The 72,089-nt window shown below is 45.9% G+C and overlaps 1 protein-coding gene across 1 annotated transcript; it reads left to right on the top strand.

The window, feature by feature from the left end:
• Positions 1-11,883: 11,883 nt before the first annotated feature.
• LOC146347514 (uncharacterized) lies at positions 11,884-71,020 on the top strand. The gene is made up of 5 exons (XM_084850837.1): positions 11,884-11,979; positions 14,534-14,596; positions 55,205-55,301; positions 62,528-62,605; positions 66,787-71,020. Exons 2-5 carry the CDS (start codon positions 14,543-14,545, stop codon positions 66,924-66,926), a joined length of 369 nt encoding a protein of 122 aa, XP_084706963.1. The 5' UTR covers positions 11,884-11,979; positions 14,534-14,542; the 3' UTR covers positions 66,927-71,020.
• Positions 71,021-72,089: the final 1,069 nt, after the last annotated feature.

Raw genomic sequence — 72,089 nt, 5'->3', positions numbered from 1 at the left:
GAAAGAATCAGCGGCTTAACTGAAGATCTTTGTCTCCAAAGGTCAGGCCAGTCCTTTCCTGCTGCGCCCATCATCTGGATCACTGCTGTGCAACTTCCTTTCCCCAACTTCCTTTATTCAGAGGAAAAGGGCTAGACCCACGCAGAGCACTGTGGAAACGGAACCAAGGGACTGGGAATCAAACCTGGAGCAGAAGGTGCAGTGTGTGGCCGCCTACTAGCCAGCCCAAGCGTGAGGAAGCCCTAGAGGAAAGACGTGGCTCCACCTCCCTCCACTCCTTGACTTAGAATGGCTCTGCTGAAGGTTCAAGGATGCAGCATCAAGGGCACTGAATGGCCAAGGCTGGCTGGTTCTGGGGTTCAGTGAGCATTGGTGCAGGGCACATGGCTGCATCCCATGGATTCATCCTCCCATTACGTTTTCAAGAAGTCCTGGGTTCAAATCCTGCTCAGTCATGAATTCTACTGGGGGGTCTTAGACTCTCTCAGCCTACCTTCTCTCAAAGGACTATTGTGAGGATAAGATGGAAAGGAAGACTCTTTATACCAACATGAGTTCCTTGTAGGAAGGGCAAGATACAAGTGCAATAAACACACAAATAGCTTCATGCCTAGAAAAAATTCTGGGGACAAATGCTTTGGCTCATCCTTCCACATGATTTCAATATGTAAAATCTGACCATGTTTTAACACAAATGAGGGAAAGCAGGAAATCCTCTCTCTTTAAGAGATTTGGGACACTGCTAGAATTTCAGCCATCTGTGATTGGCCCTTGGACTGCCACAGCCAATTTATTCTGCAGCCAAAGTTGTTCAGCCATCTGCTCAAGTGGAACAGCTTCCAGCATCTATTCTCTGCAGTGTTTCTCCGAGGGCAGGCGGATGATCCCCCCGCCCCATGAGAGTGCTGCTGTTTCCAAAAGAGCCCAGCCCTGAGAAGGCTGCTGACTCCAGTGCTACCTGACCTTGAATTTTAAGCAGTTGATCAAGAAAGCACGCACCTCCACCGAGCAAGAGTCGAGCGTGGAAACATCTTCACTACAGGGCTGCGGATGATGTTGAGTCTTAAACAGTATCCATTTGTAGTTTTGAATATTAACAAAAAACATTAAATCTATAGCCACATACATGCGTTAGATGATGGGGCCAAACCTTCAGCAGGCAAGAGGGCTGAAGTGGATTCACATTTTATATATTGCTTGTGGATGTATTATTTAACTGTCCTGATTGTCTCATAGTTCATCCCCACAAGCACAGAGCTGTAAGAAGCATAAAAAGCATACAAGCTCCATCCACCATCTGCAGGAGGGGCAATGCCATCCACTCCCCAGCACCTTAGAGATTCCTTTACACATTCCTGATCACAAACAGGGAGAAGTTGCCCTCTAGGAGGTGTTCGCAGAATAAGAGCTCTGTATGAGCAAGAGGAGCTACATCTCATGGGGTATCTCTCCCCCACCCACTGTTAGCAGTTATGACCCTTGCGCTAGGCTACACACAATCTGGAGATAAGGTGGGAAAACGCCAAGAAGGAAGCGGATGGGGAGGAGACTCTGCTCAGTTTGAGCTCCTCAGCATCCTCTGCTGGGAATGCCTGTGGGAGCCAGCTCTGCCACCGCTGCCATGGCCTGAGTCTTCCAAGGATGCCATTTTGGAACCTGCAACAGAGCCAAGATCCCCCCCCCCCCATGCCACTCGAGCCAATGCCTGAAAAGTTGGGCAGGCGCTCTTGAAACCACAGGAGGCTACTCCAGGAGCTCAGGTATCAACCTTCGGTGAGCATCAGACCTTTGCTGGAGCAATATCTGAGCCTGCACTGCTTGGATGCTCATATCCAACCTGGGCCGTGTCTCCATGACAATGGAATGAGAAGCAAATGGAGGAGTACTGGACTTTTTAAAAGGAATCAGCTTTGCTGCACATTGGTCCATGTAGGGCTCCACAAGGGAGTGCTCCACACCCCCTGGGGGAGGGGAGGTGGGAGTGAAGGTCATCTGACTAGCAGGGGCTGCTCAACCAATAAGAGAGGCTTCCCCCCTCCCCCCTTTCCCCTGAAGCTTCAGAGGCACCTGCATTTCAGGAGCAAGCCTCACTGAGCACAAGGGGAGTTACCTCTGAGTAGACACACACATGCTTGTGCTGGGAATGACGGGGGGTGGGCAGGAGAACACAGGCATGGGAAACCAGCCACCTTTCTAACCAAACTGATACTGCGCAGGATCTCTATAACGAAGCTGTGAAGTAGTTACTTCCTAAGACAATAAACCAAACAATGGAGAAGTGTCATTGAGCACAATGGGAGTTACTTCTGAGGAGACACTAATGGGTTTGTGCAGGGAAACACACAGGAAGCACCCCTTGACCAGGTCACAGTGAAAGGCACGCCTCTGGGCAGGGCTAGCATACCAGAGGTCAATGCAGGGGTTGGGGGACACAGCAACTATACCGGGGAGAACCGAACTTGAGGAAAAAAATCAGACTTTAAGCAGTGTTAGGAAATCCGGTTTTGCCCTGATAACCTCCAGGGTGGCTGCTGGATGGCCACAGCGTCACGTATCCCTAATGACCTCCACACGCAGCCGGCTCAGAGTAAATAACTGGTGGAGACATCACACTGGAATTTCTCCAGGCTCCTGATGGAGCTCTTTGTGGTCCTGCTCCTAGCCTGAATTCCTCCTGTGTTCATTCAGCCCTGCTTACAGACTCTGCCTTGGACAGGCTACTATCTGAGATCCCGCTTGAATCTCAGCTCTGATCTCCTGGCCCTGCCTCCAAACTCTGCCTAGAAGGAAAAGAATATTAGTGAATCTGATGAGGGGAGAGGCATTCCTTCCTAATTGCAAATATGGCTGCAAGACAGACCCTGAGCCAAATTAATTTATCACTACAGCACCCAACTACAATATCCTTAGCATTTAACTAGCCCTCTCGAGTGTTCAGAGGGTTTCAGATATATTGTTTCTGCAAACCTTACAACAACCCTGTAAAGTCAGTTAGCGTTATTCTCCGCATATTGTAGATGGGACAGGAGGCGGGCAGAGGGCTGAGGGAGAGAGAGGCCTGCCACAAGTGGGGCACCTGAATAAAAATCATAAACTGTGCTCCATACATCTGATCAATTCTATTTTGGAGCTATTTGGCATGTTATCCACAGTGGTCTTTAGAATGAATGGATGAATAAATAAAAAACAAAATACATAATGAAACAGCTCACCTTCTTCTACTTTGCACTCCTCTGGATGTATTTGTGGACAGAACCATCTTATGGCCAACTGAGATCTCTTGCTTCCATAACTATGAGCCACTGAAAGCCACTATCAAGAGGTACTTTCAGCTATGTTCAAAATCTGGCCAGCACTTCTGTCGTATAGCATTCAGTTGTCCTGAAATGTTCGTCACACAAGTCTTTCTTGAGCATGCACATATCCTTCCATCAGCTTGAAATTTTAAAGCAAATATGAGCAAATGCTGATTTTGCAGAATTGCATCCCTACATGGATACACAGCTACAATTCTTGACCAATGTTTTCCAGTTTGCTTTGAAAAGGTGGTTGCAGTACAGGTGGAGAACTTTGAGATAGGATTGTAAAGCAGCTGGTCTGTAGAATTATGGACAAATTAGCAGATAAAATTAACAAGATATTTAGGTACATATGTGACAATATGGAGCAGCCTTCCCCAATCTGGTGTCCTACAGATGTGTTGCACTACCTCATTGTCAGGGGTGTTTCTGAGCGCAGGGAGTGGGAGAGCAGTTCAGATTCTGAAGGAGAACCATCAGACATGGGGGAGGTGTTTTCCCAGGCTAGTCCAGATATGAGTAGGCCTGCTTCTCAGGTTACAAATGTACAGATGGCTGAGCTTGAGGGTCCCTCCTCACCTCCCACCCCACGTGAGAGGCAGCGAACAGGAGATTGACCTAATAGATGCCAGGTGCAGGCGCAGAGCAAAGAGAGAGAAAGCAGGGCCGGAACCTAGACGGTCTACCTGATTAGCTTTGTGTGAGAAGCTGCGCTTAGAGGCCTCACGAGAAGAGGGGGACCTCCCCACCACCACCTTAAATTAGGCTAGCTAGATTGCTTCCCTCTTCAAATGGCGGGCAAACCTTGTAAATTCCATTTGGATCCCCTGAAGGCATTCCTGGTAGACAGAGAGTTTCTCTGAGAATTTGCATCTGTATGACCCTGTGAAGTAATGGATTAAAAGCTGTAGACTGAAGCCTCTTGTCTGTATATGTTTGGGCATTGAAGTGAAGTGGGGGCTAAGGGAATCGTGACACTCATCATCCCCATGCTGGGTGGGGATGTTGGGTGTTTTGGTACAAAACATCTGGAGGGAAGGCTGAGTTAGAGAATACCTGGAACAAGTTCAGCATCAAAATGTCCAGTGGAGAATTTGGAGGAGAATGGGAACAGATTAATTCCAGCTCTAGCTAAAAGCAGCACCATAAATTGTTCCCAGAAACTAGCTGGCGGGCTGTGCAATTAGTTTCTGGATACAAGATTAATATGTTCATGGCTTCCTGCCCATATGAGGTGGTGTGCAGAAGCAAACTGCATCAACTGCAGCTTCCAAACAGCCATCAAGGGTAGTCCCACACAGAATGCATCACAGTAGTCAATCCTCGTTGTTATGAGGGCATAAATGATAGTGGCAAAGTTCTTGTTTTTTAGGAATGGGAATAACTGGTATAAGACCGCACTGAGTGAAAGATTCCAGGAACAATATTAGTCACTGTATGTGTAGTTAACTTGTGGATTAATTTCCCCAGTTTGTATTACTACCTTGTATGAAAGGTGCAAAGTGTAACCTACAATGGCCAAATCACATCTTCTTTGTCACCTTCATCTCTGTCTCTAGATCATTTATGAAGAAGATTAAAAGCAACCCAAAGACAAATGCTTCTTCTGTGTTTCTAGTTTTATGCTTCTTGCCATTTACCAGTTCCCAGTCTATAAGACAATCTGTTCTCTTATCCTCAGGCCACTGGGTTTCCTCAGGAGTTTTTGATATGAAACATTGTCAGTACAAGTATATGAAGTACAATTGATCACCCCTCTCTGTTCATGATTGCTGAATATACCAAAGAATCCTATAATATTGGTGAATCACAATTTTTCATTTATTTTATTTTTAAATCATACATATACAAGCAAATGTTAAAATTAGCCAATAACTGATTGTGATCCATGTTGTTGTTGTTGTTGTTGTAAAAAATCTAAGATCATAGTTTTGGCCTTCATCAACCACATTTGGAACAGCACTCACTGTAGCAATTGACAAGTTTAGGATGGGGGTGGGGCCTCCCTCCCCACCAACAAATATTCTGGTTTGAGCAATGTACAATAGTGATATCCCTTTACAAGAAGTAGTACTTTGAGGGAGCAGATCAGGATCACCTGCAGCAAACTTTTAAAGTCTTATATTCTATTTTATTGTTTTGTATTTTATAGTTTTAATTGTTGTGAACTGCCCAGAGAGCTTTGGCTATTGGGCAGTCTAATAGAACTGTAATGAATAAGTAAATAAATAAATGAGTAGAAATGGTGTGTTTATTGCAGGAGGAGGAAGAGAAGAAGAAGAAGAAGAAGAAGAAGAAGAAGAAGAAGAAGAAGAAGAAGAAGAAGAAGAAGACATCATCATTTAGAAAGCCTTTTTGCTTCCTCCTTGGAATACAGAAAAGTGTGGTGTTGCTGTTAGCCCAGCCCAGCTGCACCCACACTCCATGTTCATCAATGACGTGAGAGCCTGAATAGAAAATCAGCCCTGCTGTTAGCAAAGCAAATTCATTTGCTCTGTGAGAGGGCAATTTTTCTTCAGTAAAATGGCTACATTACATTTTGAAGTGGTATCCCAGCACCTGTCTTGCACAGCATGCAGTCCAAAGAATAGCAATAAAAATGGCCACAATGTTGTTGCAAAAGAAAAGAAAAAAGGACAAAATGGCTTGTGGGGAACACAAGCCTTTTCATGTGAGCTCATGTGGTCCAAGTCTGGCACTACAGCACCTGACCCAGAGGGGAGCATCCCAGGAAAAACCAGGCACCATTTGGCTTGAAGTGCTCATTTTCCTCTCAGCCATCACTTTGTGCAGGATGTGAGCAAAAAGGAAGGTGCGGGACTGCCTGGTAAAGAGGAGTCCATGTCACAGGGAACAAAAAACCCTTGCAAAAATGGGGGGAACAGTCCACTTACACACAGAGACCCTTGCATCCAATCATGACATACGTACAATACCAGATTTAATATATTTTTAAAAGAAGAAAAAAAAGTCTATATTTTGAAAAGTTGCAGATGTATTAAAATATCAGATGAGGGTTACAAGGATACAAACATACGGCGGACATGGCACTGATTATAATATCAGTGTAAATAGTTTCCACTCTTTCAAATTCTGCACATCCTGTATCCCAGAAATTAATGAAAACTAACAATATTTTTAAAATAATCATATTTTTGTCTTCCTTGCCTTGTGAACACTGATTTGTCAGTTGTCAGTTGCATATGCTGTTGTTCTATACTTTCTTTTAACTGCTGCTCTACACCAAAATGATTGGAGCAAGTCCCCCATAATGGCGCAATCCTATGCATGTTTAGACAGGAAAAAGACCTACAACTCCTAGCATGCCCCAGTCAGCTATGCCACGCTGGCTGGGGCACGCTGGAAGTTGTAGGCCTTTTTTCTGTCTAAACATGCATAGGATTGCACCCTAAAGAACATTTATAGCATTGGGGGCTTTTTAGTTTAGGAAAAAAAGGTGAGTCCCTGGGGACATGACAGAAGTTTTTAAAATTTTTAGGCATGGTGTGGAGAAAGCGGATAGAGAGATGTTTTTCTCATTCTCTCCAGGGCCATCCAATGAAACTGAATGGTGGGATGTGGTATTTTGGTACCCTAGGTGAGATACAATTTTCACAAGCACACGTACAGCACAAAATGGGTTCATAGGGCAAAAACACAACTTTCCTGGATGTTGAGTTCTTCTGTTTTTAATTTATTTAACATTGCAACATTTATCAGTGTCAATGCACTGTAAGGTTGTTTGGAACACAGTATATGTGTCCTTTAAGCCAGTGATCTTCAACCTGTCCAGCCCCAGGGCCCTGACTGATTCCTAGTCTGCCACGTGGAGCCCATGTTCACATTTTCACCTTTTGCTTATGTGGGGGGAGGGGCAATCCACACAGCCACACAAAATCACCTCTTTGGACACACATTCTCCTATCCCGACTACAACTCCTATTGTAGAGAAAATCAAGTGACCATTAGATCATGATTGTAAAACAGTATGTGTGTGTGTGGTTGGGGGGGGGGATCCACAGAGCCATGCAATGTGCTGCTGATGATAATAGTATGCTCAGAGCAACAACATAGAAAGGCAGTTTTTGGAACCTGACAGTAACTCATTGCAAAAGGAGGCACTGAGAGATTATGATAATGAGATCAGTGATAATATCCACAGAGCCACACAAAAAAGCATCCAAAATCCATCTCTTTCACTGAGCATCTTCACAGCCACCCCTCTTCATAACGCCTTAGAAGTAACAGCAAGTAGCAGCACAGTACAAAAATCCATCTTCTGCAGCTCTATTCACAAGTAAGGAAGGTTGAATTACTCAGGAGCAATTGCCCACACAAAAAAACAGGTTTAAATAGCTCTCTCTCACCCCCCCCCAAAAAAAAACCCAAAGGAGATGATTTTTAAATATATATGGGGGGGGGGAGAGAGAGAGAGAGAGAGAGTGATGCAACATTCCTATCTTCTGGCTGCAGCTTTAGCTTTGGTGCCACCTTTGCAGAGTCCCTGGAAAGATGCCCTTCCCCCTATATCCTGGCTGCTTTGCTTCCCTGCTATTTCACACTCATGCACACACACACACACACACCCAGCTCCTGGTCAGTCAGTCATTTACTTGCTCACTTCTCCCCATCATGTGACAGCAGGAAGGTAACAAATGGGCCCCTTTCTTTAAAAAAAACATTTTACAGCGGTTGTTAGAGCAAAGCTCCAGCGCACTCAACAACCTCTGTACAAAGTGGGAGAGGGGCAGCTGGGAAAAGAGTTAGGGATAAGGAACCATTTGTTCCCTCTCCCCACCCACCAGTCTCTGCCAATGCGCACGTGCGCACGCACAGACATACCCCAGTCTTCTGCTGCCTTACCAGGAGCGGTAACAGGTGTTGGTGGCTGTGACCCCAAACAAACCCAGCAACCCCCAGGCAGGCAGCATGAGTGGTTGGGCAAGTTCTGGTGCACATTCAAAGAAAGTGCTGCACTGGCCAATCTAGGCTGCAGCCACATGCCATTTTAAATCTCAGTGTTTTCCCTGGCCTAACAGTGGTGGAGGACCAGACCGATCAGACACTTCTTTAGGGGGACACAGCCAATAAGGGCACTGGAGCGGCGAGGCAACAGGCCTCCCAATGCATCAGTGCCCTCATGGGCTGCACGCATGCACACACGTTCTCACAGTGGGGAAAACACTGTGGCTCCAAAGAGTATGCAGCTGAAGCCTGGACTGGCTGATGCAGCACTTTCCTTTTCTGCATGCCAAGCTTTATGTGGCCACTAGTGCTGCTGCCTTCCTGGGGACTGTTTGGCGCCCCGGCTCTCCTGGTGCCCTAGGCCACCCCACCACCCACCACCTGCCATGCCCATAACATGCCCAGAATGTCAAAGAGTGCATAGCTAAACTAAGGAACTCATTGCCACAAGAACTGATGATGGCCACTGACCTGGGTGGTGTCAGGATTCTTTTTGCCCCCACTTAGGGATGGCGGAGAAATCCGCCACGGACTCCAATGAGGCTGGATTCTTTGGAATCCAGCCCCCCAGAGTCCATGGCAGAACGGACTACCCCCCCACACCACCCCAAATCCCCTCAGGACAGAACCTACCTGGCGGTGGCTGGTCCAGGTTGCCATCTTCGTTCCGCTGCCAGGCTGCAGAACAAAATGGTGTCCGGTGTAGGGGCCGCCATTCGCATCCCTGCCGTTGGCCGTGATTGGCTACGTAAATATTTACGTAGCCAATCACGGCCAACGGCAGGGACGCAAATGGCGTCCCCTACGCTGGACGCCATTTGCATCCGCAGACCAGCCGTGGCCGGAAGTCTGGCAGTGGCCGGAGCCGGCTGGCGGCTCTGCGGACTCCCTGCGGAGCGGAGCTGGCTGGGGAGGATTCCGGGGGGAGGACCGGATCGCCTCTCCCCGCCTGCAGATGCCCTGGACCAGAACGGGGTAAGTACACCCCTACCCCCACTGTAAGAGCCTCATGTGGTGCAGAGTGGTAGGCGGCAGTATTGCAACTGAAACTCTCCCCACGACCTGAGTTCGATCCCAGCGGAAGCCAGGTCTTGGGTAGCCGGCTCAGGTCAGCTCAGCCTTCCATCCTTCCAAGGTCGGTAAAATGAGTACTCAGCTTGCTGGGGGAAAGGTAATCATGACTGGGGAAGGCAATGGCAAACCACCCCGCTATAGTCTGCCATGAAAACACCAGCAAAAGTGGCATCCCTCTAGGAGTCAGCAATGACTTGGTGCTTGCACAGGAGGAACCTTTCCTACCCCCACTGTACTTCAAACGCCAAATCAAACACAGACAAGAGGCTTTAATCTCCAGCTTTTAATCCATTACTTCAATGGTCATACAGATGCAAATTCTCGGTGACTTCAGTGTACAAAAGAAATGCCTTCAGGGGGTTCAAGAGATAGCTCTGAAAGTTGCCCGCACTTTAAAGAAAAGGCAGGCTCACTATCCCTATCTTGCGCTCAGAGGCAACCCTGACAGGTGGCTTCAAAAGGGAAGCAGGCAAATGCATAGAGGGCCAGGCCATCAATGGCTACCAGTCCTGAGAGCTATATTCCATTGTCATGATCAGAGAGGCCACATGCCTCGACACCCGTTGCTGAAGAGCACAAGTTGGAGGGTGCTGCTGCATGCTTGTATTGCTTGCAGGCTTCCCATAGGTATGTGGTTGGACGTGGTGGAAAACAAGATGCTGGGTTAGATACACTTTTGGGCTCTTCTTATGTTCTCCCTCAGTCTTTGTGGGAACATTCAACAGGAAGCAGAAGCAATCTTGATTTTAGAAATTGGCAATGATGTGGCAGGCACTGCCATAACTTGAGATTTAATGTTGTGTTTTAAATATCTGGAAGAGAGTGATGAGCTGGGCAGCAGCTAACCTCTGATTTTACAGACAGGCAACAGAAACTTTTCTCACAAGGATGAGATTATCTTTTTACAGGATCACCATATCTGGACATTTTGGGGGGTATCCTCTTTGAATGCAACCAATGCAATTTGTTTGGAGGGCAATTCCACTGATATAACATCACAAAGTGATTCTCTTTCAAAGTCATGCTTATAAAATACATTGGTCCTTCTTTCAAACATAAAAATGTGTGCTCTCTCTTCCTCACAAGTTTTGATCCTGTGTCTCCCCCTAGGAACTGTTCATGCCCCCACAAGGAGGCCTGGCACAGCCTTCTTGAAGCACCCAGTCCTACAGAAGCAACAGCAAACATGAAGCAGAATACCTGACAGAGAGGCTGTGATAAAGCCTCTCTTCCCAGGTGTAAGGGTAGTTGCTGGATACCATGAAGTCCAAGGTCCCATGCTAAGCAGCGGTGGCGGCAGCCAAAGTGCCTCCCTGGAATGTTTTCCTCTCAGGGTTGCAGGAAAAACAACTGCAGTCACACTGTACAAATGACCAGCAAAGGCAGCCATTCAGCACAGACTGACACACCGTCTCATTAGAGGACACCGCTTTCTGCAGTGCTAGGCTCTGCCGCCTCAGCTCCCCAGATCTCTCCCGAGGTGAGGGCATGGCGGGGCGGAAGCAGTGAAGTGGGGCTTCAAATAAGAGCATGATTCTTCGTGAAAGTAGCTGCAACAAAGGACAAAACTAGGAGTGCCTGAAAATTAATGTGTCCAGAAGTTTAAAAGGCATGTTTAACAAGGCACTTTTAGGGGCAATTCATTACTAGGAAATGAATGTTGCATTCTTACCCAATAATCCTGCCACAATGCCTAAAATGAGAAGGAAGCTTACATTTTATTACAAGGTAATATCTTCTATAGTTGTACAAAAATATAACAGAGCTCAGTTCATCCTGTTGAACTCCAAATGATCTGTCTGTCATGTACCTTCCTGGGACAGACTTTCACATAAAGACTTCCTGTATTCCCCACATTCCCAGATGTGATACAGGGCCACATCACTTGAGAAGATTCACAGTCATCACAAATACTTCAGTTTTTTCTCAAATATCTGGACACTACATTATTGTGGTTTTTGATGCTGGTATGTCACATCTTAACACTGTTACTGAGTATTTGAGTGTAGAACATACTCTACAGTATTACATAGAAAGAGCCACTTAAAAAAAAAAAATCTTTACGTGACCGAGTCTCTGGGGAAGAGTGACAGTTTGCAGCAGTGATTTGGAACTACCGGTCCGAGGCCGCTGCTTCCTGGCCTAAATTTGGGGGCTGTAAATATTTAACCTTCTGAAACGCAACCTAACCCTAGAGAAAAGTAGAACAGCGTGTCATCAACATACCTATGACACCACACTAAAAAGCTGCAGACTATCACACCCAGCACTACATATAGATGTTTATAAGCATTAGAGCCTGATTTTCTTCCTTCCCTGTACTATACCATGTGTCAACTTTATCAATAACAAGGTATGAAGGTTTGACTGCTACAGAGGCAAAGGGGGAAAAGGTCAGGCCTAGAGGCCTGGAGTTTTTTGTTGGGAGGGGGTATCCCTGGGAGTAGTTTCATTTCCCCGGTTAAGTTTCAGTTTCATTTCCTGAGTTAAGTTTACTTTCTTCATGTTTGAAACAGTACTTTCAGTTTTGAGGGAGGAGGGTAAGAGAGCAAGAAAGCTAGGAAACGCAGAGTCAGGAAGAGCACAGCCTGAAGAGAGGGAGCAGGAAGACGCAGCCTGGAGAAGTCTAAGTACAGCTAGGGTAAAGGAACTTTTATTTTCTCGTAAAGGCCTTTTGTATCACTCAGCTCCACTGTGTAAATACCTTTAGTTGTGATTTGCTTGCTTTAATTTACCAGTAAATTGTTGTGGTTAAACCCTGTGTCTAGAGCATCAGTCACCCAATGCTCCCACATTATTGGAAAGGGGAAGGTAAAAGAAGGAAGGTGAGGCTCTTAAGGAGGCAGGAGATCCTTAAGGAGTTGCTCAGAGGATCTAGGTCATAAGAGGAACCCTGACAGAAGGTGTCCCAGATTATCTTAAATCCAAGTTTCAATTGACGTGTTATTTGATTTCAGCTTGGATGCTAACTTCACTCTGGTTGTGACAAACAGACTGATCATCAGTTTGTGATCCTGTTTGGCAACAGTGTCCCCTACATAACCCAAAAGAATACTCAAAGGGTCTAATGGTAGTTCATAATCAAAGATGTTCTTAATTACATCCACCAATCCTTTCCAAAATTCCATAAGTACATTGCATTCCCACTGCAGATGAGAATAATCTCATGTACGTTACTCCTATTTCCAAAAACCATAATGTTGCACCCAATACATTGTATTGAATTTTACTGGGGTCCCGTACCCTCTATAAGAACTTTTTAAATGACTTTTAAAATCTCAGCCACAATGGGCTCTCAGATAGCAATGATGTGCTCAGACAAACTTCATTAACTAATTACCACAAAAACAAATGAAAAATTTGGAAAGAAAATGCAAAGAAAAATGCAAAGAAAAGCTGAGAAGGAGCTCCCCAAAAGCTTTATGCTGAGGAACATTTCCCAAACCGCACTGCTCAGGCAGCGTGAAAGACAGCTTGGCAGAAAGGTGTTTGCCCACCCCTTGAGGTGTGTGCCTAGTAGAGGCTCCGCCCACTTGGAGAAAGGGGCCAAAAGCCAGCTCCCACCCCATGATGTTGCCCTACAGAGGTACAGAACTTCTAGGAAGGGCTGCACAGAGACCACGAAGAAGAAAATTGAGGGATTTGGGAGGGCGGGGGTCACGTATCTCATATCCATTTGCCAATTTAGCTAGAAATTGTTCAAAAACCTACTGTCATGAAAAGTTTCTCAGAATAATAAGTCAGAAGAACACTTCCTTTGTTGACACAAGAATCTTTTCAAAAAGCATCATCCTACTGAATTGATGGCTCCTAATATTCTCTAGCATGAATGAAGTTCCTTAATTTAAAAGAACACCATAATGGCCATTTCACTACTCCCATTTTAAGGCACACATATTACAGTATGTTCAGGAAGGGCTCTATTCAAAGAATTCTGCAAACCTTCCATTATTTGGCCACATTGTGCTGTCCCCAAAAGGTCTCTCTCTCTCTCTCCCCCATACACACACACACACACGCACAATCACTATATCACCTACAACAACATGTTAGTTGTGAAGTATGAGAGGAAATGATCTTTTCAACCTGTCCAAAGAAGGAGAAACTTTAGAAGTGGTTTGCTGACCACTGGTAGGTGAATTTTTCCTTTTAATTCATTATATTTGGGGGTTCAAACATAAATGAATAAAATATATATCATCCCCAACTGGGCAGCTTCATTATTGAAGCTGGTACTGAAGTTGCAAGTACATTTATATCACCTCTATTTGTACTTGTAACTTTTTTCTGGATACTCTGGGTGACTTACTCTTACAGAGTTCATCAATCCGACTTTATTTGGAATGCTCCAGAAATGCATATAGAAAGTGTAGGAACCCCCCCCCCCCAATCAAATACTTGACCCAACCAGGTTTGTATCCTGCTCCACGTGTCCTGTATCTCTTGATTTCATCCGTTACAGGCAGATAGTTCAAAGGAGAAAGCTCAGGCAAATTAGCAGTCCATTTGCTTTCCAGTTATTTACCAGTTCTTTTCTTCCATGATATATTACAAAGTTGATCAGTTAATATTTTAAGCATGCTCTCTATTATTTATATCCAGCAGTTCAGATTTTGATTCATTCTGTTCATAGCAAGAGACCATACTATGGCTTTGTATTTCCTTCTCTAAGGGGGTTACATCACAAAGCTGATGCAGAATAGTGACTAGGAGTGTGGCTTGAACTTCACCTCTGCCATAAACTCAGTAGGTGGTCTTAAGCAAGTCCCCCCTCTCCATCAGTAATATGAAAAAATAATAATGCTGGCCTATCTTGCAGGGTTGTTGTAAGGCTTGTAACAAGATACAGTATAAGAAGCATATTGCCCCTCCCCCCTGAAGATTCCTCTAGGTGGTGAGCCCTACGTGTGAGAAACTGTGGAGAATTTCTCTTGTCCCTGGAGAAATTTGGTGAAATTGTGCAATTTCTGCCCACAAATAAGATGGAGAATTTCAAGAAGCCATCTGAACACAGCTCTAATGAATTTGTATTATTTTAAAAATGGGTTTTGCGGTGTAAATGTTTCCCCTGAATGTTGCTGCCAAACATTCAATGCAAAGAGGACCGGGCAACTTTGCCGGGGTGTGTGTGTGTGTGTGTGTGTGTGTGAAATTTGATCCCCAACTAAATCAAATTACTTTTAATCCATCTACAGGGCAATTTTATGCATGCGTACTCAGAAGAAAGCCCCATTAACTTCAAAGGGACTTACTCCCAGGTAAGTGTATAGGTTTACAGCCTTAATATATTTTCTGTTAAAACCTTTTCATTTGTGTGTGTGAGGGGGGTTGTTGTTGTTGACCTGGTTATATAACATCAGCGTGATTCCCCCCCCCCCTTCAATTTCTTTAGGCTGTAATCCTATGTACACCTATCTGGGAGCCACCCTGAGCACAGTGGGACTTTTGACTAAACATGCATCGAAGTGCAATCGAAGTGCATTTCTGGAGTATTCAACTCCTACACCTGAAGAAGAGTTCCATGTAACTCTTCCTGCAACCACATTTTGTGGTTATATTTCCAGCAACCACATTTTGAACGTGGGTTGGCCCCAGTAACTTCGCTTCATTTGCTGTTATTTAGAGGTAGCCTTTGTAACCTCATCCCTACTTCAAGTTAGTTCTGTCTCTTGGCCAACTTGACCCTGCATGACCCTGCCCTGGAAATGATCCATACGGAGAATTTCTGTACCACCAATGGCAAAGAAGCCTCCCAAAGGTTTGGTGAGGAAGCTCTTCACACGTGACTGGCTGCATCCATGGAGCAAGCTAGACATGAGGCACAGAGGGAGTTTTCCCATGCAAGACCAGTGTGCTGGTGCAGAGACAGGCCTTAAAACACTTGATAGTGTATCTTTCTTTCCCCAGTATTGTCGGACTCCCAAGGCTGACAAATTGCTCAGTCAAAGAGTGTAATAGGACCTTAAAAGAGGAACAAGACACAGGTATGACGATGCAGAATACAGACAGTAACAGTCAGCATGGAAGTAAGAAGAACCTTATTCCCAAGGGACAGAACAGGTGCTTGAGGCCATCAATTGATCATCTGTGAAGAGGGTTGGGAGAGAATTCATCACCATCTGCCTGCTGTGTGCTGCAAGACAGCCTTGTGACCAAGGCAGCGGAGTTTCCCCCTTCCATCAGCATTGCAGAAAAGCTCAAACAATGGTGGAGAAACAACAAGGTTGCATTGTCATTAAGGCGTAGGGAGAATGACTCACTGCAACCACTAATATACTGTCCAGGCTGCTGGTAAACAAAAAAACCCCAAACCCTCCTAGCTTTTGAAAATGCAAATGCAACATTATGAAAGCATGACTGCTGAGCCACCAGTCCTGAGTCATAGTCAGGACAATATCGGAGTGTTTTGAAGAGGGCCACATTTATCCAGACTGCATGCTCAGAGCCATAATCTGCCTCTCTTTTGCGGGAGATGGCCCACAGATGACCGAAGGCGCAGCAGAAGCCTTGGCCTAGCAACACACCTCCAAGAGAAGCCCGAGTGGCCCTTGAGCAGAAGGGCAGCCCTTCCTGGGGACCCCTCTCTCCCCTTCAGTGCTGATCCCATTTGCCACTTCCTCCCCATTCCACTGTCATGCTGCTGTTTTCAGTCATCTTCCCCCTCTGAGAAGGTTCGTGCCACCTTCTTCCTCGGTGAGCCGTCCCTGCTGGTGTTCTCATTTCCCTTCCTCAACTGCCATCACGCTCCTCTCCAGCTGCTTACTGCTGGAACTGTATGTCAGTGGAAAATGTGGCCAGAGTGGAGTGCAGGAGAAGGCAGGCTTCTGAGGGACTTCTCCTCTTGAAATCCAGAGATTCGGCACAAAGATCATTTCAAAAGTCATTGGGACCCTGCGCCTTCACACACCTATAGTTGTAGCTGGCCACAACTGTGACCTGACCTGCCATGCCATGCCATGCCATGGGTGAGGTGTGCAGCAGATGTTGAAATAACTCATGCAGAAACATTGAACACTGTGGGGCGGGGGCGGACAGAATACCCCAAATACAGCATCAGCTGCAAAACCAGTGATACGGGGTCAAGCCAGGGGCGAAGGGGCGTGGTGTCAAAATACGGACCTTGGCTGTGCTGCTGACATTCCTGCCGTGCTAAGGCCGCTCTCTTCAGTCATGGGTGTGGTGCATGCAGGGCGGCTCTCTCCCTCTGCACGCGTGCCTCCCTTTCCTCCTCATTTGCTGAGGATGTAACACCTCCGAGTACTTAGCATCTGCCAGAGAACCACTTGGCAGGAGCAGCGAAGCTGAACTCCAGGCCCTTTGGGAACTCTCACCCCCACAGGAATAGAAGCAGCCCAGCTGCAGAGTGGTAGGCTGCCCTGGCAGGGGTGACCCCAAAGGGAGGAACGCCAGAGGGGAGGTGCCCATTTCAGTCACCCCTTCGGAATGCCACAAGAGCGGGGCCACTGCCCCTGTTTAGCTTAATACCTGGTGTAGCATGTACGGGAGGCGCTCCCAGGTGAGAGCAGGGAGGAACTAATGATAGAGCTTGCACGTGTGTCCGTGTGAAGGAAGGGGCTTGCGTTCCCTGAGCTTTATGAGCTATTGTTGGTTTGTTCTAGGGGAGAGACGGGTCTTAATGGCTGAGCGTGTTAGAGTTGCTTTTGCTGATCAGGGTGGGAGCCTTGTGGAGCTTAGAAGCGGGATTCCCTCTGGTTGAGGGTCAGGGGGGAGATGGGATTGTAGCATCCCTATTTTCCCTAATTATTCAGTACATTTATATCCCACTTTTCTGCCAAGAATGGTGCTCAAGGTGGCTAACAATAATAAAATACAGAGCAAGACAAAACCTTGGTTAAAACATAACATGAAAACAAGTCAGTTAAAAGCACAACCGCCCGAGACAAAGCCAGCACCCAGCCCATTCAGCCCCCTTCTGCAGCGGACCAGTTTACATGCCAAAGGCCTGCCTGAATGAAGAAAGCATGTACCTGCTGGCACAAAGATGACAAAGAGGGAGCCAACCTGGCCTCCTTCGGCAGGGAGTCCCGGAGCATCCCCACCCAACGTGCTTCGGACGGCAATGGGACTGAACGACGGGCCTCTCTCGAAGACCTTCAAAGCCAGGCAGACTTGTACAGGAGATTGCAGTCCTCCAGTGAGCCTGGTCCCGAATCACATAGGGCTTCAAAGGTCATAAGCAGCACTTTAAAGTGTGCCTGGAAACAGACTGCTAGTCAGTGGAGCTGTTGTATACATGCTCCCTGTAACCAGTCCCAGTCAGCAATCTAGCCACAGCATTCTGGACCAGCCAAAGTTTCCAAACAGTTTCCAAAGGCAGCCCCACATAGAACGTGATACAGTAGCCAAAATGGGATATAATTAAAGCATGTTGTCACTGTGGCCAGATCCAACATCTCTAGGGATGGGTACAGGTGGCACATTAGCCTCAGCTGTGCAAATGCTCTCGTCACCACCAACAAGACCTGGGCAGTGGGCATCCAGGTTCAGGACCAAGTCCAGGAGTACACTCAAACTCTGAGCCTGAGCCTGAGTCAGGGCAGGGGATGGGGTGGGGTGACCCAATCCAGCATAGGTTGAGTTCCCAGAGAAGCACCTACGTTGTGCTTTTTTAGGAGCCGGGTGAAGACCTTCTTATTTTCCCAGGCATTTTAGTCTTCCCGTTTCTGTTATTTTAAGACTGTTACTGCATTTTAAAACTTTGCGCTGCTGCTAGGTTTTATTTTGGTTTTTATTTTTATTTTATACTGTCGTTTTAAACTTTAAAACTGTTATATTGCATTTTATCATGTATATTTTATGGTTTTAATTTTTGTGAACTGCCCAGAGAGCTTCAGCTATTGGGTGGTATATAAATGTAATAAATAAATAAATAAATATTCCCTGATCTGCCTTTTGACTAAGCAGGAGCACCTCTGTCTTGTCTGGATTATAAACTTCAATCTGTTTGCCCTCATAAAGTCCATTGCCAACATCAGACACCAGTGCAGAACCAGAACAGCTCCTTTGGATTTGGATGGAAAGGAGAGAGAGAGAGAGTTGGATGTTCTCAGCATGCTGATGGCTCCCAAAACTCCAGACAATCTCTCCCAGCGGTTTCATGCATGTGTGAAACAGCATGGGGGATAAGACGGAACTAACAAGACTAACATACATAACTAAGGGCGCAACCCTATGCATGTTTAGGCAGAAAAAAGTCCCGCAGCTCCCAGCATGCCCCAGCCAGCCCTTTTTCTGCCTAAACATGCATAGGGTTGCGCCCTTAGTTTAGCTAAGAACCACAGGCAAGCAGACACAGTGTCGAATGAGGTTCCCCTGCACCACCGTCTAGAATTGATGCTCCAAGAAGGGCCAAGAGCCACTTGCTAGGGCTGAATCCATACAGCAGAAGCAACCAAACAATTATTTATTCACATTGTTAGAAACTCCAGGCCAGCACGTGCTGGGTGGGATTTTGACTCCCGAACCCCACTGCTGGCTGATTCAGTGAGGTTAAAACACAACCAAAGGGCTCCGTTGTGGGTTCCATCATATACAGAGGCTTGCGGCCTGTGATACTGGAGGCAGCACAGACTAGTGGCCATTGATCGCCCTGTCCTCCATGAGTTTTTAAAATCCCCTTTTAAAGCCTTCCAAGCTGGTAGCTACTTTGTGGTAGTGAACTCCATAGTTTAACTATGCATGCACCGTGTGAAGAAGTCCTTCCCTTTATCTGCCCTGAATAATCAGATGTTCTGTCTGTTTCACTGGTTTAGCATCCTATCGATGTATACCTGGCACAAAGGAGGGCTGGTCCCACTTTTCCTCTTAAAATACAAAATACCAGTAGCACAATGGCAGGCCAAAAGGCATACAATGAAAGATGACAAAATAGTCTCTGCAGATAGATCTTATTTTTTAAACCCATCATAGACTGGTTTCTTTCTTGCTCCACGCTCTGCAGGGCACGTGGGGGCCACCTCCTTCCAGAGATCATGAAACCAAATGATTCAGGAACATTTATTTTAAGCAAGCTATTCTTAAATGGTAGGATCAGGTTTTACTCCCAGATGGTTGGGAAGTTTTTTAAATGAGCTTGGGGGCACTGCAGGAGTCAGGGATGCACCACTGGAGGACATAAACAAACTGGCCATCTTCTTCCCCCAAGTCATTTCTTGATGGGCAACATCCACCAAATTTAGTACCTGCATCTCAGAGAATTGAGAGTAGTGCTTTTGACCTACTACTGAAGCTCTTTATTCTGGACACCTCCTGTGAATGAAATTGGCTAAAACCAGGTGGTCCCAGTAATTTCACTCACAGTAGGAGCTGCGGGTGAAATTCCTCTATGTACAACAGAAAGGTGCTTTTCTGAACTTTCCAACTGAACTTTGGGAATGCAGAGAAAGGTAACATACAGTCAAGAAGGGTAAAGGAACTTCTACAAGAAAAAAGAGAGGGAGAGAAATTTCATGCGTAGGGCAAGGCTGTGCAGCAAATATTGTTTGCACAAAAATTGTGTTTTGGTAGCAAAATGTCCCCCAATTCCTCGTTGTTCACCTATTCTGGAGCATTCACATGGTGTTTGCTGCCTGCTTGGCTGCTGTTTCAGTGTCATGTTTTTTAATGTTTTTTTTCCTTCAAGCTGACCCCTTGCCAAGTGGGGATGACGGCATGATGGCATCATGACACTACATTAGGATGGCATCATGAAACCAATTCAGGAGGACATATGGTTTGCCCCTGTTCACACATCCTCCCCTGGAATCAGGTCAGCCCTGATAATCATGAGAGACGCAACTTAATACAGCATCCCCCAACCTGGTGCCCTCCAGATGTTTTGGACTACAACTCCCAGCATTCCTGACCATTGGCCATGCTGGCTGGGGCTGATGGACATTGAAGTCCAAAACCACGGGAGGGCACCAGCTTGGAGAAGACTGGCAAATTATTAGTATGATGTAGGGCTTCATGCAGGCAATTCCCCCATAAGCCTTTTTCCCCCCGTGCACTCATCCTGGACATTGAGGCAGCTGATGAATCTTTGGAGGGAACTCAAAAGACATTATCAGGATGAACAAGCAGCATCTGGTCTCTTGGCAGCTGCTATATTGTCCAACTCAGCCTTCCGTTCTTCCCTACTCTCCCCTCCCCCAAAGCATGGTGATGATGAGATGGTGGCATTTCTACATGAGGCTTTTAACCCACCACTTTACCGAGGCGTCTGCTTCCGGATTCTTTGTGGGATCAAGATTGGCTCCATTAGATGTGTTTTTTCAGGGGGGGGGGTCCTTCTCTGCCTTTCTATATGCTCCATTACACAGCCATCAGGTGGCTCTGGGGTGTAGTGGAATTGCGCAAAGATATCAAGGTTTCATGCCACCATTCAGGGAAGTACCAGACTTTCCTTGTTAGGGAAAAAAAGTCACTATAATGGTTGCAAAGCATGCGAGAGGCTCTGGAGGATGACGACATCATGTAAAGCACCCACAAACTACTGTGAGTGAGGAATCACAAGTGCACAATAAATGCCTCATATAGAAAGGCTTAGTGAGAGTGATGAAATGATGAGGTGTTTTCTGTTAGCTTCCAAATCCCGGGAAGTACTAGTTCCCCTCTACTCAGCACTAGTTAGGCCTCATCTGGAGTACTGTGTCCAGTTCTGGGCACCACACTTCAAGAAGGATGGAGACAAGCTGGAGAGGGTCCAGAGGAGGGCAACAAAGATGATCAGGGGACTGGAAACAAAGCCCTATGAAGAGAGGCTGAAAGAACTGGGCATGTTTAGCCTTGAGAAGAGAAGACTGAGGGGAGATATGATAGCGCTCTTCAAGTACTTGAAAGGTTTTCACAGAGAGGAAGGCCAGGATCTCTTCTCGACCATGCCAGAGTGCAGGACACGGAATCATGGGCTCAAGTTACAGGAAGCCAGATTCTGGCTGAACATCAGGAAAAACCTCCTGACTGTTAGAGCACTATGACAATGGAACCAATTCCCTCGGGAGGTGGTGGGCTCTCCCACACTGGAGGCATTCAAGACGAGGCTGGACAGCCATCTGTCAGTTGCTCTGACTTGGATTCCTGCACTGAGCAGGGGGTTGGACTCGATGGCCTTCTAGGCCCCTTCCAACCTTACTATTCTATGATTCTATGATCATTGCTCCCACTTGGATGTGGAGAGCAAGGGATCCAGGAGGCCGCGGCTGCTCCTTCTCACCACCACCCTTGTCTGGGCCAGAGCAAGAGGCAGGTGAATGAGCAGGTGGCAGTGGCAACGAAGAACCGCAACTCTAGGGTGGTCTTGCCCATGGGCCCCTCCTGGGGCATTGGGCTTCAGCAGATGCCCGGCCATGCCTACCCTTGCTGCCAGCCCTGGGTCCAACGCCTTCCAAATTATGATCTTCAGGAGGAGGACACTCCTGAACATAACCAATTTTAACCTCTGTTCTCCAGTGTTGCAAAGTAGTTCTGCTTTCCAAGATTGGGGTATAATAACACTTCACAAAACTCCTGTGATTTAGACCTAATCAAAAATATTTTTTAAAGAATTTGCCTTAAAGGACTGTACAAAAGCTTATTCTCTCCAGACAGCCTCTCAGTGTTAGCGAGTTATGTGGAGAAACTAGTATGCTGGTAGAAAAATTCTAGCATAGCCTTGTTCATGTGATGCTAACTTTCCACGTGCAGGGAGGTTTTGAACTGGGAAAACTTCTGGTCATGTGGTCAACTACTTGTGTTCTGAAGTGGTATTACTACCCCAATAAGTCAATACCATGTAATTCTTTGGGTTCCTTCACACGGAGCTTTTATCCTACTATTGAGATTGCTCCTTCACGGAAGTTTGCGGGTTCTTTACATGACACCCTGATCATTCAAGGCGTCTCCTGCACTAAATGCCCTTTGCTCCGTTTTTAAATAGGTCACAGATAATGAGCTATCAAATTACCCCGTTGTGTTCCGCTTGAGTTCCCTTCGTGAAAAGAGGAAAAGCGGCAAGAAGAGGAGCGAGATCAATGAAAGATAATGGAAGACTCAGATACAGGGGGGAGGCGGGGAGGGAGTTGTTGCGATCCTGCATTTAAAACAGAAGCAGAAAGCCCCGTTTTAAATGTGGGATTTTAGGCTGGTGTAGAGATGCCTCATTGAATGAGTAGACTGGCTGTTGGTATTGTCTCCCAATGTCAGAGAAAAAGCCAAAAGAAAGGAGAGATTCATCAGAATGTGTTTGTTTATTTGCCTGTTTTAAAAAGTGGCATTGCAAAGACTTCCCATTTGTGACAAAATCTGTGGGAAAGCAATCACCACATTTTTTGAAAAGCATGCAGGATAAGTATCTCCATTTACTATAGTGATTAAAAATGTCACTGAGAAAGACAGTGCAAAGAATGACCACAAGGAGGCAGTAAACGCTGCAAACATTGTGGCAGGAGCTTTTGGAATTGTTTTTTTTGTAGCATTCCAACTGCCCCCGTGCAGAGGGACCATTTTCTGTTTTTAAATGGACGGTAACATGCCCATGGCCAAGGTAAGGACCACACTGAAAACCATACAGGGCCAAGACCCAAACAAAGCTCAGACATACGGGGCCAGGTTCTAGGTCTGGACCTGCAGTGGGAGAAGTGGGGCACGGTGTGGCAGCCTTCCCCAACTTGGTGCCCTCCAGATGTGTTGGATTACAGTGCCAATCATCCCCAGCCACCACAGCAATGACCCTTCTGGCTGGGAATGATGGGAGTTGTGGCCCCCCACATGTCGGCTGGGGGAGGCTGCTCTATGCAAGAGCACCCATGTGCAGAAGCTACGGATGCAGTGAGAAAAGGCTGTCACCGTGACAGGAACAGGAATGCTCAGTCTTCCTCAATAAATCCCTGGAGTTGGGGGTTTCTTAGGGTTATATGTCAACGTAACGTATTTTGACCTATCAGGAAAGCTGACAAAAACGTGCTATCAATGTATATTGTCTGACGTACACAATCTGTTCTTAAATAAAACTCACCCCCAAATTAAAAGATTTTCAAAGCTTCTGTGAAGTCAAGAAACTGCTCTGAAATGGGTGAGCCTTCCAGGCTGCCTCGTGCAGCTTTCAGAAACACATTCGGCTTTGGGCACATTTATTGCATACAGCCCAGGCATCCTCCCTTGAGGCTGAGCTGCTAAAAATAAATCACGTTATCCCAGCACTGGGTGCACTATATCTCACACCTGAGAAATAGTGACTCTGTTCTGCTGTGAACAGCCAGCGCTGCAGCACATTTCTATAAGGGACTGATGTCATCTGGCCGTGCTTCCGGCCATTCAACGGCCACGTGCCTCCATGCTGCAGCCCCACAGCCCTCCTGCCCCCGCTGCTGCCAAGCGATGCACCTCAGCAAGGGCGTGGGAGACCGCCTTCCCCTGTGCTCAGCGGCAGCTGCCGATGACTGACAATTGCACCACATGAGCAGTGCTTGTGGGCTAAGTTATGGCGGAGATCAGTGGCGCAAGGGTAAGCGGCAGTCTTGGGCCTTCGTAGACAAGGGACCTAGACCCATGGAATGTGGAGCTACCCATCCAAGGACAGGCAGCTAGCCGTAATTAATGGGAAGAAAAATTGTGATGAGAAATGAAGTCTGCAAGATTAGCAACTTCATACCTTCAAATACATACACTGGAACAGGGCCTTGGAACCATTATGAGATTTTTTTTTTCCTCCAGATGTCATGAGTGCTAGAAACATACTTGAGAAATGAAGCTCAGGAATCCCTTGAAGTGATCATTTTAACAAACTGCTTGATATAACTTTACATTCTGACACATGCAGGATTTGTTTGGGCTGTGGGTGTGTGAATAATCACAGATCACAGAAGGATGAGACGCCTGTGCTGGAAAAAAATAGCACAAAGCGTTGTTGCTGCCTGTATGAATGAAGGGTGGCTGGACCTGCCCACCACATACTTCTCCCCCCACCACCCGCCCCCACCCGCGTGAGCCATGCCTCCTGGTGATTCTCCCGTGCTTGGCCAGAACAGGGACTTGTGCTTTGCTTTGCTGTGGCAGGGGAGGCTTTGCCCCTCTTGTACATGAAAGACGTGGAACCTAAACAATTTATCTCCATGCTGTCCTACCAACAACACATAAAGGATATTCTGTGCACAGACAGAAAGCTCTTTCAGTCTGGCAGTTCTGTTGTGGTAGACGTCTTCAGATGAGGCTGGCAAGAGCAGCCCTTTAAGTTCGGCTGAAGAACAAAAATGCAGGCCCGTCTCACAATTAAGCACAGCATCAAACTGAGAAAGGATCAATTGAGCCTAGAGGAGAAAGCTCCCCATGTGACAGATTCCAGAAAGTACGTGATACACCATGCCCAGAGCTAGTACATGCCTGCTGTGTTTCCCAGTACATGATTAATTTGACTCAGGGCAGCAGGCTGCAGGCAAGGAATCTGCAGCACAGGCTGGAAAGTTTTAACTCTTGGAAGGCTGGATGTGCAGCTGAACAGGAAACAGAAACAAAGAGAGGGAAGCAGGAGGAGAGGGAGAGGGAGGTGCGGAGATTTGTGAACGGCCAAGCCTTGGGCGAAAAAACAAAGCCCCAAAGTAGATGAAAAAGAATCTATTCTCACGACAGCAGCTTTGCTCTCCTCTTCCCCAAAGTGGCCTCTTCTTCTCAGAGCCCCTTTGCATTGAACACAGGGACTGAGCGGTGTCCCCGGTTTGGACAACCGTCTCATTTCATTCCAGTTGCCATCGTATGTCCTCCAGCACTTCCTTGTTTTCTCACTGTTGGACCGTAAGTGGGAGAAAAAGAGATGTTCCTCCATCTACTGCCTGGGTTTTTAGCTGTGGACAGAGTAGATAGATTCCATATTTTAGCCTCTTTAACTGAAGAGGAAGAGCAATTTTGCAGTATTACTCAGAAGCAGATTGATGGAGCCACGACACCAACAGAACAGAGCTAAGAAAGAGCTGCAGAAGTAGGCTTGTGATACCGTTTCTTAAACTGTGGGCTGATCCAAATGTCACATTATAAGTGGGTGCAATGGTAGCCTCATGGCGACTTCTCCCTTGCAGCATACTCTTGGGAAGGGGCAATTTGCAGCTGACACATTGCCGTGTGGTGTGGGCGCGCGCACATGCTAAATCCTTCCCCTGCCAGTTATTTGTCTCCTGAAACTGCAGCTAAACCAATTCTCCACACACACCCCTCAAACATTCCAGATGTTTGTTGTGAGGTAGACATGGGTCTGGAATCTGGAAAGGGTGGAGAGAGACACAAGGCTGATCTAAAATGCTGGAAGGACTTCGGGTGCTTCCACATCAGGCCTTTATCCTGCAATCACCCTGCTTCAGAGATGGAATTTTACACGGGGATCCAGATGTTGCTATCTTACATTTGTAACCTTCTCACGTTTTCCCACCGCTTCTTCCCTCTCTTTTCTTACCAGAAAAAAACATTAAGGAAGAATAGAGGAAATAGCTGCACCATGCCTTCTGACTGTTAGCACTAGGAGCCTCCCATATGGAAGCAGCCTTTCTCTGTTTATATTATATGCCTACTCAAGCTGCTTGCCCCTAAGAATATCCACCATTGGTTGGTCTTTTGTTACACATGTTTGCATGTATTGTGTAGTTAGGGCCCGAGTATTGTGAATACATGAGTACCTTACACCAATACATTAGTGTGAACATATTGAGTTATTGGTGAAGAACCCAGCTGACCAGCACAGACATAATATGGGATGGGAAGAAGCCAGGTCCCACAAGCAAAATCTCTCTAGATTGCGCGATACAAATAAACTGACAGCACTTTTAAAGGAGCAACACATTGGCTCCAAAAGGTCAGCCTTTGGCCTTTTGGAGAGCCAGCAGCCTGGAAGCAGAGGTGGCCCATTTGCCAGTAGGCCAGCTGCAGGGTAATAGTAGCAAGAGAACTATGGGAACACCATGGGGAGGGGATTCTCCCACAATTCCGATTTCTATGCCAAGGTGGCATTTAAGGGCCATGAGGAAGATGTCTCAAATGCCTGACAGATGACTGGCCAGGTCCAAGAGCAACACCATAAGAATCCAGATGAATCTGTAGCAGGCCCAATGACAGTCCCAGACCCTTCCCCGTAAGAGGTGAGAGCTCTTGTTCCTTCGGAATGGACAAAGAGGGAGCCTTGCCAAGGGTGCATCTATTTTGAGGCTCACCACCACTGAGGCCTGAGAAGACTTGGGAAAGGTACGACATGGGGGTGCTTCAACTTCATGTGTTGTTGCTTATTCGGTCAGCCACTTCTGACTCTTCGTGACTTCATGGACCAGCCCATGCCAGAGCTTCCTGTCGGCTGTCGCCACCCCCAGCTCCCCCAAGGTCGAGACCGTCACCTCCAGAATATCATCCATCCATCTTGCCCTTGGTCGGCCCCTCTTCCTTTTGCCTTCCACTTTCCCTAGCATCAGCATCTTCTCCAGGGTGTCCTGTCTTCTCATGATGTGGCCAAAGTACTTCAGGTTTGCCTTTAATACCATTCCCTCAAGTGAGCAGTCTGGCTTGATTTCCTGGAGTATGGACTGGTTTGATCTTCTTGCAGTCCAAGGCACTCATGATAAATAATTGGTTGGATTCCCAAGAGGAGAGGTCCCTCCGCAAGAGGACTACTTGGTCCATCCACGTGATTTCTGGGGATCCCCCTCTCCTCCCCACCCTCACCATATCACAGCTCCCCCCTTTCAGCAGGGTATCTTGGCTCACTGCGCAGCATTTTCAGGGGACTGGAGGGGCTGCCATGGGAAGGAGGGGATGAGGAAGTCCACTTTCCCCAGTGCAATTAATCCAGCATAAATCTGGATCCAACCCATTGACATGTGGACCCCACCCCAAGAAATGTTGCTTATTTTATTGAAATTCTTTTGATTTCTTTAAAAATCCCTCAGATAGGTTGCCTAAGAAGGCGTCCCCAGATTTGCTTTACATGTTGCTTTAAGTGTAATTTTAGCTGAAAATGCTAATAAATAACAGGAAGCGTGAAATCCCTCACGCCAACTGCCAAGGTGCTGACCTGACATCTCCTAAGGCAGTCCTTTGGCTAAACTTCATACGAATGAGCAAAAACAGTTTTATAATTTGTTGTAAACCACTTTGGGATTTTAAAAATGGGAAGTGGTATAGGAATACTTTAAAATAAATAAATAATATATATTGCTATCCAGCCTTTCTGCCTCCAAGGTTGCTGACAGTAAGGAAACATTAAACAAAAATATATGTTTTGTGTGGGTTTTCTGAGTTTTTTAAAGGCAGTAGTGATTGATGAAAGCTCTGGGGGGAATGATGACATGGAATGCTCCCCCTGCCCCCCGCCGCAGGCCCTCGGTGTCTCCGCTGCTGCAGCAACAGCAGCGGCTGTTCCCCTCCCCACCCAGAGCACCTACTAGCTAGCAGCCAGAGCCAGGTAGCACCTTACATTTTGGCCCCTTGGGATCCGGAGGGTCCGCAGCTCTTCCCTTTTCCCAGTGGAAGAGATGACGGAGGAAGGGTCTGGAGGACGATTACATAAAATGTCCGCTCCCCAAGGCCCCCGGTATTGCTGTAGTGGTGGTAGCTCTTCCAGCTCCTGGTCTTTGCAGGTTCCGAGGAGACCATACGGGGAAATGGCCCTTCTCGACACCTCCCCAGAACTGTGTTCCTAGCATTCAGGGACAGTAGCATCAGATGTTTTGGTCCCTAGGGCTTGCGAGGCCTGCTTCTTCTTGCCAACCAGATGCTCATCTGAATGCCATAACAAAATGCTGAGTTCCACTATGCCGGAAGCCGGGGCTTTCCCCTCCCACGCCATCTCCCTAGAAAAGGGTTCAGCAGGTTCCCCAGCACCATCTCTGCCCTTACAGGGTCGAGGCGAGGCAGAGCAGCACGGGGGCCAAGTGTGCAGGGAATGGTCTTCTCACTGCGACCTTGAGAGGTCTTCCCAAGGTGCTTCCCAGCCATTCAGAATGTATTTTTGGCCAGCATGTAAAATCAGGAAGCATTTCGTCTCAACGTGCATCATTTTATGTTGTCGTAATTACACTGAACCTCAGCTGCCATTCAGTTGTCCATTCACCCAGTTTGGAGAAATCATTTTGGACCTCTTCGTCATCTGCGTTGGCAAGGCAGCTCCCTCGCAAAATGTGCCCAGTCTGAGGAGACACCGGTCGCTACGGGGCCCAAGGCCTGCCTGGCTGCTGTGCTCAGAACAGTCAGCTCCTGGTTAAAGGGCACAACCTCTGGCTGGCTGGAATGCTGAAATGTCTAGAGAAGGGAAACAGTGTTTATCCCCTGTGGGGTGATTATCCATGTAGACTAGAGAATATACTTGACACTGTGACTCATTTTTATCCCCTTTTCAAGGAGGGGCCACAGCTGAGCGGTAGTACACACTCTTTGCATGCAGAAAGTGCTGAGAAAGGCCTCTGCCAGGGATCCCCTGCCAGTCAGAACAGGCAATACTGGGCTAGATGGGGAAACAGTCTGGCCTGGCAGAAGGTGACCTCCTAGTTGCGAACTGATGTGGACATGAGCTCGGCTTCTTTGGATGCCAGGGCCTTGTGGGAAACTGGGACAATTTAGTTTGAAATAAACGTCCACACCTAAAGACTTTGATCTTGAACTTTGCTTTTTAGAGGCCAAAGAGTAAAGGTCGCGATCCCCATTTAAACAAGTAGACTGCATCCAGTAGGTCAGCCAATGGCCCAGCTGGAGACTCCCTTCTCGGAAAGGTTATTTGGGGCAAGGTCTAAAATGGGCTTCTTTCCAGATTTGCAATACATTGCCACAGAAGTGTCTAGTTACCATTTCTGACTTTTGTTAAAATGAAGTTTCTGATGTGATTTATTTCACTTGCACATACTTGGGATAAGTATGAAAAAGCTCACCAGTGAATGCTTGCAAAATGCCCATCAAAAACACTGGAAGATAAATGAGTACATGTTGCTAATGAGGGAGAGAAATTTTCAGTCCTTAATGATGTTCTTGATTTCTTTGTTCTATCTTACCTTATGTAATTCAAAGTTGGGAGTTAGTTTTGACTGCCTTCCTGCTGACCCATTCTCATGAAATTCACTTTATTGGAAAGCTGTTGACACGCAGATTCCACAAATAACAATGGTTTTCACTATAATTTGGAGTTGGGAGTTTATGTCCATAAAGCTTCACTTTTTTTTGCTTTTTTTTTTTTTTTTAAGAATTAGGCTATTGACTATCTAGACAGGCTGCTGAAGGAGCTCATGTTTGATTCACATCTTTTTTATTTTAGAGCCCAGTGGTGAGAAGGGTAGTGTTTCTCCCTCTTTTTAGTTATTCCCTCTCTGTGCAGCGTAAAGTAGCAATGGGACAAAGTCTCCAGTTTTAGCACAATATTGTGAAACCTGCATCAACTTGGATTTATTTTCATGGGAGCAATGACACTAAAATATTGCACAGATGTTCACATGATGGATGCCAAGAGAAGGTATCCTTTTCCATCCACCCAGTGCTTGTAGAGTAGAAGGTATAGGTTGGGTTTATATATGGCCATTGATTTGGTTGATGCCTAAAGAATTCAGTGGCGCTTGGAGACTGTGGGATACTTCAGATGTTGCAAGAAGGGCTAAGGGAGTGGAGGTGCCTTTGTCTTGGGATTCTGCATTGCCCCTTAACAAGTGAGAGGCCTTGTACATCTCATCTGCACTGTGATTCATCAATTCCAAAGGCCATCTGAGGATTAATGACTCTCACTGTGGGCGAGATCCATGAGCAGGGATGTTTCAAAGCTAGTGTCTGGGTCTAAGGGCTTTCACATTATGACAGTCCTTGGCTCTCTTCACACCTCAATTTTTTAGCAGGAACATTCTTTTTTAATCACTGGTTTTCATGGGAGCGTTAAACACTGCTGCTGCTCTCCTTCTACTATCTCACAACTTTCCTTCCCTCTTCCCATTTATCTGAGAATGGGGGAAACCCGGCATTTTCTGTGCTTACGATTGAAATCACCATTTCTCCCCTGTGTATTTCCCCTTTAGCGCTTTGTCCCACTTTGCGTTGGCGTGTGCCAGGAGTGTTGCTGGATGGTGTTGAGTAACACTGTCATGACAACAGATTGGGGCAGGTCACTGACCAGGCTTCCAGTGACTGTTTCAGCCTCTCTCCCATTCCACTACAGGCTCCAAGATCCCCTTGAACACAGCAATGATTACTTCTGAGTTAACCCATTGTCTGTAAGGCTTTCATTTCCTGGGAGTATGTGCCATTGAAATCTGTGTGGCTTGCCTCTGAGTAGGCACGCATAGGAGTGCATTGTAAGTCTACTTAGAGTAGCAGTCCTAAGGTCTTCCATCCCCTTCAATGCATGTACTTGGAACCTCCCCCTCCCCTTGACTTCACTACAGCTTCTTCTCCCTTTTGCTCACCAGAGTGATGGGCTTTTTTCCTCCCAGGGTGGATGGGGGAGTCTCCCTTCTCAGCCACGCAGGAGAATGGCTTGACAGTTAGGATTTCAGTGGGTATTGAAAGTGCCGTTTCTCCTCCCCTGAATAAATTCATCAGGCAGAGCTTGGAATGGACTGTTGTAATGGTTTCCTTTTTGAGTGTGGAGTTGTTTTAGATAAGGCAGTAATGCTGAGGTGGTTTTCCATAGTACTGTCTCCCACCAAGCCAGCCACTATCTCTTCTTCTAGCCCACCTTGCAGGGTCATTGGCAGGGTGATTGCTTGGCTCCTAAAAGATCTGGGGCATAGGTCTATAACACAAATTTGCAAATGCAATCATCTGTCTGTCTGTCTCCGAGTCTAAGCAGACCTCTAATATGTGTGTGTGTGTGCATGTGTGTGTGTGTGGTGTGTGCTTATGTGTGTTCATAGATTATGTAATACATACATACATAAGAAGTGTGCACTAACCCCCCACCCCACCCCACTTCAACTCAGACCCCAATTCAGCGTTTTGGAAAACATCCAGCTTCTGCTCCGGGCAGTTTGTAGTCAGTCCACTTCAGTTTAGCACCAAACCTGAGTCAAGGTTTAGAAAAATGAGTCTTTATGCTTCCTGATGACTACAACAGGAAATTAGAAACAAAAACTGTATCTTTTTTCTCTTGGTCAGAACTGGATGGTAATTTCAGGCATAGTAGACCCCTAGAAGGGGATTACACCTGCCCAATATCAGAAAAAATAGGTGCAGGGTTCATATTTTGATTTTCTTTTAAAGGGCACTGCCAATAACATTGTTATTCCTTGGAAGAACTGGATAAAAATTTTAGGTTTCATTGCCCCATCAAAGGAGATGATGCCTGCCATATTTCAGAATGATAGCCACAAGGGGTTTTGTGCAAGGGTAGCCTTGACATTTTGAGGTCTCCAAAAGAAGACATACTTATCTCCCTATGTTCCTTGTGGACCATTGCTCTGAAAATTACAGACAGCCTACAGTTGTACCTAAGTAAGAAACCAGCAAAGTTTCAGAAGGATAGGTGCAGCAGTTCATGTGGAAGGGGAGTTCTCCAATTTGGAGGAGGGAGTGATTTGCTTTCCCTTCTCTTCACCCTTCCCTAATAGTTTTTGGGTAGATTTGTATGAAAATGCATGCGTCATTAGAGGTGTCCCCCAAGCAAGAAACCTGCAAAGTTTCTGAAGGATATACATGCCTGCAAATTTAGAATTACTTGAATTTATTTACATTTCACCAATGTTAGCAGCAGGGGAAAATGGGTGGGAAGGTGCTATTGCACTCATGTCCTGCTTGTAGGTTTCCCCTGGGCATCTGGTTGGCCACTGTGTGAACAGAATGCTGGACTAGATGGACTGCCAGGGTGGAAACTGAGCCAATAGAACCCCAGAGCAGTTCTGATTCTGAGGAGGATCAGCAATCTGTGGGAGAGGAGCCAGCTCATCCCTCACTGGCACAGCAGCTGGCAGAGATTCCTCCTGCCAGCATTCCTGAGATAGATAGTGACCCAGGCAGTGAGAGAGTGTGGGAGGGGGGCTTGTTAGATGCTCGACAAAGACGCAGGGAGTGACGCACGATGGAGGGTGCGGAAAAGAGGCGTAGCGCCCGTTTGGCACGCAAGCAATGGCTGCGTCCCGTGGTCCCGTGTCTGTTTCCCCCCTCCCAGCTGAGAGTCTGTTTCCCGCCTCCCAGCTGAGCAGAGCAGAGCAGAGCAAGCTGCTCCAGCTGGTCCAGGGACTACAGAAGCAGGCAAGCTCCCAGAGAGCGAGCGAACAGAGCGAGCGAACAGGGGGAGCAAACAAGAGTTGGCCAGGGGAGTTGCAGTGGTTGAAGAGACAAAGGAGACAAAGGAGACAGAGGCTAAGAGGTAAGTGGGTTGCAGGAAGCCCAGGGGGCTGCCCTTTATCCTTCTGATTGGCTGTGAGCTCACCAGGTGCTTCTGAGCGCTCCAACTGAATTGGAGGGGTGTGGCCTGAGTACTCCCAGCAGCTGACTGGGCGGGAAGCTTCAGTCTGTTTCCCGCCTCCCAGCTGAGCAGAGCAGAGCAGAGCAAGCTGCTCCAGCTGGTCCAGGGACTACAGAAGCAGGCAAGCTCCCAGAGAGCGAGCGAACAGAGCGAGCAAACGGGGGGAGCAAACAGGAGTTGGCCAGGGGAGTTCGGCAGGGGAGGTCAAGGGGGAGGCCCCTAACATTTTTTTTATTATTTTTATTTTTTATTTTAACTAACTTTTTTCCATTTATTTGTCTTGTAACACACACTTTCACACCAGTGGGGCTCTGCTTTTAACCTCTACTGAGTAGAGGAGCAGGCACAGGCTAGTCTAGAACAATCACAAAGCTAGACACAAAAAGGGAAAAGAGGCTATGGAAGGACAAGACTCTCCAGTGGTGGTGACCTGCAAGGTGTGTGCCATGTTTGTTTTCTTGCCTGAGAACAACATGGCCTACACCTGCAACAAGTGCAAGTTGATCACGCTGCTGGAGGAAAAAGTAAGTGGACTGGAGCGGCGACTGTCGACCCTCCGGGGAATAAGAGAACACGAAGAGTTCTTGGACAGAATGGGGGAACAACAGCAGCAAAGGGCAGACCAGAAGCTTGAAGAGCAACAGCAAGATGAGGCAGTGGGAAATCCTGAGGTGAGGAAAAATGGAATAGAGGATACTCCTTGGAAAAGGGTGACAGTTAGGAGAAGAAGAACTAGACGCCACTCTGCACCAGTGGAAGCAGTGGAGCTGTGGAACCGATTCCAGGTACTTGCGGATGAGACTGGAGGACAGCCTGCAGAGGAAGAATCACAGGGGAACCTGCATGAGAGTGAGCAAGAGGCTAAAGGTCAGTCAAACAGAGGCGATGAAACCCAGGCCTACAAGAAGAAGAAGAGAAGAGTGGTAGTAGTGGGAGACTCCTTGCTGCGTGGGATCGAGACCCAAGTATGTCGCGAAGACCCGTGGACTCGCCAGGTATGTTGCCTCCCAGGAGGACAGATTAGAGACGTGACTGAAAGGTTGCCTGCACTCATAAAGCCCACTGACAGGTATCCCTTCTCATCCATGTGGGAACAAATGATACCGCCAAGCGGAGCTACGAAGAAATCACGTCAGACTTTGAAGCTTTGGGAAGGAAACTCAAGAACTTTGGGGCCCAGATAGTTTTCTCATCCATCCTTCCAGTAGTTAGAAGAGGGATAGAAAGGGAACGAAAAATACTCCGGGTGAATGACTGGCTACGAAGGTGGTGCCGACGAGAGAGATTTGGATTCTGGGACCACGGGCTATACTTCCTGGAAGATGGGCTGTTGGCTAGGGATGGGTTGCACCTCACAAAGGATGGGAAGAATGTGTTTGGCCACAGCATGAAGAACTTCATCAGGAGGGCTTTAAACTGAATCCCACGGGGAAGGGAGATGTAATGTTGGGGGTAACAATGGACGTAGGCGCATGCACTTCAATGGAGAGAACAGCTCTGATAGCGCCCAATAATAGTCTTCAGACACCTGTAGGAAGAAAGCCGGACTATGAAGCACATGGTCTTCGATGTCTATATACTAATGCCCAGAGTATGGGAAACAAACAGAACGAACTTGAACTCTTAATACAAGAGGGAAATTATGACCTGATAGGTATAACTGAGACTTGGTGGGATGACTCTTATGACTGGAATACAGCAATTGAAGGATATAACTTGTTCAAAAAGAACAGGAGGAACAGAAAGGGAGGTGGGGTTGCACTGTATGTGAAAAATACATATCTCTGCACAGAAATACAGGAGGAGGGGCTTGGTAGCCCCATCGAGAGCATCTGGGTTGAAATAAATGGAGCAAAGAATAAAAGGAACCTGGTGGTCGGAGTCTACTACCGGCCACCCAATCAAGAAGAAGACAAGGATGAAACTTTTGAAAAGCAAATAGCCAATGTTTTAAGGAAGCGTGATGTAGTAGTAATGGGGGACTTCAATTTTCCCGATATTTGTTGGGAGACAAATTCTGCAAAACATGGCCCCTCCAGGAAATTCCTGACTTGTGTGGCGGATAACTTCCTCCTACAGAAAGTAGAGGAAGGAACTAGAGGATCGGCTATCCTTGACTTGATCCTAACCAACAGAGATGACTTAGTGGATAAAGTAGCAGTTACAGGAACTCTGGGGGAAAGCGACCATGTTGTACTTGAGTTCTTGGTTCTAAGGGAAGCAAAAGCCGAGTGTAGTCAAACACGTACCCTGGATTTTAGGAAAGCTGATTTTCATAAACTCAAAACAATGGTCAGTAAGGTCCCATGGCAAGCGATGCTAGCGAGAAAAGGAGTCCAAGATGGGTGGGAACTTTTAAAAAAGGAAATTCTCAAGGCACAATCACAAGCAATTCCAACAAGAAGAAAAGGTGGAAGACAACAGAAGAAGCCAATGTGGCTTCACAAAAAGCTTAGAGATGACCTGAAAACAAAAAAGGACACATATAGGAAGTGGAAAGAAGGCCAAGTAACAAAGGAAGAGTACAGGCAGATAGCACAGAATTGCAGGGATGGCGTCAGGAAGGCTAAAGCTGAGAATGAGCTGAGGTTAGCAAGGGATGTTAAAGACAACAAAAAGGCTTTCTTCAGCTACGTGCATAGTAAAAGGCAGAGGAAAGAAATGGTGGTTCAGTTATTAAATAAGGATGGCAAAACGATAACAGATGACAAAGAAAAGGCAGAGGTGCTCAATTCCTACTTTGGCTCAGTCTTCTCCCAAAAGAAGGTCTATGACCCCCCTGGCAAAGGCGAAGTACAGGCTGAAGGGGCAGGATTGCAGCTTGAGATTGACAGGCATATGGTCAAGGAACACCTCATTACTTTGAATGAGTTCAAATCTCCAGGGCCAGATGAACTGCATCCTAGAGTCATAAAGGAACTGGCAGAAGAACTCTCAGAACCGCTGTCTATTCTCTTTGAGAAATCATGGAGGACGGGGGAAGTGCCAGATGACTGGAGGAGGGCTAACGTTGTCCCTATCTTCAAAAAGGGTAAAAAGGAGGAACCTGGGAACTACAGACCAGTCAGTCTGACATCAGTCCCTGGGAAAATTCTGGAGCAGATGATAAAGCAATCCATCTGGAAGCACCTTGACAACAATGCCGTGATTACTCGAAGCCAACATGGATTTGTCAAAAACAAGTCCTGCCAGACTAATCTGATCTCATTTTTTGATCAAGTAACCCCCCTTGTAGACCGTGGGAATGCTGTAGACATCATATACCTCGACTTCAGCAAAGCTTTCGACAAAGTGCCCCATGATATCCTGATGAGCAAACTAGCTCAAAGTGGGCTAGATGAAACAACGATCCGGTGGATCCACAGTTGGCTACAGAATCGGACTCAAAGAGTGCTTATCAATGGGACCTTCTCAAACTGGGGAGAGGTAACGAGTGGGGTACCGCAGGGCTCAGTCCTGGGCCCAGTGCTCTTCAACATTTTTATTAATGACTTGGAGGAGGAGGTGCAGGGAATGCTGATCAGATTTGCAGATGACACAAAATTGGGTGGGATAGCTAATACTTTGGAAGACAGAAACAAAATTCAAAGTGATCTGGATAGACTGGAGCGCTGGGCAGAAAACAACAGAATGACATTTAATAGGGACAAATGCCAAGTTCTGCACCTAGGAAAAAGAAACCAAATGCACAGTTACAAGATGGGGGATACGTGGCTCAACCACACTACAAGCGAGAAGGATCTTGGAATTGTTGTCAATCACAAGCTGAATATGAGCCAACAATGTGATGTGGCTGCAAAAAAGGCAAATGCTATTTTGGGCTGCATTCATAGAAGCATCGCTTCCAAATCCCGGGAAGTACTAGTTCCACTCTACTCAGCACTGGTTAGGCCTCATCTGGAGTACTGTGTCCAGTTCTGGGCACCACACTTTAAGAAGGATGCAGACAAACTGGAGAGGGTTCAAAGGAGGGCAACAAAGATGATCAGGGGACTGGAAACAAAGCCCTATGAAGAGAGACTGAAAGAACTGGGCATGTTTAGCTTTGAGAAGAGAAGACTGAGGGGAGATATGATAGCACTCTTCAAGTACTTGAAAGGTTGTCACAGAGAAGAAGGCCAGGATCTCTTCTTGATCATCCCAGAGTGCAGGACACGGAATAATGGGCTCAAGTTACAGGAAGCCAGATTCCGGCTGAACATCAGGAAAAACTTCCTGACCGTAAGAGCAATACGACAATGGAACCAATTACCTGGGGAGGTGGTGGGCTCTCCCACACTGGAGGCCTTTAAGACGAGGCTGGACAGTCATTTGTCAGGGATGCTCTGACTTGGATTCCTGCATTGAGCAGGGGGTTGGACTCGATGGCCTTGTGGGCCCCTTCCAGCCCTACTATTCTATGATACTATTCTATGATTCTATGACCCAAGGGAAAGAGGGAGGATCTCTCCCTAGTCCATAAGTTCAGGGTCTTCAAGTGATTCTCCTTCAAACGGGGACCAACTGCCTACCCGGAGCATAGGCTACTCTGCTGTTCATTGCTTAGTCACTGGTGATTAGCATCTGAAAGAGTCATTAAGTTGTAAAAGGATTAAAGCCTTGAAAAGAATCATTTCGTCTATGTCTTGAGTTGACTATTGGAGTGTACTGAAAGAGGCCACTAAGGCGCTCTTGACATGGACCTTGGTCTGATGCAGCTCTTCTTATGTTCTGAAATAGAGAGTGCCTCTGATCATATGCAGAATGCTTTTCTTTCACCACTGAGCACTTACATCCTCCCCCTACCAACTCTGTTCCCCTCCATGCAACCACCCCTCCTCATCCTGCCATCCTCCAGCGACTCTTCATAAAAACAGTTTTGTGCAACTGTCCTCTACCTCCTCCTTGTTATGCACAAGCTCTCATTGTATGTTCCTCCCCATAACTTCATTTGTGCCAAGACTTCACCAGGATTCAGCCAATGAGTCTGTTTTCAAAACTAGGGCTAAGTTATGGAGAAACTCTGAGCATGTATCAAGTGCCTTTCCCTCACCACTGAAGCTAGAGTTCATGCAAACACACACACACACACAACAAAACATGCATAGGACTGAGCTGAAAGGGTAGCCAATTCATTAGCCGGAACTGGATAGGCACTGTATCAAGCCTGCAGTACCATGCTCACAACTCAGGACTTATTTCTGAGTAAACATGCAGGACATCAAGGTGCAAACCTCCCTGCAAAAGTACCTTGTGCTGGAATCCTATGCATACTTTCCTGAGGGTAAGCCTCATTAAACATAATGGGACTTCTCAGTAGGCATACATAGGATTGCATAAATGAGCAGTATTTATCTCCCCTCCACTTAAAAAATAAACCAAAAACTATTTTTATTAAAGCTTTCTGTTCATAGGAACATAGGAAGCTGCCTTATGCTGAGTCAGAACCTGGGTCCATCTAGCCCCACGTTGTTGACACTGACTGGCAGCAGCGGCTCTCTGGGGTTTCAGGCAGGACTCTTTCCTAGCCCTGCCTGGAGATGCTGGGGATTGAACCTGGGACCTTCTGCCTGCCAAGCATGTGCTCTGCCACTGAGCTACAGCCCTTCCTATTGCCAGATAATGGCAACTAACAGACAAAACAGCCCCAGATTTGTTTCTCTGCAGCCATGTGAACCCACTTTTCTCAAAGGCTTGAGTGAGCAGAAGGAGAAAAACCAACCCTCTTGTCTGTTTGTATAAAGTGAGTCAAATACAGTTCAGAACTTATCTTGCCCACCGAAGAGAATTCTCTTTAAGAATTCCCCAAGATATGCTTTGGGTGGAATAAAGAAGAGAAAGAAAGAACAGGATAGGGGAGGGAAGAAGAAAAGAAGAATGGTGATTGGAAATATGCGTGCAGGTGGGCGGGGGGGGGGGCAGAGAGAATTCCCTAACCCAAGTGGCTCCTTTCAGAGAGGTAGTACTTCAGAGGAATTTAGGAGGCTGTGGAGGGTTTGTAAGGATTGCATGTACTTACATTAATTTTATGAGGTGAGGTGGCTGAGAGCTTTTTCTAGCATTTTTTTAAACTCTAGACTAGAACCTATTTAAAAGCCTCAGCAGTTCCTTGATCATGACGCCACATAGTCCTAACCCTCCTTTTGGAATAATTCGAGTCCTACAGCTATTTAGGAGAAATTAAAGTGGAGGGAGAAAGAAATTTGTGGAGGCTGATTGGATCCTTTGTTGTACTGAAGCTACTAAACTTCTGCAGAAACCAAAGATTCCAGTTTGGGGCAGTGAAATCAGATGCTGTGTGAAATAACAGTATTTCACATGGAACTCTTTCTTCCCTTCCATCTCCCTCTTCAAAATTTAATTGCAAGCAAACTCCCAACAGTGGGCATGTAAGAGCAGAAAAGTAGAGGGAGAGGGGGTTTTAGCACCACAACAAAATCTACGCCAGAGATTAGAGATAGTGACCTCCTAATGGTCACCTTAAACACCTTCTGATTAAAATCTCTAATTGGCTGTGTGGCTTGACAGTTTTTAATTTTTGTTTTAGTCTTTGAGAAAAGGAAACTTTAGGCACGGCTAGCTCAAAAGCCACTGGACCTAAATGTCTGAAATTTGGCAGGTTCAGTCAGCTTCAGAGAGGCTGCCAGGTCCCCAAATTCCATGCACTCATGTGGAAGAACACAAAAATTGTAGCTCTTTGCTTGGACAGATTTCCTTGAAAAAAGCAAATTTTACCTGTGACTAGCACAAAAAAGGACACTCAGCTGTGGATGTGTCTGGTGGTGAAAAGAAAATCCGATGCTGTAAAGAACAATATTGTTTAGGAACCTGGAATGTAAGATCAATGAATCAAGGTAAGCTGGAGGTGGTCAAACATGAGATGGCAAGATTGAACATCGACATCTTGGGAATCAGCGAACTAAAATGGACAGGCATGGGTGAATTTAATTCAGGTGACCATCTTATCTACTACTGTGGGCAAGAATCCCTTAGAAGAAATGGAGTAGCACTCATAGTCAACAAAAGGGTGGGAAAAGCAGTACTGGGGTACAATCTTAAAAATGATAGAAGGATCTCAGTACGAATCCAAGGCAAACCATTCAACATCACAGTAATTCAAGTCTATGCCCCAACCACTGAGGCCGAAGAAGCTGAGGTTGATCGGTTCTACGAAGACCCACAACGCCTTCTAAAACTAACACCAAAAAAAGATGTCCTCTTCATCATAGGGGATTGGAATGCTAAAGTAGGAAGTCCAGAAATCACCAGGATAATAGGCAAGCATGGCCTTGGTGTACAAAATGAAGCAGGACAAAGGCGAATAGAGTTTTGCCAAGAGAACACACTGATCATAGCAAACACTCTTTTCCAACAGCACAAGAGGCGACTCTACATGTGGACATCACCAGATGGTCAATATCGAAATCAGATTGATTATGTCCTTTGCAGCCAAAGATGGAGAAGCTCTATACAGTCAGTAAAAACAAGACCTGGAGCTGACTGTGGCTCAGATCATGAGCTGCTTCTTGCAAAATTTCGGCTTAAATTGAAGAATGTAGGGAAAACCACTAAACTGTTCAGGTATGACCTAAATCATATCCCTTATGAATATACAGTGGAGGTGAGGAATAGATTTAAGGGATTAGACCTGATAGACAGAGTGCCTGAGGAACTATGGACGGAGGTCCATAACATTGTTCAGGAGGCAGCAACGGAATCCATCCCAAAGAAAAAGAAATGCAAGAAAGCCAAGTGGCTGTCTGATGAGGCTTTACAAGTAGCTGAGGAAAGAAGGGAAGCAAAAAGCAAGGGAGAAAGGGGAAGATATATCCAACTGAATGCAGAGTTCCAGAGTATAGCAAGGAGAGACAAGAAGGCCTTCTTAAATGAACAATGCAAAGAAATCAAGGAAAACAACAGAATGGGAAAGACTAGAGATCTCTTCAAGAAAATTGGAGATCTCAAGGGAACGTTTTGTGCAAAGACGGGCATGATAAAGGACAAAGGAGGCAGGGACCTAACAGAAGCAGATAAGATTAAGAAGAGGTGGAAAGAATACACAGAAGAACTATACAGGAAAGATCTTAATGTCCCTGATAGCCATGATAGTGCGGTCACTGAACTTGAGCCGGATATCCTAGAAAGTGAAGTCAAGTGGGCCTTAGTAAGCATTACTAACAACAAAGCTAGCGGAGATGACAGTATAACAGCTGAGCTATTTAAGATCCTAAGAGATGATGCTGTTAAAGTGCTGCACTCAATATGCCAGCAAATTTGGAACACTCAACAGTGGCCACAAGACTGGAAAAGGTCAGTTTACATTCCAATTCCAAAGAAGGGCAACGCCAAAGAGTGTTCAAACTACCTCACAATTGCGCTCATTTCACATGCCAGCAAGGTGATGCTCAAAATCCTACAAGCTAGGCTTCAGCAGTATGTGAACCGAGAACTACCAGAAGTCCAAGCTGGGTTTCGAAGAGGCAGAGGAACTAGAGATCAAATCGCCAACTTTCGCTGGATCATGGAGAAAGCAAGAGAATTCCAGAAAAACATCTATTTCTGCTTCATTGACTACACTAAAGCCTTTGATTGTGTGGATCTCAACAAACTGTGGCAAATTCTTAAAGAGATGGGGGTACCATACCACCTTACCTGTCTCCTGAGAAACCTGTACGAGGGTCAAGAAGCAACAGTAAGAACCAGACATGGAACAACCGAGTGGTTCAGAATTGGGAAAGGAGTACGACAAGGCTGCATATTGTCGCCCTGCTTATTTAACTTATATGCAGAGTACATCATGAGAAATGCTGGGTTGGATGAATCACAGGTCGGAATTAAGATTGCCGGGAGAATTAACAACCTCAGATACGCAGATGATGCCATCCTAATGGCAGAAAGCAAAGTTGCTCTAAAGAGCCTCTTGTTGAGGGTGGGAGGAAAGCTATGGCAAACCTAGACAGCATAGTAAGAAGCAGAGACATCACCTTGCCGACAAAGGTCCGTCATCACCTCTCACAGCCATACATTACTACTGGGAAAACCATAGCTTTGATTAGACGGACCTTTGTCGGCAAGGTGATGTCTCTGCTTCTTACTATGCTGTCTAGGTTGGCCATAGCTTTCGTCCAAAGGAGTAAGCGTCTTTTAATTTCATGGCTACAGTCACCATCTGCGGTGATCTTGGAGCCCAAGAAAGTAAAATCTGTCACTGCTTCCATTTCTTCCCCTTCCACATGCCAGGAAGTGATGGGGCCAGATGCCATGATCTTCATTTTTTTAATGTTGAGTTTCAAACCAGCTTTTGCACTCTCCTCTTTCACCCTCAACAAGAGGCTCTTTAGAGCCTCTTCGCTTTCTGCCATTAGGGTGGTATCGTCTGCATATCGGAAGTTGTTGATAATTCTCCCAGCAATCTTAATTCCGACCTGTGATTCATCCAACCCGGCGTTTCTCATGATGTACTATCATGAGAAATGATATGATGGTAGTCTATGTAAAGATTTATGTAGACTACGTAGTCTACGTAAATCTTTACGTAGACTACCGGGACCAAATAAGGAACGCAAATGGCGGCGCCCATAGGCCGCCGCCATTTGTGTACGCGCTTTTTTTTCCCCCCCAAAGTCACCCGTGATAGGCTACGTAACGATTAATGTAGCCTATCACGGCTGACGTTGGAAATCTAGCCGTGATAGGCTACGTTAATCGTTACGTAGCCTATCACTTTTTTTTTGTTTTTTTTTTACACTTTGTTTCGCAGCCGGGGTGACGGGGCGCTTCTCCCCCACCTGAATTTCGGCCGGGCGAGGCAGGAAGCCTCCCCCCCTGGCCTGAATTTCGGCCGGGCGAGGTGGGACGGCTCCCCCACTCGCCTGAACTAGAGGGGGAGAAGCGAAGCACCTCCCCCCCACCGCGAAGCACCCCTGCGAAAAGGTAAGTGACTTTCGTACATCCCTACTCAGATCCCATCAGGTTATACTGGAAGTTGGGATTTTTTGCCTGCATTTGCCATTTGGATGCCCAGTCTCTCAGTTGGGAGAGATCCTTTCACCACCATAAATAATTTGGTGTCATCTGCAAACTTGACCACTTCACTGCTCACTTCTAATTCCAGATCATTTATGAACAAGTTGAAAAGCATTGGTCCCTGTGGGGTCCCACTCTTTACATCCTTCCACTGGGAAAATTTACCATTTATTCCTACTCTCTGCTTTCTGTTCTTTAACCAGTTACTGATCCATAAGAGGACCTGTCCTATTATTCCATGACTGCTAAGTTTGCTCAGGAGTCTTTGGTGAGGGACTTTGTCAAAAGCCTTTTGGAAGTCCAATGCCTACCAGATCACCCCTGTCTAGATGTCTACTGACAGTCCCAAAGAACTCTAAAAGGTTAGTGAGACAGGATTTACCTTTGCAGAAGGTTGATTCTATTTCAGCAGGGTTTGTCCTTCTATATGCCTACTAATTTTATCTTGCCCCTACAGAGCACAACAAAAGACCCATTTCACAGAAGACAGAGGCCAGATCTACACCTTTAGCATCTCTACACAAGCCTAAAATCCCGCATTTAAAATGGGGCTTTCTGCTTCCATTTTAAATGCAGGATCACAACTCCCTTCACACGCACTTCCTTTCCCCATTCCCCTTTCCCCCTCCTTCTCCCCCTTATCTGAGTCTTCCATATGTTTCATTATACAGCCATTAAATGGCGCAATAGTCTAGCATACAACTCCCCTGCTAAAACAGTTCCCCTGGCTCCCAGTGTGTTTCTGGGCACAATTCAAAGTGCTGGTCATGTCCTATAAAGCCCTATATGGCTCTAGTCCAGGTTACCTGAAAGACTGTATTCTCCCCTATGAGCCTGCTCGTGCCCTGAGATCTTCAGGAGAGGCCCTTCTCACGGTCCCACCACCATCACAGGCTCGCCTGGTGGGAACGCGGGGGAGGGCCTTCTTGGTGGCTGCCCCAAGGCTCTGGAACTCCCTTCCTAGGGAGGCAAGAGTGGCACCCTCCTTGGTACGTTTCTGCAGGGAGGCAAAAACTTTTTTGTTCCTGCAGGCCTTTGGGGATAGATAGTCTGGAGCTGTGAGAATATGATGGATTGGTACTATTGTTTATATTGTCATTGTCTTTTTAAATTCTGATATTTATACAATTTTAATATTATTGATGATTTAATTATATTTTTAACTTTTGTATATTTCTATTTATATGTTTTAACTGTACAAGTTTTTAATGTTGTAAAGCTGCCTTGAGTACCAGTATTGGGGAAAAGGCGGGATATAAATAAATATTATTATTATTGTTATTATTATTACTACTATTATTATTATTTATTCCTCATGGCAATTTGCAAACATGTGTACTTCTGGCAAAATAGATACACAATTTTCCAATTGTACACAGTGTATACATCTTTTTATTTCTTCAAAGAGACTCTTTCAGGAAAAATCCTGAAAAATCCAGAAAAATCTTGTGTGCACAATAGCCCTGAGGTGCCAAGTAGCTTAGCTTTCTGCTTGTCTTCACGAAGGATGACTTCAGAACGCTAGTGCATTTTAGGCTGGTGTTCCCAGTGCAGCACATGTAGGCACAATGGCACCGGTGGAGATCTCCCCTGGCACCTTCAAATCTTCTTCTGAAGCCCCCCCTCCTTCCACCACTGTCCCCTTTGTCACAAGGTGTTTACCTGTTTTCCCCTTCAGAAGGGAGCAATTTCAGCCTTGGGAAGTACAAAGAACTAAGGGAAGAGCATTGCTGAGATCAGCACCCAAGCAGCTAACTAGAAAAGGGTAATGAGAGGGTGGGAGGGATAGCAAGAGGAAGGGGTGGGGGAGAGGAAGAACCGGGACAGAGAACAGAAGGAGCAATGTGGTGGGGGGATAATCTGGAAGCATCTGGGGGACTGGTGAGGGGAGGAGGATGGAGTGTTTAGGGGGCGGGGGAGAAAGTAGGGGCAGGAGAGTGCCCCGCTCCCAGGAACCAGGAGGGGGGGGCACAGAATGAGGAAGAGGGGCTCCTTATGGATCCTCATGATTTACACAAGGATAAATCAGATCAAAGGCTGTTGTATCTACAGAATTATTCAGTGGTTTTACAGTAGTTTTGTGGGAATCCTATATAACAATAACAAAGATCCATCTGGATCTATGCTTTGGAGCCATGTTGTTGTGGCAAGCACTGGATCTGTGATTTTAACTGTGCAGTCTACACAACAATATTAAACTATAATTTGATGTGGTTTGGCGAGGGGGGCAGGATGCTATGTAAATATCATACAACGTCAAGAAAATCTGTGTTTGATTTACTAGATCTGACTTCTACCTACTTGCCATTTTGTGATTGGAAATAACAATAGAAATTCCATCCCCAGTTTCAATCAAAATATGTAGTGCAGGAGAGAGCTGGCTTCAGTCTTGAGTGGTCTAGATTTAAAAAAAAATACAATCCCATTGGTCCACTTTGGCATTTTATTTATATATTTGATTGATTGGTTGGTTGGTTGATACCCTGAGTACCACAAAATGGCACTCAAGGCAGCTTACAAAACAGTCTAAAATAAATTAAAACAATAAAACACATTAAAATACAATTTTAATACATTTAGGGTGCAATCCTATTGAGATAGATGGTCGCCTCTGACTTCCTCTGAAGCTGGAGGCAATTGCCTATCCAGTCCAGGGCAGCTGAAGCACGGAGGAGAGGATTCCTCCCGCGCTCCGGCTGCCCTACAGTTTGCCTTAGGCGCCCGATTGGGAGCGTCTAAGCGCAGTTTTGGGGAGGGGTCGGGGATGGAGCTGGAGACCGCAGAGGAAGCTGTTCAAAACAGCTTCCGCAGTCTCCTCCCTGCTCCGCCCCCGGGAACGCCCCCTTTTCACCCTGTCCATGCTCCATGTTGCAGCACGGAGGGGCAGCCGCCACAGTTCTCTCTGCCCTGACTACTGGGGGGCGGGGGGAGCGCGTTTTCCCAGCTTTGAGCTCATAGCGCTGTCTACAAGCTCAGAGCTGGGAAACCGGGAAATCCTATCTCCCCCGGGTGCTGTCTAGGGGACACAGGATTGCTGTCTCCAAATACAATTTTAATACTTTTGCAAAACAAGAGTGCATACTTGGGATATCTTAGCAATTAAGGCATAACTAATCTGTGCTAATCCTAAATGTGCCCTCTCCTTGCCCAGCACCTTGCTCAATCAGACCAAGATCCAGCATATTTTGCAAGTATCTAAGAAAGGTAGGTAGTCTCCAAAATTTGGCCAGCAATCCCCCAGTGGGCTACAATATACTTTCTGTCCACACCTGATGCAGAACACTTGGTTCCTGGATGAACCTTCCGTGTTTCCTGGTCTACTGTTGTTGTTCCTTCAAAATACACGCACGCACACGCGCACGCACTCACACACCTTTCATCTCTTAGGTGAGTATGTTTCTTATCCAGAAGCAATATATGTCTTAGCTCCAGAAACGGGGACACCCAGCAGGGGAGGGTGTTTTTCCTCTTCCTCATGTCCTGCTTGTAAGCTTCAGGGGCATCTGGCTGTTACTGTCGAAAAGAGGTTCACTAGGAAGGGCAGAGGACTGAGAGAGGAATTGCACTTCTGATTACATCAGGGGGAATAAATTATTCCTCACTGTAGGACCAAAATAAGCCGAACTATTCCCCAAGTGTTCATTTTTTTTCTAAGACCAATTCTGATGGAGTTCTCTCTATCACTAGTCAAATGTCTTTCACGTGAGAGTGCTTAGACATGAATTTGCTGACCTGTTAATAAATATATCTAACATCACTAAGGGCGCAATCCTGGTACTTGTCAGCCTCCAAAGTCAGCAGCTGCCAAGTATCCAAGGCAGAGTGGGAGGCGCGTCATGCCTCCTGCTCTGAGTTTGGCTAGATGGGCATTTTCACCCATCTAGCAGAGGCTTCAGATCCCTGCGTCCCCAGTCACCTCCCCTCCCCAGTTTCTGGCTCTGGACTCGGAGCGCTGTCTCTGGCCCTGGATCCAGGAATCCGAAATGTCCTATGTCCCACACATGCTGTCTAGGGGCCATAGGATTGCTCTCTAAAATTAGTTTCTGGCCAGAGGATTGGAAAGCACATATTGTACCACCATTGCTTTTAAATGGAACCAGGACAGATCCATCCTTCAGCCTTACGGCCTTCCCAGGTAAATCGATGGAAAACTTTCCTAAAGCTGTTTTTTAAATTCATTTTTTATTGTGAAATTTCAACAACAAAATTATTTTTAAAAAATGAGAGAAAAGACAGAGAATTTGTATATATTCATGGTTTCTGCAAAGGGAACTCCTGCCTCACCAACCTTTCTGAATTCTTTGAGAGTATCAATAAACATACAGACAGGGCTCCTGTTAGGGACTGGGAGGAGGGATGCTTTTCCCTACTGATGGACCCTTTACACCCTTTACAAGGGTTTCCCCCAAAAGAATTCCTGATAGGCTGCCACCAGTCAAGATGAACATCCTGATACATCCTAGACTGTACAGCTGCTTGGGGAGTTTCTGAGCCCTGTTGTCAAGGTCCCCTTCCTTTAGCCCAGCCTTAGGAAAAAAATAAAAAGAAAGGTGCTTTGGACTTTCTTTCCCACATGGGAAAGAGTTTAGTGAGAATTCCCTTTTAAAACAAAATAGCCAACTGTCCAAATATTTTTAAAGGAATTTATTTGGGAAGGGGGATGAAAAGGGGGAAAAAGAAGGGGAGGCAACTATCATACACACAGAATTCCAGATCAAATTAATAATATCTAACTAATCTTTACATGTTACCTACTTGAGGAGAGTCTTGGGTTCCAGAACATATGCAGAATTCAGTGGAGACAGGCTGGTTGGAGAGAAGACCCCTGAGAATTGAGCAACCTCTTACCTTTATTGAGACTCTGAGTTCAGTAAAAGCTAGTCAGTGGACATTCACTCTTGTCTTGTACGATAGTGTGATACCCTCCATTCCTGATGTCAGTGTTCTAGCCAGAAAATCAGAAAATTACTTAGTGGCTGGGCTCACCTTCATAACAACCCTAAGCTTACATATCAAAAGAGTCAACCAGCTAGCATATTGCAAAAAATAGCTTACGTTCTTGGATGCTTATTGGAGAATAAGAAGGTGAGATAAGCCTATTCCATTGTTCCAGCATTGTGCCAACTTACCAGATGCTCTAGGAGGCACTGTTGAGCTACATCAGAAAATCGGGGTTTTTCACAGATCCTCAGTTAACTTAGTACTCATGAGATAAGAGGAGAACTCTTCTTATGGGTTGGTAACTGGTTAAAGAAGAAGCCAAGAATAGGAATAAATGGAAAATGTCCTCAGTGGAGGCAAGTAAGTAGTGGGATCCCCCTAAGGATCTGTATTGGGGACCATGGTCATGCTATTTAAATTAATCATAAATGATCTGGAGTCAGGAGTGAACAAAGAAAGACTCAAGTTTGCAGGTAACACCAAATTATTCAGGATGATGAAAACCCAAGCAAATGGTGAAGAAGCCCAAAACGATCTCTGCACACTGGACAACACACTGGCAAATGAGGTACAGTGTAAGTAAGTGTGAAGTGATGCACATCAGGGCTAAAAGTCCTAACTACAAACGCACTGATAGGGTCTGAACTGGCATTGGCTGACCAGAAATCTTAGAGCCATGAGGTGCTTCCGCTCTTGGGTCAATATCCAAGCACTACTGGGATTCACACCTAGTACAAGGGGGAGAGAGCAGTGGAAATGCCCATTTCTGGAATGGGGCATCATGCCAGCGGAGCTTGCAAAAGGAAGCTGGTTTCTGAGCTGCTAGCTTTCTGTTGCACAAGCAGTAGGTCCTGCTTGTGCGACAGATTGAATGGGGACACAGCAGCAGTATTGGTTACTCCCATGAGTGTTTACTCTGGAATTGTCACTGTTCATTCATCCACTTTCCACAGGGCGTCTCCACGACATAGTCCTCGCAGTGTTATTATCCTGTGCTGCTTCTGTTTCTTTTGAGAGCCCACAAAATATTTGTTATTGTTGTGTTTTTAACTATTAATTATAATTTTGCATATTTTCTGGTATTTTAGTGTGGGATGTTCTCCCCTGAGCAATGTAATGCCATTCTTTTTCTTTTTCTCAGGTCCAGTTGCCACCTGCACCCATAGGAGTCTTGGTTACTAATATGGATATATGTTGCATTCTGCTTATTTTATTCTTTTTAAAGAAATCTAAGGAGATAGATATAGATATAGATATAGATATAGATATATAGATATACACACACACATACATACATACATATATATACATACACATACACACACACACACACACACACACCCTTTCTCTTATACTCCTTATTTCACCTGGAGTGAAATTCATTTCTCGGCTGTCTGGATTTCAGTAGGACTGACATTGTGCCTGGGCTTTGACTGGGCTTTCTCAGCAGGAGAGAATTTCACCCTCGCTAGGAACAAAGGAATTGTCACAGTGGAACAAAGTAATGTCCTACATAGGCTGACATCCTGCTTCTGGCAATGGCCTCTATGAAATGTGTTCAAAGAACATAATATAGCAGGCTAGTTCCTTGGGAAAAAACACAGGATTGCACCATGGATGGAAATGCACCTCCCTTAGCTTTGCCTGACTAAGCATCTTCACCCTGGCACGTGAATACAGGAGATCCTGGCCCTTGTTGGTTTTATCCCAACCAACATAGTCACTTCCTCTGCCTTTAATCAGAACTCCCCCTCCTTAAAACATTCTCACTCTTGCACATGCTTACATGTATCCAGCTGTCATTCTGATCATAAAGAGATTTAACCAGTTTGAAGACTGCACTTTATTTCTAGAGGAGTTCCACCGACTCCCAGAGTGAAATGCTTGCTTCACAAATCAAGCCAGCCAGACAATCCAATAGGTTCAGGACCTGAGCTTAGAGTGTTGAAAAATGATGGTCAAATCTTCAGCAATTTTCCTGAGATATTTTAAAACATGGTTGATATTTTTGTTGAATGCTATTGAAATAGGGAAGTTTTTAAAAAGGATCAAAATGTTTAATTTTTAATTATTATGCAGAAAGTCGAGTATGCAATGTCCCAACTAAAGTTTGAGAAATCTATTCTTATGCTTTATATAATGATCCATCAAATTCTATGGTGGTTAACACACCAGAGGTTTGTGACAAATTACTCGCTTGGTGTCCAGTTTCTGTTAAGGAAGTAGAGGAACTGATTATCTTGTTAAGAAACGGGAAACCATCTGGTCTTGACTGAATCCCCTGAGTTAATAAAATCTAATAATAAATCTAATGTTTACTTCTCAATGTGAATTCTGAAATTTGAAAGCTCGTTTGAAATCTCAATTAATGTTGATCTTGGGGAAAAAAATCCATTCACCCGATGTGAACTTTTAAAAATGTTTGCAGTAGCTTAGGGCGCTTTCCCCCCTATCTGCCACACCTACCCCGTAATTTTTGAAATGTTTACTTGGTCTTTTAAAAAAAAATTATATTCCTTATGCATTCAGCTGCTGTCAAAAGCCAGCACAGGAGAGCTCATTAAGCTCCATGAAAAAAAATAGCCACCCACAAACAGCAGCAGCAGCATATCCAGACTTGCACACCACAAAGCTACCCTCTTCCCCACCCATTACATGGAAACAGCAGCAAATTGGGTTGCTAACGGAGTGGTGCTGTGGCACCAGAACACCAGCCCAGAGGTGTCCATTCGAATCCTGTCGGATTCTGATGCTGCTTTAAAAAAACAGGGAGCAGAGGGTAGAAAGAAATGTGCAGTCTTCACCCATGGAAGGAAGTAAACATTGCTGTCTTCCCCCTTCCCAGCTGTCTTGAAGTCCTTTATTGGGACCAGGGCTGTTTAACTTTACTTAAATGATCTGGAGTCAGTGGTGAAGAGTGGGGCTGATTAGAAGATGTCACTGTATTTTCCAGGATAGTGACATCCCAAATGAAACTGCAAAAGGATCTCTTCAAACTAGGTGAACAGCCAACATAATGGCAGATGGGATTAGCTGTAGGGAAGGGCAAAGGGGGGGAGGGGGGAATTGAGGGGCTCATTTAATGGAACTGGCAATTGTTCAAAATAAACAGGAAGTACTTCTGCGTGCAAAGCGTAACTAATTTTTGGAATTAATGCACATTGTATTCAAGGTAACTACTATAAAGACGGCTTATGAAACAACTACATGGAGGATAGGCCTATCTATGGCTATTAAATATTATGGAGGAGTTAACTGGAATTCTAAAGTTTATCCAGTCCTTTTCTCTGTCTAAACATGCATGGGATTGCACCCTAAATTGATTAAACTCCATATTTGAGGCCTAAAGCCTGTTTGCTTGAAGCAGCCTGTTTGCTTGAATGTAACCTCCTTTGTGCCCTTACAGCCACTCCCCAAACCCACAGTTAGCTGCTTTCTAGCCGGTGAGTGTATGTGTGTGTTTGCTCAGTTCCCTGTGAATGAATCTTGTCTCACGCAGGGAGTCAGGTGCAGATTCACTGGTCACATCCACAGGTGAGAGTACATATTAGCATAAAGAATGGTAACTCCTGCATTTGAATGCCCTTTTACAATTGGAAATTTAATCTTCTCTTGGGCCAGTTGTCAATCCTCACCTGTATTCGTTAAATCGTTTCTGCCCACCCAATGATGAAAGAAATTTGCTTTCCTGTGGAGAGGTTGAAACAGGAAAGCTTCTCACTGAAAGAGGGTTTCTTTTTGTGCCAGAAAACAAAGGTAGTCGTCTTGACCATAAGAAAAATTCCAAAACCTGCATTAGTGTAATAACTTTATTAGGCCAACCAAAAGATCACAAAAAAATGTCCAAGTTCTCAGTATCTCCAGACCTCTTCATCAGGCAAGATGTTACAAAAAGGAGGTCTGGTGGGAGAGGGGGCGTAGGGGAGAAAGGTAGGGGAGAGCCCAGGGAGAGGTATGTGCATGCATGCACCAACACGACCTGATGGCCTGCACCTTCATGCCTCTTTGTTCAAAGAGAGCCATGCATCACGCCATCATTAAATGAAAGTAGACAATTTTTTTTACTGTAACCAACAGAAACCAGACAACCATTAATAGTGAGGTGTGAATGCCTCCTTTGTCATTTATGTTTCCTATTTATCTTTTTGAACCTTTTCTTCATTTCTTTTTGAACCTTTTCTTCATTTTTAATCTTAATTTTTTTTTTAATGCTATGTGAACTCTGTTTTTTTTCCCTTAAATCTTTTTTTATTATTATTATTTATTACAATTCTGTGCCTGGGGTTCAAGAACACTCCCCCTTCTGCACCTGCTTGGTTGAATGTGCTACAGAGTGTTTTGGATACCCCAGAATTTTGAGGGAGTCCTTTTATAAGAGGGTTGAACTACAGTCAGGGCCAGAAATATTGGAACAAGAATAACTGTTTTGGCAGTTGGCCTCTGTACACCACCACATTGAAGTTGAAAGGAAACACACCCAGATGGGAGCGAAGTCAGGACTTTCAGCTGTAATTCAAGGGGTTTGGCAAAAGTAGGGATGTCAGAGAATTTCGCTACGAATCTCGGGGAGGCTGAATGCCAGCGCATTCAGCCCCCCGAAATTGGTGGCGAAACGGTCTGCCCACCCCCACCCCCACCACGGGACGGGACTTACCTTGGGCGAATCTCCCTGGCGGCAGCGGCTCCAGCGGCGGTTCAGTGGAGGCGGCCACCATTTCCAAGTTTAAAACAACAACAACAACAACGTGATAGGCTATGTAAATGTTTACGTAGCCTATCAAGGCTAGATTTTTAAAAAATACCGTTATAGGCTACGTAAATGTTTACATAGCCTATCACGGCTGAGTTAAAAAAAAAAAACCACGCGTACACAAATGGCAGCGCCCATGGGCGCCGCCATTTGCATTCCTTATTTTGGCACGTCTAGTCTACGTAAACATTTACGTAGACTACGGCAAAAATAAGGAGAACGCATATAGCGTAGCGTCTACGCTATTTGCGTTCCCCTTATTTTCGCCGTACTCTACATAAATGTTTACATAGACTAGACGTGCCAAAATAAGGAACGCAAATGGCGGTGCCCATGGGCGCCACCATTTGCATATGCGCGGTTATGTTTTTTTTTTTTAACTCAGCCGTGATAGGCTACGTAAACATTTATGTAGCCTATCACGGCTGACTGCAGGGACGCAAACGGCGGCGGCTACGGCCGCCACCATTTGCAGACCCGGCCGGCCAGGATTTGCAGCAGGAGGGACGGGGCACCTCCCCCCTGGCCAGAATTTCGGGGGGAGGGACGGAGCACCTCCCCCCCACCGTGAATCAAATTTCGTAAAAGGTAAGTGACTTTCGTACACCCCTAGGCAAAAGTGGGGCACTAACCATTCAGGAAGGACAGCCAGTGGCATACACACACACCCATCATTGGTGGCTCATATGTAATGGAACAAACCAACATCATTTCAAACTTAAGGATCACCTTTAATACCTGGATGAAAATCCTTTGCAGTCAATGACTGCCTGAAGTCTGGAACCCATGGACATGACTCAATGCTGAGTTTCCTCCCTCGAGATGCTTTGCCAGGCCTTTACTGCAGCTGCCTTCAGCTGCTGCTTGTTTGTGGGTCTTTCTGCCTTCAGTCTTGTCTTCAGTAAGGGAAAAGCATGCTCTATTGGGTTGAGATCAGGTGACTGACTTGGCCATTGACGAACATCCCACTTCTTTGCCTTCAGAAACTCTTGGGTAGCTTTTGCTGTATGTTTTGGGTCATTATCCATCTGCAATATGAAACAGCATCCTATCAGTTTGGCAGCATTCAGCTGAAACTGAGCAGAAAGTATAGCCCTACACACTTCAGAATTCATCCTGCTGCTTTGATCAGCAGTCAGGTCATCAATAAACACCAGTGACCCGGTTCCATTGGCAGCCATACATGTCCATGCCATAACACTCCCTCCACCATGTTTGACAGATGATGTGGTATGCTTTGGATCATGAGCTGTTCCTTTCCTTCTCCATACTTTTCTCTTCCCATCATTCTGGTACAAGTTAATCTTGGTTTCATCAGTCCAAAGAATCCTATTCCAGAACTGGGCAGGCTTTTTTATGTGTTTGCTGGCAAAGGCTAATCTGGCCTGCCTGTTCTTGAGCATTACCAGTGGTTTGCACCTTGTTGTGAAGCCTCTGTATTCACATTCATAAAGCTGTCTCTTGACTGTAGATGTTGACAATGACATGCCTACCTCCTCAAGAGCATTCTTGACCTGGCTAGATGTTGTGAAAGGGTTCCTCTTCACCATGAGCAGAATTCTGTGGTCATCCACTTTAGTTGTCTTCCATGGTCTTCCAGGCCTTTTGCTATTGCTGAGCTTGCCAGTTAAGTCCTTCTTTTTCAGGATGTTCCAAACTGTTGTGCTGGCCACTCCCACTCTTTTTGCTATCTCTCTCATGGGTTTATTTTGTTTCCTCAGCCTAATGACGGCCTCCTTCACTCGCATGGACACCTCTTTGGGCCTCATGTTGGGAGTTCCAGTGAACAGCTACCAAATGCAAATGTAACACTCAGAACCACCTCCAGGCCTTTCATCTGCTTGATTGGTCATGGGGTACCCAGGAAACAGGCCACACCTGGCCATGCAGCTGCTTGTCAGCCATTCGTTCCATTACTTATGAGCCACCAATGATGGGTGTATGTGCATGCCACTGGCTGTCCTTCCTGAATGGTTAGTGCCCCACTTTTGCCAAACCCCTTGAATTACAGCTGAAAGTCCTGACTTCTCTCCCATCTGGGTGCGTTTCCTTTCAACTTCAATGTGGTGGTGTACAGAGGCCAACTGCCAAAACAGTTGTCCTTGTTCCAATCTTTCTGGCCCTGACTGTACATCTAAACCAGCAGGTATTCTTATAAGAGGTGTTCCAGCCTCCTGAATAATGCTAGAACGTGGAAGTTGTTGAAGTTTATTTTATAAACTGTAGGCCACCCTGGATTCAGTCCTTTAGATTAGCCTTCCCCAACCTGGTGCCGTAGCTGTAGCATACTCCAAGTGGCCAGATGCTTGGAATGACCATATCCATCATGCCCTGCCTGTGAAATTTGCAGGATCTGGTGGGCACCACTGGGAGACAGGGCTGGCCCTACCTTCAGGTAGAGTGAGGCTGCTGGCCCAAGTGGCAGCGAGGTGCTGGGGATGGAGTGGAGAGTGGTGGGAGCCATGTGATGTGGTGAGCAAGCATGGTGAATTGTTGGACAGAGTTATGTACGCCATATCATTTGTCCTGTGCCCCTTCAGCTAGCCGGTTGACCTTAGTTGTGGTAGAACAGTAGATCTCCAGGTTTTTTAGACTTCAACTCCCATCATTCCTGATTGTTTTCCAGGCTGACAGGGGCTTCTGGGAATTAAAGTCAAAAACATCTGGAGATCTACCTTCTGCTCACCCCTATGGTAGAAGACACTGTCCAATCGCCAGTGTTGAAGGAAGATTCAACTGCCGACCAGATGGCTTTTAAATGTTGGGCTGCTTGCTTTTCCTTCACCACAGGCAGCAGAAGGTCTTAGGCCGGCCCCAGCGGGAGGTGGTGAGCTGACTGGATGGATCTTTGGTCTGAACAGAAAAGAGCAGTTCTTGGGTTCTTATGGTAAGTATGCAAGAGAAGGGGATCCTTGACTGCATACGCAAGGCCTGGTCATGTTTTCCTTCAAAGCAGTGCAATTGTCTCAATGCTCAATGTTGGCAAAGGAAGAGATGGCATCCTTGAGGAGATATTTTGTAAATACAGCATTTGACATTCATATTTAAGTTTCCCATAAACAGTGAAAGGGAGAAACAGAAAGATGCTTGTACGGTGGTGGTGGTGGTGGTGGTGTATGGGGGCGTGAGGATAGGGAAGAGGCAAAATGTACTACTTGGAGGCTGCTGTTGACTGATAACTGGGAGAAGGGAGATTGAGTGACAGCTTAGAGGTAGTAAGTCTGAGGAAAGATTTTCAATCCACTGTGCAAAACAACTGACAGGATCCTTGTGCAGACGTTGCATTTTGTGCGGGTTCGTGCTGTGTGTAGGCAGGTACATCAGACCATGAGAAACAGATGTTGCTTCCACTTGATTGGTCTCACCTCAACATCTCTAGAATAAAGAACTAAACAATGTCATACACACGCACACACGCACACGCACATAAGCTCGTGTGTCTTCTCTGTCCCCATCTCCGGTGTGGGTGCTGTCCTGACAGTGCAGTGTTTCTAAAATGCCCTGCCCTCTCCACCCATGATCTGAATTAACACCCTTCAGCTTCCTTTGAATCAGTTCAGTTCCGTTTTTTTGCTGAAGGGAAAACTATTCTTTAAGGATTTTGGATGAAAAAGCGTTTCCCAATTTAGCAATTAGGGGGTTAAGTTTCTTCCCGGTCTCGCTGCATTAACTGGAAAGGAATGAAGTGTCAGGCATGTTCTCGCCCCAGCAGGCTGTTGGAAAGCAAGTCCCCTCTCTCCACACACGCACACCTCCCACTGCTGCAACCAAATTATTTTCAATCCTCCAGAGACCCAGGATGCCAGACAAAATCTGCAGTGTGAATCTGATTCATTGCAAAAGGATGCAGATGTAATACTCCCCCCCCTTTTTTTGGCTGGACTTCCTCCACTGGAAGTCATGCCACACCTTCAGCATTCTGAGAAGGTCTGTGGTCTGCAGCCTCCCCCCCCCGCCCACTCGCCATGCTGTCTTCCAAAACACAGAGCTTAACCTCACATCTCAGACACGCAGCCACCCTCAACATGCTAATTAGTGCACAGTACAGAAGTAAATAGGTATGACTGGTGGTAATTTCCTGGCTGAAGAGGTAATTATTTGTCTTCAAAACAACCCCTGAAAGGTGAAATAGGAAACTAAATTCAAAGAGGTTTCCTTGTTGTCACTAAGCAGGACTGAAAAGTGGTTTGAAATTCCCTTTTTTTATTTATAGTGCATGGTATCCATGGAAACCTACTGAGGAGGTCATGGTAGCTAGGCGTCCGTCTCACCCTGCTTGGGGAATTATGGTTTCACAGTGGCAGGCAGCCATGGAAGAAAGTGGATTCTCAGTTCCTTACAAACAGTTCCCCACCACCACGAACCTAATTTTTGCTCATAAATCTCCTTTGAGATCTTAAAATGAAGAGAATTCTTTCCAGAGGCCCCAGAGAGTACAGCACTGGGTAAATACATGGATGTCCAAGTTTCATTGTTAGGTCTGCTACCCATGCACTCTTTAACTGTTTTTTTATCAGTATGGTTGTTTAGTAGTTGCCTTTCTATTCAGTCAGAAGTTCTCAAACTGCAGTCTTTGGACGACTGGTGGACCATGAGCTCCATTCAGGTGTTCTGCAGAATGGCTGAGAATATCTCTACATGGTGCTGAATTTGATTTATTTTTCCTGATCAAAGATATTGACTTCACAGAATGTTCTTTCAAAACAGACACATCTATTGCATTAGGAAGGCAAGACTACGGTTATTAAAATATGAGTTATGCATGTGCTTTGATTTGTAGAATGAAAACAAGTTTATTAAGCAGTTCACCAAGTCTCCCAGCAATTTTCAAGTTGATGTAGTAGTTGTTTAATTATTGTTGTTATGTTGTTGTTGTTGTTATTATTTTGAGAACCACTGCATTAGGCTAGAAACTGGCATCAGCTGATTCACAGTGCAACAATAATGTTGCAGCTTATGTGATTTTTCTAAGATGGGCCCAGAGCTACACTCAAACATTTGTGAACCATCGAACTACATTCCAAAATGCAGTACCCAACATGTTTCACTGGTACAGTGAACTGTCTTACTGATTCCGGAAGACAACCAGTTTAGCCACACCATTTATCAAATAAAGATGGTGGATAATGGGGAAACAGACACCTTCATGGGGAGCTGAAATAGTGAAGGCTCATATCATTTTGGACAATGCCTGGATGCTTCTTTTGGTTGCACTAACTCTGAACCTACTGCCAATAGCCATGTTGAAGTGTGTAGAGTAGCCACTGTATTTTGCCTAAAGTGCAATTTGAAGCCAGCTTTCATATTTCATTCAACATCTACAGGATGTTTGAGGGAAGCCAAAATGAATTCAGTAAGATTTCACAGGTCTTGCTTTGCACAACTTGACTCTGTCTTTCAAAAGATGTGGGAAACCCCGACCAAAGGGAAAGTGAGTCTTGCAGCAAAACCAAAATTCCAAGTCACACTGTAGGGAAAAGATGTCCACAGAGACCCTGCAGCAGCCTTCTCCAACTGCGTCCCCTCCGGATGTCTTGGCTGCAACTTGTTGGGGAATGTTGCCCTGCAGAAAGACAAGAGCAAGCTGAAGGGCTTTTCAGACAGGCACTGTTCTTTTACATCCTGGGTAAAGTTACGGAATTACTTTGGCAGTATTTGATTATTTGAGTAACAACTTTTAAAAGACACTTTAATGGGATATATTGATGATGCTAGTGGCATCCCACGTGTTTAAACCTACAAACACTTTAGCAAGTGTTTTTGTTTCTCATATCCATAGCTACAATATGAGGTCTCCTACTCCCCAGCAGTTTTTGTCATCTGGGTTGTGATTTGTTTCACAGGCTAGGCTGAGATGGTTCTTCTTTAAATTATTGTCCGTATAAGGATTTACTCCTGCTTGAAGGATTTGCATATCCCATGCAAACAATGGAATACCCAATTCCTGTTTTGCAGTGTGTGTGTGTGTGTGTGTGTGTGTGTGTGTGTTTAAAGGGATGAACAAGATGTTCTCCTCACCCAGTGTAACCTCACTGCAGCACGACTCTAGCCCACTCAATAACAGTTGATTGGTTGCCACATTAGGGGTTGGTGAGACAGTAATGTTAGATGACATCTACTGCCATTGGTCCCTGAAATGGCAGGGTATTGAATGAGAGAATGAATAAGATCTTCAAGATTGTCCTGTAAAAAAAAAATTAAATTAAAACATCCCTTTTAAAATACTCTGTGTGTGAAGGTGGGGGGGGGGATGTGCCTTGTCATTAATGATGTCACAGACACTACCCAATCAGGTCTCTTCACTCAAGGAGCAATAGAGGCAGGCCTTGTGCTGGTCCTGAAAAAACAGCAATAGTGGGAACTGGAGAGGGAGGAGTGGATTTCCTGTTTTGTTCCGTTATTGTTCTGTGGGATTAGTCTCCCTCGTGTTCCACTCTTCCTAATTAAATGAGAAGAATTTCTAAAATTAATTCCCAACTTGAAGTATGCATATGTGGCTGCAGCGTTCAGCTCCATCAGTTCATTTGCATCTTTTTTCCTCCTCCTCTTCTCACTTAGAAAAAGCAGGCTTGATGTGATTGTACATATGACGGTACATCAAGTACATTGTACATATGATTGTACGTATAATTGTAAATCACCGTTCTTTTTATGCAGTGTTTTATCAATTTGCATATGCATTACTGTGCAGTGGTAAAAAAACAACAACCCATGAAAATAATCTTGACACAGCTCTACATCTGATCACATGAAGAATTGTTTGCTTTGTTTTATCAGTGCATACAGGTATACATGAGCCTCTGTAAAACACTGGCCAAAAGGGAATGTGATGCAATCATACATAACAGTCATATCATGATTGCTTTTTCGCAGTGGTGTATCTAGGCACGGGTGAGCTCATCCTCCTGCTCATCCTGGAAATTAATTGGGTCCCCTCAAGTGGGGAGGTTGATATTTGGGGAGGTTGGTACTTGACTGGTGCCACTCAAGAGGGCCTGATTCCCCACCCACCAGTGAGCCAACTCATCTTGGTACCCAAAGGGGGAAAGAGAGTTTACCTTGGGTGAGTCAGTGGGCAGTAGCATCTCAAGCAGCACAGCAGCTCCTCCTTGGTGGAAGAGGCCCATCTGGGACTCTCCTGCCTTTACCCGGGTACTTCTTTGAAACCCAGAGGAGATGCTAACAACGTCTGCAGACTGCAACTGCTTCCACCAGGAATCATGTAGATGAACCACCATTCTCATTATCCCTGGAGAGTGCAAGTGGAAATGGGTGTGCTTGTGTAGCAGGGAGGCGGGTGTGGGGGAGGGAATGGAAAGAGATGAAAGGAGAGGATTGCTATTGTGAATAACAGGGGAAAGAGGAAGTTAGTGGACGGAAACGGGGAGAAGGACTGTGCTCTCTTTATTTGCTCTCCTTAAATGGGTGAGTAAAGTGAGGACTTCGGTTTTACTCAAGTGTTCAGGATTTTCTGTTTGTTTTTCTATTTGGTTTGGTTTTACTCAAGCATTCAGGAGTTTCTCTTTGTTTGAAATGTGGATCACCCTTGAAATTAAGGTAGAGGTATGAAACGCTCCTTGTGTTCCTTTCAGAGCACAATTCTGCCATCTCATTAAAAGGCAAAGACAGACCGAATCTCTCTCTCTGGCTTTTGGCTTTTTGTTTCGCTGGAGGGGCTGGGTGGCAGGAGATTCCGAGCAGTGACTCTATAATTCCAGTGACGATGTGAAATGTTCACAAACGAGCTAATTTCTCAGGGAATGCAGATCGCAGGGGCCGTTTGCACCTCCTCATGAAGCAATTGAAGGGTCAACTGGCTGGAGGAAACCCCTCACACAAGCATATCTCCTCTAGTATGTGGTGCTTACTTGAGACTGTTGAGACTTCCCCTGCTTTGCTTTTTGTGGATGGGCCACTGTGGCATCCCCCTGCGCCTGCCTTCTGTGCCTGCTAGTTCATCAAATGCTGGATGCCACCTTGAAAGTAGGGCATTGCCAGGGGCTCCCTGCAAGAGCACGCACGCACGCAGCTGCTGGGGTGGGGTGGCGTTGCTGCTGCCAAGCAGCAGCCAGGGGAGGGCGTGTGGTTATGACTCATTCCAAGGAGTATTTGATGTCATGCTGCATCAGCTGCCTGGAGTAGCCGTGTGATGGCCTCTGTCACAGATGGGTCACTTTCCTCATGTTCCTGCCTTACTGAGCTCTCTCACTTTGCTACAGAGAAGGGTTCCTCTGAGTGCTATGCGGAAGCAGGAGGCTTCATAATTGTTTTTAATTAGAATTAGATCGCCCAATTGTGGAGGAACCTGTCGGTCTTTATATATTCCTTTGTGTGCATGCATCATTCTCTCATGGCAAATGGTTCATTGTGTGTGTGCATGTGCGTGTGTATTTGCTTCATGTGGCTGGCATACACACACTCACACACTCCTTAAAGATTTGGGGGACATGCTCCTCGATACCACCAGAGTTATATTTGCTATTGGCTGATTCCGTTAAAGCCAATATTTTTTCAGAAAAAAGAAGTGGGTTAGGGAGTTTCCTGTCTAAAGAAATGGAAAAGGATTTTTTTTCAAACGCAAGCTCTTGACAGAACAGATCAAACAGCACTCAAAAGGCAGCTACAGACCAAGGGAGAAATCAGGTGCCACAACTCAAAAGATATTTAAGCAAGAACCTGGCCATTTTGTGCTATCCTTACTAATTCACAGCAAGAAAAGGAGGCAGCACAGGCTGGGGAGAAAGATCTGGAGAAGGAGACAAGCAGCAAGCTAGCCTGGAAGAAGCACATGGAAAATGCAGGCTGGTCTGTAACAAAGGTGTAGAACCAGAAGGCAAAATTAAATATGAAAATGACAGCAGAGTTCAGCAGCTGGAGAAGTAAAAGACAGTAACTAAGTCAAAAGCTGAGAGCATGGGGCAAATACAGGACCTTGCAAATCAATAGCTTCAAGAAGCAGAAGAGGAAAAAAAGAATTTTTGTTCAGTTGGAAGTTTTGGAGAATAAGAATGGAAGGTGTCAGGGCACAAATGCAAGAGCTGAACAGGTTGAAGACAGCAATATCTGCTTCAGATAAAGAAGCAACCACAGAGCTCTTTATGGTCAGTTGCTTCATGGGATATTCAAGGACACACTGAGGAATGTCAGGAAGCAGAAAAGGTCTATGCAGGCCACTCAGGCTTCTAAGGACCTTCGCAGATCAGGAATGGAAACAGAATTTTTGCGGAAACTTTTGAAACACAGAGAGAGTTGCCATTTTAGTATGAAATGGAAAATAGCTGCAGAATCAGTTTTTCAGAAAAACAGGATCAATAAATTAATCCAACTATTGAAATGGCAAAATTAAGTGACTATGAAGTGCATTAGCCCAGACTGGGTCAGACAGCGAGGAGGAAGTTGACAGCTTATTGGATTAAATGGCTCCAGTCAGGCACCAAGCATCTCTCCCCAGAATAACATCCCATGAAGCTGTGGCCCAGAGTCTGGCTGTCCCAGCCTGGCACCCTCCAGATGTGTTGGACTACAACTCCCACCATCCCCACCCAGGCTGCTGTGCTGTCTAGCGATAATGGGAGTTGTAGTCCAACATCTCTGGAGGGTCCCAGGTGGGGGAAGGCTGGACCATGGTTTTAGGCAGCTGCCACCTTGGGAAGGACAAGAGCCACCCAGGAACAGGGTCCTGGGAATTGCTCCTAGAACTTCTAAGAGGGCAGACTTCGGGGTGTGCCTTCCGTTGTGAGGACACATGACCCAACATGGGCAGACAGTGCTTATTTATTTATTCAGAAATATATACTCCGCTTCTCTTTATAAAAGAAATGCAAAGCAGTAGGACCCATGGAAACTATGTTTAATAAGTGAAAAAGTGCATATATGGGCTTTTCTACATGAGGCTTTTAACCTGCACCTTTACTGAGGCTTCTGCTTCCAGATTCTTTGCAGGATGAAAGTCAGCTCCTTTACATGTGTTTTTTTTCCTGGCATTTTTCTTTCTCTGCCTTTCTATATGTTCCATTACATAACCACTGGGTGGTGCTCTGGTATAGCAGAATTGCACAAATACACAAGGATTTTATATTGCCATTGAGAAAAATACCAGACTTCCCTCCTTAGGAAAAAGAAATGCAATCAGTTGCAAAGCATGGGAGAAGCTCTGGAGGATGACGTCGTGTAAAGGACCCACAAACTACCGTGAGTAAGGAATTGTGAGCGCACAATAAAAGCCTTGTGTAGAAAGGCTCTAAGTCACACTGAATTTCAGATTGTTTTATACGTTTTACATGTTGCAGATGCATAGGGAGGGGCACATATTTAAATGGCTAGAAGAGGTATCAGGTCCAATTAGAATGCCAGTCGTGAGCTGTGTGTGCTGAGCAGGAGAATTCAAGCACAGCTAAGGAGTGGGGAGGTAAAAGCATATAATAGTAAAGAACATAATTTGCATTTATACTGAGGCTTTGGGGAGAAACATCTTTGGCCACAGCGTAAGCTAAAATAAGAAAACAGAGGTGGGGAGTGGGGGCTAACAGAGAATATATAAAGATCTCTGCACAAGATCATTTGGGTCAGGAGACTTTGGGAGAGGTCAGGGGCTTCCTTGTTCCCAAGCTCTAGACCAGGTTGAGGTTTGGGGTTTGTTTGGGGGGTGTTTTTTTGCGGTTGCTGTTTTGTGCTAAGCTCTGTCTGAGCTGTGTCTAGTGGACAAAACAAGATTTAAATGACGAGCATATCCTGGTTTTGTATGTATCCTTGTTTTACTTTCTGAGCTGTAGAATAACTTCTCACAGAAATGCTGTTTGATTTGTAATACACCTGAGCATTTTCAGCTGGGCAAATTAGTATTCCAAAGCAGGACCCCATTTTAGCAACATTGCTGAACATTTGTGTAATGAAAGGCCAGTATAAACTATGCGGACATCTTGTAAGTTTGTCACTTGGCCTTTGACTGGCAGGCTTTGCAGTACCTAACCCCTATTTATCCCTAGGACTGATAAAAACTGGGTGGCAACCTGGGCTGGTGCAAATCTGTGCCAAAGTGGGTTTCTTGTGTCCCTCTCCTGCTACTCACGTCTGTTCCCCAGTGTACAGAAGGTGGCTGTGAGCCTTCTGTAAGTGAATCTAATTCCCATCCATTTTCTAAGATCCTTTTAAAACGTTTTATGTATATTTATTTATGGTGTTATCTATTAACTAAAATATTTATAATCAGCCTTTCAGCCCAAACAGGCGGTATACAAAAAGAAAAAGAACATGAACAAAATTCAAAACACCAAACCAAATTAACAACAAAACTAGCAGTAAACCCCCAAACAGCAGAATCAGCCCATATATTAAAACCATTAAATGCCAAACAGAACAAAAACATATTCGCTTCCCACCGAAAACTGAGAAAAGATGGGGCCAGTCTCACCTCTCTAGAGAGGGAATTCTACAACTGGGTGCTGCCACACAGAAGGCCCTGCCCCATATACCCATCAATATGGCCTCTCACGCGGGTGAGACACACATCAATTGTTTCTTGCTCTACTGCACATATTAGCATATTGCACATGGGCTTTGTTAAGTGCAGTGTTTTAGGATGGGGGTGAGAAAGCAAAATTAATAGAACATTTCTTGATTGCTCTTCCTTTTCAAGTATTTAAAAGACAGTCTAAGGTAATGGTGGGCAGGCATGTGGGATTTTTCTAGTTGCTTATCCTGGAACATCCGACCATGGAACTAAGAGGGTGGTCCTAAGAGGGTGAAAATGCCCTCAAAATTACAGTCCACATTTACCCAGGGATTAGAAAGAGGGAGCCATGACTAGCCCACAAACCTCCAGAACAGCCTTTTAAAAACAGCACAGGATGGATAGCCCACTTCTGTGAAAACAGACAAGAAGATGGTTTCCCCACTCACCCTTCTACTACCGTGCCAGTTAAAGGAAAGTCAGACATCAATGTAGTAAACACTATTTCAATAAACAGTGCCCACTTTTGACATGCAGACAATTGTGCTTCCCACACTTGGCAGGATAAGAAATACAGAATAGAGTTTATATTTTTCTGCAAAGAACTCTACATTTTATACAATACAAAGATGTATTTCTACAGTCCATCTCTCTGCCAAGCATTGGCCTATCTGTTGATACCACTGAATGCAAGGTATGGAGTTTCCACCTTGCCTGCCTTGCGTCTCTAGGTTTAGGCTGCTTGGGGAAGTGGCTGTGATATGATCAGGGATTGTTAACCCACCATTCCCAGCCCTCTCACAGTGTTACATTCAGGCACAGCAGTTTGGAAATGTAGAAGCAAAATATGCGAACATTGTTTACTAATGCAACCACCTGCATTAGCTGGAAAACAAAAATCTGGTCTCTGCACATTAAAAAAAATGTTGCAAGATATTTAAGAACCACAAGGGGGCAGGAGGGTCTGAGTTTTTCTTCTCATCCAGTCAGAAAGTGGCACCTTTGGCAAAGGAGTGTCCCCTAGGGACTTGTCTCAACCCACACAATGTGGCCCCTACACTCTCCCCCCCCTCTCTCACACACACACACCCTAGCAACAGTTACGCTTGCTACAATCTCTACTCTCTCTAAAACTTCTATTGGTGAAGTATATAGTCTGATGCTTCTGCAATAAGTTCCTAACTGATTGGATGGATGGATGGATGGATGGATGGATAGATAGATAGATAGATAGATAGATAGATAGATAGATAGATAGATAGATAGATCTGCAATTTACAGATGGTTAGCCATGACACAGCATTCCAAGTACACAGCCCTATCTTTACACTGCTGGGCAATCACCAGAAAGAGCCCCCGCTAACTCTTCAGCCAGCCAACCACACACTATCCTGGAATCTTTACAGACCATTTCACTTTCACACGCAGCCTCACAGAGAGAGAGGCAGTCTGCTGTTATGTCCCCTGTGGAGTCAGCAAGCAGAAAAGCCTGTGCTGGAGCTTCCTGTTCCTTCTTCCTCCCTCCCTCCCTTCCTTCCTCTCTTTTTTCTTTTTTACTATTACACCATGCAAACAGGAGGCTTTGAAATTAAGCAGCAACCCACTTGGAATCTAATCAAAATTGGGCCTGAGGCTGGAAGGAATGTAAACAGAAATCCAGCCTTCCAAATCTCACCAAGATTTTCTCAAACAGTATTCCTTTAAACCATGACCCCCTTATCTTTCTGTCCTCTTGCTTACAAGTAGATAGATACCTGATGCCAGAGAAAATGCCAATGATCCCAGCAAGGAATCTCATAAGGAATGGAGCTTTTAGGGACAAACTTGCTTAGATTCACAGAATCATAGAATAGTAGGGTTGGAAGGGGCCTACAAGGCCATCGAGTCCAACCCCCTGCTCAATGCAGGAATCCAAGTCAGAGCATCCCTGAGAGATGGCTGTCCAGCCTCGTCTTGAACGTCTCCAGTGTGGGAGAGCCCACCACCTCCCTGGGTAATTGGTTCCATTGTCATATTGCTCTAACAGTCAGGACGTTTGTCCTGATGCTCAACCGGAATCTGGCTTCCTGTAACTTGAGCCCATGATTCCGTGTCCTGCACTCTGGGATGATCGAGAAGAGATCCTGGCCTTCCTCTCTGTGACAACCTTTCAAGCACTTGAAGAGCGCTATCATATCTCCCCTCAGTCTTCTCTTCTCAAGGCTAAACATGCCAGTTCTTTCAGTCTCTCCTCATAGGGCTTTGTTTCCAGTCCCCTGATCATCTTTGTTGCCCTCCTCTGGACCCTCTCCAGTTTGTCTGCATCCTTCTTCAAGTGTGGTGCCCAGAACTGGACACAGTACTTCAGATGAGGCCTAACCAGTGCTGAGTAGAGAGGAACTAGAACTTCCCGGGATTTGGAAGCTATGCTTCTATTAATGCAGCCCAAAATAGCATTTGCCTTTTTTGCAGCCACATCACACTGTTGACTCATATTCAGCTTGTGATCGACAACAATTCCAAGATCCTTCTCACTTGTCATGTTGTTGAGCCACGTATCCCCCATCTTGTAACTGTGCATTTGGTTTCTTTTTCCTAGGTGCAGAACTTGGCATTTGTCCCTATTAAATGTCATTCTGTTGTTTTCTGCCCAGCGCTCCAGTCTATCCAGATCACTTTGAATTTTGTTTCTGTCTTCCAAAGTATTAGCTATACCGCCCAATTTTATGTCATCTGCAGATTTGATCGGCATTCCCTGCACTTCCCAAAGCAGACAAAATTAATCTGCTGAGATGGTGCATCTATGTGTGTGTGTGTGTGTCTGAGTGAGAGAGAGAGAGAGAGAGAGAGAGAGAGAGAGAGAGAGAGAGATCCTTTGGCTTCTGTGTGAGTGCAGAGTACAACTAGAGAAGGGTTGATCAGAGGCCTGTGATTTTGTCCGCAGCCCATGCAGCATCAGGCACTTCAGCTTCTCTTGGCAGACGTAAGAGTCTCGGGCTGGAAGAATCGGCCGGCCATGTGACCCTGGAGAGTCCCTGGAATCTGAGGCGAGAAACAGAAGGAGGAAGCTACTCTGCGGCATAGTAGCAACGCTCCAGAGCCAAGTAACTGGCAACAACAGCAACAAAACAGCAACAATACAGTGCATCGTTCAGGAGGCCTTGAATTGGCAAATGAGTAGGTTAAGGAATACATTATAGACTTATGTATATATTATTTGAATGTTGTTGTCATTGTTCTTGTTCAGCCTCCAGATCACCCAGCTCTGTCAATGGGTTACTCGGAATATACAGACATGCAAGAGCTCTGCTTTCAGGTCAGGGGAAAAAAACTTCATTTACAGCCTTGCCAACCTGGGATCTTAGAAGCAGCTACATGGAGGCTGTCCGGTTCCAAGTTCCATGGAACCCCAGCTGCTTTAAGCAGCTCCCATTCTGATATACAGCAGAGTTCCACTAGGGCACAAACTACTCCCATGGCAGCATCTCAGGGTCTCTATCAAAAGCAATAAAAGGCCAGGTTCCAAGGAACCATGAAACCCATTCCATGATCCCAAGGGTGCCCCGGGCACATTGCAAACCCTACATGCAGGAGGGTTTCAACAGCAGTTTGGGGTGCGACAGGTGGTGCAGCTGTTCAAAGAAAAATGCCGACAATTCCAGTGGATACACACAAGCCTGTGGGAAAATTTAAAGCAGCTCTTTGTAGCCCCGTCATGCAAGCCAAAGTTCTGTTGTCCGTCCAAATTTGACAATCATTGGATAAAATCCAACACAGATCCTACTTAGAGTATTGGATAAAATTGGATAAAATATTGGATAAAATTATAAATTATAAAATATTGGATAAAATATTGGATAAAATTGTCCAAGTTTGACAACCATCCGATAAAATCCAACACAGATCCTACTTTGAGCAGACCCATTGAAATGAATGGGGCTTAAGTTAGTCATGACTTAAGTCCCATTCATTTCAATGGGTCTACTCGAAGTAGGACTTATGCTGGATTTTATCCCCTTTTTTTGGAATTTGCTACTTGTTATGAGCCTCTGGCTGAATACATCACGCACAATGTTGTGAATGATCACACAGAGAGAAAAACTGCATAAACATACTAAGGAACAAGTTCCTACTATCACAAGCTCCCCTGGGCAGCCTTCTTCATTCAGCGCCAGGTAACGTTTTCCAGACAAAGGTTCGGAAACTGATTAGAGATAATAAGGGAGGTGCTGCTGTGGGGCTGACAGCATTTCCAATCGGTCTATTGATCTTCACCACAGTTCATTAGTGCATATCAGCTAAAGAAAGTGCTCCAAAATGTATGTGTGTGTGTGTGGGGGGGGGCTTTTCATGCTGCAGTGCGGTGCCGAGCTGAGGGCACAGGGCAGTGTGAAGAGAGAGGCTGGGTCCAGAAAGCAGGTCCTTGTAGGAGACAGCATGTGAGTGGAAGAGAACTCCCAGGGAGGAAGATGTGGTTATCCCTATAAATATGTGGGTTCAGATTTTCAACTGCACGGGTCATTTTGGCCCCAAATGGTCTTGAGTTGTTTGGAACTATTCCATTCGGGGCCAAACTCAACACAGCACATGGTGCCTCATCTGTTGCTCATCTGTCTGCCCTCTTTATGTATAAAGCCAAGAAACGTGCCTGAAGCAACCAAGCGGGGCAAGGTAGGGTTCCGCTCTACACAGGAGACTTCTTTTGATGAGAAGGGCAGATAGCACCCCCGCCCATACCCAGGCCAGATTACTATGACAGGTAAGCTGGTCTGTTGCTGGGGGGGTGGGGGGGCTGTTCATTTCTTTTATTGCTGTGTTTTTAATTGTGCTTTTAACTTATTTGTTTTTGTTATGTTTTTAATCTTGGTGTTGCTGTTGTTAGCTGCCTTGAGCCCCATTTTTTGGTGGAAAGGCAGGATATAAATAAAGTGTATATATATGAACAAATGTCTCTACTGCCATCATGTGTAAAGTGGGAGTCAATTATAGAGGATGAATGGGCCACTCCATGAGGGCCTTGCTCTAGGAAACTTAACTCTAAAGGTATCGGAGTCATGGGCCCAGGTGTCATGTCATCTTCAGTGGAGAACTGTCAGAGCCAGTTGCCCTCCAGGGAACAGGTCACCTCAGAAGACCCTGACCCTACATAAGACAGTCTGGGACCCTCAGGGGTGATGCCTTTGGATCTGCCTCCTAGAGAGGCTGAGGCAGTGGGGGATGCTGGGCCACCACCAGGCCCCTGAGATCCATGACGGGATGGTGGCCAGGCAAAGGGGTTTTCATTTATTAAAGAGAGCTCCTCATGAGCCGGGCTCTCCGCATGGGGACATCCAACATAAGCCTCTAACATGATGCAGCTCGGCCCTGGGTGGGGCTCTGGTGGCTCTAGCTGGGAAATAATGTCTTCATTTCAGCTCCAGTCTCCTGTTACCCAGACCTTGGCGTGTGTTTGGGCCTCCATGCTGCTGACCCCTGGGCTCCTGCCTGACTCGGCTCTCGGACTGTGTTTCCACTTGACTGATATCTCGGATTTTGACCTTGGCTGCAGTTCAGACCTCTCTCTGGAAAACCCCTGCTTGACTGGTAAAACTGTGCTTGACCATTTGCCTGCTAAATTGACTTCCTGGTTGCATTCTTCCTTGTATTTGCCTAGTAAAGAGCCAGACCCGCTGTTGCCACCACCATCATTGCTGCCTCCGCCACCACCAGCTCCTGAGGCCTGGACACAAGCCGGCTCTTCTTCCAGGGAGTCGCCATTTTTAAAATGGCAACTTCGAGGAACTTCCAGGAGCCTCAGGGGCTGGCGGCTGTGGCAACAGAGGAGGAGGAGGTGGTGGTGGAAGAGGAGGAGATGGCAGTAGCAGCCCAGGTAAGGAGCTGGGGGTTTGCACGGGGGCGCCAGGGGGGGCAAAGCGGGATTCGGCCATCTGAATCCCATCTTGGGTTTGGGGCTGAGTTGGGTCAGGGCCTCCCAAATCAGTCCGAGCTGAACTGGACCCGCCTCCAAAGCCACGAAGCAGCTTCTGCGTCAATCGGGGAGTCCCTGCACAGTGCTCCTGCTAACTATTGGACACATACCTGCTTGCTTGTGTGGAAGCTGAGGGAAATCCTTTGGCATTTTGAAAGAGCCTGTGAAAGTGAGAGACATACTGAGATTGTGCAGCTGGCTGGCAAGAAAGGAACTTGGAGGGCTCCAAAAGTATGCTGCTGGTTTTGGGGGAACTGACAATGCTCCCCACACTCAGTGCAAACAAACAGGTATTACAAAAGCACCCTAAGTCTCCAGTGTTCTCCTTGTAGAAGGAAGTCGACCCTGTAAAAGGCAGCCCCTGAAAATTCCTATGGGGAAATGGAAGAGTATGAAAAACTTAAAAAAAAAACAAACCTAACTCTGGTTGTTTAAAAATGCAATGCAAGCATAGGTGCTCTGAACAAAAGTAGAACTTATTCATTTTCTTATTCTGAAAATGTATACCCCAGTTTCAATCAAATTATTCTCAAAGTGCCTCACAACACATTGCAATTCTACAAAATACCCGCCTCCCAGACACACACACACACACCCCTCCATCACCTCTTAGTCCCCTGGCGAGCGGATGGGGTGAGGGCACGCTCCGCTTCAGCTCCACGGTTCCTGGGCAGTTGGAGCTGAGTTCTTTTTCCCTGCAAGTGCACCTTCTCTGGGCCGTGGTTGGAGCCTTGCCTGGACGCTCTTCCTGGCAGGAAGGGTGTGCAGCCCCCCAGGGCTCCATGAACAGGATCAGAGCACATTTTTCTTCAGAACCACGTTGAATTCATATGTTTTAAATATTTCCTGTTCAGATGTGGTGGTTGGTTGCACAAGTTCTCTGTCACACAGAGGCTCACAGGAATACAAGAATCTTATGAATTCAAATGTATTTAGGAACAGATATTTATTTAGGCATGTATTATTCAATTGTACAAGATTCATACCCTGGTGTAAACACAAGAAGGAGTGTCTGCAAACAAGTGACCATTCATGAAGGGTTAGTATGTGAAGACTGCAATTTACTCTTGTCATTTGAATTGCAAGACATACGCTTAGATTCCTCTGTACGGACATACATATAAGTTGCATGAATTAAGGGATGATATAGTGGTTACATTCTGTCAGCAACTGTCTGAGCTACACACCCTCCATCGGCTGGCGTGGGATTTCTCACTTTCTCTCTGTGATTGCCTCAGAAATCTTGTGTTGTGCGTTACTCTGACCTTGGCCTGGGCGAACTCACTGCAGAAACAGCTGCTGCAGGAGGTGGGGGGTGCTGAGCCGGGGGGGGGGGGGGAGAGAAGCTTCTACTGCCTCTCAGCCATTTTGCAGCCACTGCAGCCTTACTAAAGCTTCACCCTTGCTCTTTAAAAGGCTCCCTGGTTGACACGCACCATGTATGGATGCACTCAGCCAAAGACAGCGTAAAGCCCTGAAGGCCTCATCTTGCGGGGCACCACTGTTTAAAGCTTGTCCGCATTCCCCAAAGGAAACTGTTCAGAGCTACACTTCCTCCTTCTCATATGGCCCGGACAGAAGCGCACCTTGATTTTGTGAGGCGATGGGGCTATCTGGCCTCCTCCTGAGCCTAGAGGAATACAGATTCCCCAAAGCCCGGGTTTTGCACTTCCCCCTGGGGAGAATATTTCCAAGCAGCATCTCTCCCCAGTCTGTGCGTCATTCCCTTTGCCGCCCTGATTGACAGAGACAGGCGGCGTCCCAAGGTGCTCTGCTTGCATCAACCTGCCTCTGAGCAGTCAGACTCGCCCCTGGCACCAGAGCCTTCGCATGATGCAGGTTCTCGCTGGAGCTGAGACTCAGAGGTTTCTGAAGATCAGACCAGTCTTCACATGGATCCAGTGAAGAAGACTAGAAGGCAGAATTCCTCAGCGTGCACTCTGATAAGAGCGGGGGGGGGGGGGGATGGTGGCTGCTGTCACATTGCATCAGCAGCACGCCCTGCTCTCCTTTAGCTAGTGAGAATACTGAACAGTGACCTAGTAATTGCAGGGTTGCTGGGATCCAATATCCTCTCAGCTGGATGACTGCAATGTAAACACTCCCTGCTCAGGATTAAAGTCTTCTAAAACTGAAGGCAGAAAGAGAAGAGACCAGCTTTGGGGGGAAGCGTGAATGTGCCTTTTTTGCAGCTAAAGAAACAGACCCAGGTTGGGGCTATAGAGACAGGAGCAGGGTTGATCTTCCCTGACTTGGGCTTCTGAGGTCATCAGGGCAGG

Source organism: Heloderma suspectum, chromosome 4 (assembly GCF_057233095.1).
Source record: "Heloderma suspectum isolate Gila_16-S chromosome 4, 16-S_ref, whole genome shotgun sequence".
NCBI classification, from domain to species: domain Eukaryota; kingdom Metazoa; phylum Chordata; class Lepidosauria; order Squamata; family Helodermatidae; genus Heloderma; species Heloderma suspectum.
This window is presented reverse-complemented; position numbering and strand designations above follow the sequence as displayed.

Excerpts from the sequence above, each read along its gene's own strand:
- LOC146347514 (XM_084850837.1), top strand. The coding sequence starts at position 14,543 with ATGCATGCGTACTCAGAAGAAAGCCCCATTAACTTCAAAGGGACTTAC. Across the intron at positions 14,597-55,204 it reads TCAAAGGGACTTACTCCCAG|GCAGCAGAAGGTCTTAGGCC; the intron begins GTAAGTGTATAG and ends CCTTCACCACAG. Across the intron at positions 62,606-66,786 it reads TAAAGGACCCACAAACTACC|CCCATGCAGCATCAGGCACT; the intron begins GTGAGTAAGGAA and ends TTTTGTCCGCAG.